Consider the following 56,100-nt stretch of genomic DNA (forward strand, 5'->3'; position numbering starts at 1 on the left):
TTATCAAAATATCGTAGTGCAGATATTAGTCTAACCATCTCTAGACGACGTAAACTGTAATAGCTGAGCCAACGAGGCAAGTAGTATAAAGTAAGCAGAAGGGAGGTGAATTTGCATCAAAACATAAATAAATGGAATAGATGAAGCTGTAAGTCTGTACATTATTGGACAGGGCATTAATGGATGGATCCGTCCGGATCGGATCGCCTAACAGGTCGGTGCGTTTGGTTGCACAAAAGCCAGTATGGCTTAGGGATTTTGCTTGCCATTTGGGTGCCATATTAGCAAAACTTCTTGTATACTATATAGGAGAAGATAAAAGAAGAGAATTTTTTGAATTTTTGGAAAATTCTATGAGAATTACACATACTTTTTTTAACAAATGTACCCATTCAACTCACATATTTTCAATCCTACCCCCTCCTTTATGCTTTTTAACAAATGCACCCATTAAAGCCATATAATTTCAATCTTACCCCCTCTTTTATGATTTTTTAATAAAAAATCTATAGGGTGATCTTAACCGTCCGATTTAAGAGGAATTATGAAAACCTCTATAGATTGGACGGCTATGATCAGCCTATGGAAATGATTTTTGGGGCACAACCTATTTATGTTGTGTTCCATCACATGGACGGTTTGGATCAACCTATGACGTGGTCCGTACAGTTCTTTGTCGGCCCGTGCATCGCACGGATTTTTTACTAGTATACAATAAGCTGGGATGAAAATAGGAGAATTACACGTCACATTTTTTTTTGTGAGAGAGAGAGAGAGAAAACGGTTCCTACACATATGTGTAGAGAGTTCTCTACACACTAGCTTAAAATACAGTGGGGGCCCACATTGTTTGGGTGATCCAAGCCATCCATTTTAAAGGCCCTCACATAGATAGGGTGTCTACAAAAAATCAGATCCATAGGATCATCCCAACCCTACGATTTGTGGAGGTAAAATGGATGTCTTTAAACCTTCACAAATTAGTCCATTTTTTGTTTAAAGGCCTTCACATAGATAGGGTGTCTACAAAAAATCAGATCCATAGGATCATCCCAACCCTACGATTTGTGGAGGTAAAATGGATGTCTTTAAACCTTCACAAATTAGTCCATTTTTTTCCTCCACATTTCGAATGGTTTGGATGATCCTATGGATCTGATTTTTTGTGGACACCCTATCTATGTGAGGGCCTTAAAAATGAATGGATTGGATCACCCAAATAATGTGGCTCCCACTGTATTTTAAGCTAGTGTGTAGATAACTTATCTACACATATGTGTAGGAACCGTTTTCTCTCTCTCTCTCTCTCTCTCTCTCTCTCTCTCTCTCTCTATATATATATATATATATATATATATATATATATATATATATATATATATAGAGGAAAGTGAAGCTACACCGCCGGTGTAGCTAACTTAGCTACACCGCCGGCTTAAAATACAATGGGCCCACATTGTTTTGGTGATCCAAACCATTCATTTGATTGGCTCTCACATAGATAGGGTGTCCACCAAAAATCAGCTCCATATGATCATCCCAACCCTACGATTTGTGGAGGCAAAAATGAACGTGTAAAAACCTTCAAAAATTTGTCCATTTTTGCCTCCACAGTTTGAAGGGTTGGGATGATCCTATAGAGCTGATTTTTGGTGGACACCCTATCTATGTGAGGGCCAATCAAATGAATGGTTTGGATCACCAAAACAATGTGGGCCCATTGTATTTTAAGCCGGCGGTGTAGCTAAGTTGGCTACACCGGCTGTGTAGCTTCACTTTCCTCATATATATATATATATATGAGGAGATTTGTAGACAAAATGGGCAGATTTGTAGACAAACAGTGTCTGTCCATTTTGACCTCCACAAATGGATGGGTTAGGATGATCCTATGGAGCTGATTTTTGGTACACACCCTATCTATGATGGGGCCTTGCAAATGAATGGTTTAGATGACCAAAACAAATGTGGGACCCATGTGATTTGGCACTCGAGCGTACCTAAGGTTAGGTACACTCGAGCGTACAATCCTTTTCCTATATATATATAGAGAGAGAGAACATTTCCTACACACTTGTGTAGGTAAGTTACCTACACACTACCTTAAAATACAGTGGGGGCCCACATTGTTTGGGTGATCCAAACAATTCATTTGAATGATCCTCACATAGATAGGGTGTCAACAAAAAATCAGATCCATAGGATCATCCTAACCATTCAAACTATGGAGGCAAAAAATGGACTAATTTGTGAAGGTTTATACACGTCCATTTTACCTCCACAAATCGTAGGGTTGGGATGATCCTATGGATCTGATTTTTTGTGGACACCCTATCTATGTAAGGACCATTCAAATGAATTGTTTGGATCACCCAAACAATGTGGGTCCCCTCTGTATTTTAAGGTAGTGTGTAGGTAACTTACCTACACAAGTGTGTAGGAAATGTTCTCTCATATATATATATATATATATATATATATATATATATATATATATATATATATATATATATATATATATATATATATATATATATAGAGAGAGAGAGAGAGAGAGAGAGAGAGAGAGAGAGAGAGAGATTGCCAGGGACCATCTCTCATATGCAACAGCCAGCCACGAATGCCTTTCTACGATGGTCCTAGATGTACATATATTGTGCGTGTACAAAGTGTTGGGTAAATTTGCAAATAATAATTATGTAACCGAGAGTAGAACTGTGCCAAAACGCTCACAAATGTTGGGTATATAATATAACCCATATATGTTCTAATATAAGCCTAATAAGATAATGGACCGGTGTAGTGGGCCTACATAGGCTAGAATCCATTAACCAGTCATTAACCCTAGTGTATCTCTATATATAGGGGTTGGAGGCAACAAACTTGGTATTCTGTGTAATGCTTCAAGCACTCTTTGCTTGACCTAATTACCTCTAACAACAAAGAGCCCAACATACCCCATCCAAATTAGCTGATTATGTAATTTACAAGCATTAGCATTTTGATCTGTCAGGCTTAGTGTTTGTCGCTCATATGTGTTGAGCCTTAGTTCTCCCTCTCTCGTATGTTCCGAATTAGGGTTGGTTTTGTGCTATTAATGTATCATCTTTCCCTTTATCAAATAAATTGGTAGGGGCACTACAAGAAAAAAGGTTTTCCCCGGCGTTCTAGAATGCCGCTAAAAGATGGGCTATCCGCCGGGGATACTTTACCGGCGGATATCCGGCGGTCATACACCCGCTGGTGAAGATACTGTGGGGAAAGATGTTGCCGGCGGTTTTAGATTACCGCCGGCGAATAACATATAATTCCCGGCGGTTATAACCGCCGGCCAATTCCAGAGAAAAGTTTGACATGGAATTTATTGTCGGCGGTTGGACAACGCCGGGGAAAATGCAAACTAAGTGCCGGCGGTTATTAACCGCCGGCAATAGTTTTATCAGGTTCGGATATAATAATTTTGGAGGCGGTTTAAATAAGGATTTACCGGCGGTCATGACCGCCGGTAAATGCTTTTTTTTTTTTTTAAATAAAAATAAAAGAGGGTTATCATTCCCTTCATGGGTACATATATACCTGATAACAAATTATCGTTTAACACATTATCCACATCAAAGACAAGTAGAACTACACATCCAATAACATCACTTATCTTTCTTATGTTCATCCCTCCATGTAACCCTGCGTCCCACAAGTACTATTCGATTTTAAGTTCTCCACATACTCTTCCTCAAGTTGGTACTAGTTAAGCCAAAATTCATTTTAGTTGCCAACTTAATATTCAAATCATTAACAACAAAGTAAAAAATGAAAAGAAGGGGAGTTTATAGTCACATAAATACATGAGTATCTGACTTTGAATAGGGAACAAACTGAAAAATTATTGTTGTTGATTAGATTTAGAATGGAAAATATTCAAAGTTCATATCTCGTAGGAAATGCATATCGTCTCCCCTTCATTTAAGAATAGCTTAGCGACCTCAATGCCAACCTGCGATGAGCAAAATAGCACTGTCAACCTCACAAATTTAAAATGGTAAATCATAACACGCAACAGTGAATAAGGATATGCAAATAAAAAATTATATCCATGAAATTTTAAGGAAAACTTAAAGGACAATAAACGAAAGGAATATATAGGACAAAATTTCTTGTAACCATATTATATTTGTAAAAATTGTCCTTTATAAGTTGCATATATTAAGCATCTTATCCACAGTTGTTATCTAAACTAAGAAGAGTATGAAACAAGAACATTCTTTGAATGCCTTGTCATTCAGTAGAACAAAAGGTGCTGGACTCTAGAGCTGAAATTTTCTTTCACAAAGATGGTTTTTAACAGGTTGCATGATTCTTTTTTTTTCCCTGTCTGACAGTCACAAAAAAAAAGGTAAAAGAAGACATAGATGACCCTACATATAAGCTAAGGAACAGGAAAGTGAGACCCAAAAACAGAGGACTTGACACTCCCTCCTTAGGTTTATGTGTTGGTGACAGAGCCTGCTCATGACGAAGATGGTAATTTACAACTTGCAACAACTCACATGTCCAATATATAACCATATTCATTAAGCTCCAAGGAAACTTCTCACCTTCATTCACATAATGCAACCAATGTTATGAACAAGCCTATCAATCAGCAATGATGATTTGGAAGAAAAACGTCAAAGCAACAGACATAACTTGTGGACCAGGCCATGGAATCAGGTCTCAAACTTTCCAAAGCGATGTGTTGTTACTTTATCTAAACACTCCTCATATTTCTGAAGGTTTGGGATTCCCCAATGAGCATCAATTATAGAGATGTTATGGAAAGACCTTTGAACTTAGTTTTCCCTAATACTTATTGAACAATCGTGAACTTTACCTCTCAGAACAACTGCCTCAAGGACTTTCTGACTCCTTCAAAAACACAGATTTCTTTCATTCCAGTCCAAATGGAAGCATATGAAACCACATTCCAAAAGGGAGTCTCTCTGAAAGTTTTGGACTCCACAAACTTTGAAATAACTCTTTAAGAGTTGGAGCAAAGGCCCATGCTACCTCAAACCATCATAGGACTGCCCACCATAACCTGTTAGCTGATGGGCAATGTAGAAAAATTCTACAAAACAGCGAGCCCCAAACCACTCTTCCGCACTCTATTTTAACGGATGGACACGTCCACCTCCCTATCCTTGCAGCTAACAAGATTGAAGCGATTTACGAATGCATGGCGCAAAGGAACTTCTCCTAACCAAAGATGTCACAACAAGGATGGGAATGTAGGATCTCACAAAAAGTCACTTTGGGTTTTGCCACTCTACACCCTACTATCTGAATTGACAATCAATGGGGTGATTTCCTCCAACAGTTAAGTAATTAACTAGAGGACTCTATTGTACTCTGAATCTTTAAGAATTCGACTAATCTAAATCTAACACTGCGAAAAAGGTCCTTCATAACTTGGCCCTCTTGCTGCCATGCTCCCTACACTTTATTATAATCTAAACTCATGACACCTCCCAACCTCCCCAACACATCTCATTTTTTGCTACAATAACCTGTCCAATGCTTCCCCGACCATCAGGACTCTTCCCTGCCTCATGAAAATTAAAAAAGTATTATGACATGTTATCATCCCATAATTAGTAACCAATCAACAGCAAATAGATGCAGACCATTAAAATCAGAACGACCAAGCTAATTCCGACTCTTCATTTCCTACAAAAAATAAAGTAAAAAAAATGCATCAACTCTAGAACCTGACCCTTCAAACTCCTGGACAGAGAGCCTGAGCCATATGACATGTCATTTTTTATTTTTTTTTTGAAAGATAACGATTTATCTGAAAATCCAAAACATTACAGTAAGTACGCAGAAAATACAGCAGTGAGCATAGGGACAAGGTGTCCCCCTCAGTACTTACAGCACAACCTAGAGAGGCAAAGACCCTCCCCACAACTACAAATCTACACCCTCTACCTCTACATGTATATTGACTATCTCCACCACCCCATCCTTTGCCAACTTATCAGCTTTTTCATTGGCAGAACTCAGAATATGCTGAAATTGTGGCTTGATTATCTGAACTAGGTCCCTAATTTCCAATATGAAACTTGTTAACTTCCAGGCTCCACTAGCTTACCTCAGAATGATGTGCCATATAGCGCTAGATTTAGTGCTAGATTTATTACCTTGGCTGTATGAAAGCTTCTAAAGATCAGCTTACCTTAGAATTTTCACCCTCAGAGATGAAACAAGCACTTTGTGAATTCAGCTCAAGTTTCCTTCTCGATACTTCCAGAAAAGAGTCCAAAATTGAATTTTTTGCCTCTTCAGATTGTAGCAGGCAAATATGTTCAATAGTAGTAGATGTTTTTATGCCAGCATTTGGACCATAACCACAATCAAACTAACTAAAATATTGCACGTGACTATGCACACCTTTTGCAGGATATTGTAGTTCTTGAGTACCGACATTCTTCTTGGTAGTAGCCGGTCCAATCCGCATCTACCTTGTAGAACATTACATCCCATTCATTTCAGTCATGGCACGCAAGCTCTACAACGAACTCCTGAAAAAAATTATGTGTGAATAAATAAAAAGAAGAAGACAAATAAGGCAATATTACATACAAAATTGATTGAATTGTACCTTCTCAAGCTTGTCCACATTTGTTGTTCAGTAATTAGGTATCTACTCAAAACCACCAAAGCCTCAAAGTTAAACAGTAACACCATAGCAATAAAATAGGCAAACGAGCAATATAATGCGCACAAGTTTTAATTCTAGATAAAGTAAGAGACCCGTTATACGAAGAAGATATACAAAAGTCCATAAACGAAGAAACTTTACAAACTCAAAATGTCTATTACAATGCAACAAAAGGTATATAGTCTGAAAACCAACTATGAAACTGAAAAACAATCAAAACATATAGTAGAGGTCGGCCTCAAGCAGTATGAGCTGGTCTAATCTGCAAGAAGAAATCAAACAAAAAAATATTAAAATAAATTAGAAACACCAAGTTAATAGCAGCAAAAATAAGGAGTGGTAAAATTTTCATTGGTCATTTACTTACAAGATAGGACTGCCAAGCGACTGGTGCTCCCGCTGCATCTCCAATAGTCTTGAGGTATAGGGATGGCTTTAGCAAAGGTTCCTCCGGCTCAAATACGACATCGATTTGGACCACGGAGTATCCAAGTCCAATCGGCAAATCATCAACCTCATCATTCGGATCTCTACTCAGAAAAATGCCCCTTGCCACTTGAACTCCCTTTCGTATTTTACTCAATAAAACAACCTTATCAACATTATAAGAAACAAAATTAATGACTTATGTAGATGATCGAAATATCAAGTCAGAATTTACATAACAGATTTATACCTCGTCTGAGGAGGGTGATCGTAATCCATGACTGCCAGAAGAGGAAGGTGCATTAGCTCGCGACTGCAAACCATCTTCGGGAGTCTGCTAAGAAAGATAGTGTAATAAATGTATGAAATGAAATATTTACGTATTAGTCCTAAGGGACATAGTGAAAAACTTACGTAGTTGGGGCTGACGCCCTGGAGGTGGGTTAAGATCTGCGACATTTGTTGTTTCACTTGTGTCAGCTCCTCTGCCATAATTGCATTCACCTGTTCTAATTGGGCCATTTTCGTGTTAAGATGCAAACTGTTTCCTCGGGGTTGAGGAGGCCTAGTTGCAGTGCCCAATGTTGTAGAGGGAGTAGCAAAAAACCCAAGCATACGCACCCTACCACGTGTCTCTTCGCCCATTAACTGGCCGAAGAGGTCATCTCTGGAAGGGATCCCGCTCGATTCAGGTTCGGGATTCTGCTCCTGACGCTCTTTGATTTTTGCCTTGAAAAATATGAGGGAAAATAATGACAAGTTATATAAATTGTTGACCTAAATAACAAATTATGTAAAACATACCATAATCTCCTTGGATTTAGGATCTGCAGCCTCCCCGTCTTTTTTCGTATGGGTAATCACAAACGTATCTGCACGGCTCGGCATTTTCTTCTTAGCTTTGAACTGTACTCATTTCAATAATGACAGCAAGTGATCAATATAAAAAAAGAGATAGTAAATCAACATAAAGGTTGCTGAAATTACCTCCATCTTGGTCACTCTTGCATAGCTCCGCGAACCGGCAGTGTGTGCTATCGTTTGTTGGGCTCGGTTTGCCTTATTTGTTGCGCAAAGTTTCTGCAGTGTGAAAACAATAAATAGTTATATAACTATAATATTTTAAAGGAGAGAATAATACAGGAGGTAATATTGTCTACCTGCCCTTCAGGAGAGTTCCAAAAGTCGCATAGAATTTGATATTCTGACGGGATCACGCTTCCAGGTGGTGGTGGTTCATTTTGGAGGAAGTATTTAGTCCTCAGGGTTGACTTCCATTCCCGCCATTTCTTCCCAAGGTCTGCTATAACATACGGCTTGTTGTCTTCAGGAACGTCATATTTAGTCTGTATTACATGTCAAGTGAAATATAAGTATCATTAGGTTAGAATAATAAAAGTAAATGTAGACATATATACAGATTCAACAACGTTTACCTTGACAATTGCCCACATATCTTCTTTTTTTTCAAGTGGAACCCTCCTCCAGTCCCTATATGAGATAGGACATTTTTCACCTGTCCTCGCAATATTTCCGAGGAAACTTTCGAAAGGATTTGTATTTTCTGAATCTGGCTGCCCAATTTGGTTGAATTCAACTGGTTCCGGCGGTCCTTGTCGGCCCCAAGTCTTTTTGCAACGTGTAGGCCCTCTTTTCCTCTTTGATGAGGAGGCATTGGACCGGTTAGGATGCTCCTCCTGAGATTGGTCAGTGAGAGGCTCCTCTTCAGACTGATCATCCGTACGCTCAAAGTCATGTGAATGGGATGGAGCCTGACTCTCTCTAGGCATTTTTTTAAATGTATAAGATAACCTGTAACTTGAAACAATACATAGAAAGAGATATCATAAATTCAAAATTTAATCAACCTTTCAGTCCACGGAGAAAAAAATCAAGAACATAATCTAAACAGTAAGGGACAACATATAAGCTGTAACCCCAGTATTCATACAGTTAAAGGATATAGGTTAGCTAGAATTATACATCATGGGTCAACAGAAAATGGGGAAAAGGTGTATAATCTGAAGTGAACAGACCATAAATACCAAAAAAATCAAACCAATAAAAATCAAGATAAATAAGCTGTGTAAGTAGACCTGCTAGAGGAAAACATCATAGCATTCTCAAATTCCAATGGATGAAGATGAAACCAGCATCAGATGAACCTACTTATCAAATGAAACTTTTGCATGCACCTGAATTTAATAAGAGGAGTAACATCCTTCTAAAGAGCATATAAATTAGCTTATATGATTTTTTTTTACTTCTCAATGGTGGAATGTTACATACCTCAGATAGGATTCTTGTTTGATGGATGCGCAAGGAAATCAAACAGATCTTTCTGTTTACCAATGCATGAAAAAATATCAGATATCATAACCTTCTCCAATTCTAATTCAAGGACTTCATATAATCCACACGACCTTGCATATAATTAGTATAGAAAGAGCAAGAGCAACGAGTTCTTAACACTTGTACAGTCGAAAATCAGAAGAAGAAAAAACTTGTTATGTAAATAAAAGTACAATGACCAAATGATGTAAACGAGTTCTTAACACTTGAAGAAATGATGCCAAAAAAAAACCTTTTAATGTAAAATGATGGACCCAACCCATGCTATGATTGAGGTGGAAAATATTCCACGAAAGAAACTTTTCAACAGCATAAATGAGAGTACAATGACCAAGCTGTTCTTAGGCACAGATACACCTCATGACACAACTCAAATTTGAAATATCACTCAGAATTGCCTCCATCGATTTCCACGGAGGTATTGTCAACTCCATCACTATCATCTTGCTCCGTATCATATTCTTCTTCGTCTTGGTTTTCCTGACTGAAGACATCCAATGGTATATCAATCTCTGTCCCAACAATATCTGTCCGTTCCCATTGTTCAATTTCTTCCAAATTCTGGATTTCCACCGCTTCGCTCTGTATATATGTCTCGTCATTGTCTCCACGCACTTCGTACAAATCCCTAGGTTTCGTCTTGATGATTACATGCCAATCATTGTTGTTGGGTTTATTGGGTTTATCATGTACGTAGAACACCTGTTGTGCTTGCGATGCCAATATGAAAGGCTCATCCGATGACAAACGTCGGCCCGTGTTTACAACCGTAAAACCGAACTCATCCTTTATTATTCCTCTATTGGGTGTTATATCAAACCAATCACACTTGAATAGCAATGCCTTCAGTTGTTCGTAATAGTTGAGTTCGATGATATCCGTCAAGACACCATAGTAACTAACATCTCCCGCGGTTGGATTTCTATCTCGTGCGCTCGCAAAGCTATTCGTTTTTGCAATGACAACAACTCCGCTATTTTGTGTTCTTTTTCCCTGCTCGCGATCCTTAGTATTGTAGCGGATTCCATTTACAATATAGCCTGTATATCTCCTAACAATGTTAGATGGACCACCGCTCAACCATCTAAGTTTTTCTGAGATTTGCTCATTTGACTCATGCAACTTTTCAACCTATACAAAAAATGGGTGATTATGGCTATAGAAAAAAGTTGTATTCCAAATAGACCTGTTCTGAGTTCAAGAAAAAAAACTGACATGTTTTTGAAACCAATCTGGAAACCGCTCGTTGTGAGTGTGATCTATGTCCCTTGGGAGAGCACGGGGACGCTCGCTCCAAAGTTCGGCAATGTGTTTTCTACATGTGAATCAATGAATGTAAGAGAAAAGAAGAGTCGGGAAATATTAAATTATGACACTTGAAGTAACTTACTCAAGATATTGGTTGACAGCAGCGCAGTTGAAGAGAACATATCGATGTGCCTGCTTGACTGTCCGTGGATCTATGGGTTCCATATGAATCTTTCCTAGAGCGCGTCCTGATACTGAGAAAATAGCGAATCCTTCTTCAAATTCACACGGAGCATCTTCGTCATTCCTTTGTGGTCGGTTCAACTTTGATTCAACCCCTTCCAAATATCTTGCACAAAACGTTAAACATTCTTCCGCAAGGTACCCCTCTGCAATAGATCCCTCCACACAATTTCTATTGCGAACATATGATTTTAATGTTAGAAGGTACCTACAAAACGTGAATACTTGTATTACGTTCTGTACTGAAAATATGTACACAAATTAACTGTTGAAACAAATTTTGAGAAGCTCTGCATACCTTTCGATTGGGTACATCCATCGGTATTGTACTGGTCCAGCTAACCTTGCCTCATCCGCTAAATGAATCGGCAAATGCACCATAACATCAAAAAATGCCGGTGGAAAGATCTTTTCCATATGGCATAATGTTAGTGCTATCCTATTTTTCAATTTCATAAGTTCGCCCGATTTGAGAACCTTTGAACACAACTCTCTAAAGAAGCTACAAAGTTCAATCAATACCGAGCTGACGGTCTTTGGCAATGATGAACGTAAAGCTAATGGTAATAGCTGTTGCATCAGTACATGGCAATCATGGCTCTTCAATCCTGAAATCTTGCGCTGCTTCATATTCACACGTCGTGAGATATTAGATGAATAACCATCCGGAACTTTGACGTGTTTCAAGGCACCACAGAAAATATCTTTCTCCTTTGAAGACATTGTGAAGCATGCTGGGGGCACGTATGTCTTGTTATTTCCTTTAGTTATTGGGTGAAGCGTTCTCCTGATATTCATTTTCTTTAAATCTAGCCGCGCTTTTACACTATCCTTTGTTTTTCCTTCAATATTTAGTAACGTCCCAATGACATTATCACAAACGTTCTTCTCGATGTGCATCACATCTAGATTGTGGCGCAATAACAATGATTCCCAATACGGAAGACAAAAAAATATGCTTTTCTTCTTCCAATTGTGTTCCTTACGAGGCATCTCTTCGGTATTCTCCTCAGGTTCATTGGGATTCTTCTCACGCCTCCTTTTCTTTCCATGGGTATTCGGCTTCTTCCCACTGTTATCTGACTTCTTGCCACGTGTATCTTGTTTCTTTCCACGTGTATCTAGCTTCTTCCCAGTTGTAGTTGGCTTCTTCCCACTAGTATCCGGCTTCTTACCAAATGTTACGTTAATGCTCTGTAATTGATCCAGAACTTGACTGCCTGATAGCGGAATCGGAGCTACCCTCCATTCTTCCGTCCCATCAAAACCTGACTTATCAGATCGAAATGTGTGATTGATCGGTAAGAATCGCCGGTGGCCCATGTAGCATTGCTTTCTTCCATGACTCAACCTTTGAGAACACGTTTCTTTATGGCAAGATGGACAAGCCAGTTTTCCTTTCGTGCTCCATCCTGACAAGTTAGCATACGCCGGGAAGTCACTAATCGTCCACAACACAGCTGCATGCATTTGAAACATTTCATTCCTCGCTACGTCGAAAGTCTGCACACCATCAATCCATAGTTCCTTCAACTCTTCTACCAAAGGTTTCAAGTAGATATCTATGTCATTCCCTGGTGAAGATGGTCCTGGAATAAGCAGTGAGAGGATCATATACGGTTGCTTCATGCACATCCATGGTGGCAAGTTATATGGCATTAGAACAACTGGCCACGTGCTGTGAGCAATACTCATCGTCCTAAAGGGATTGAAGCCATCACTTGCTAACCCAAGTCTAACATTGCGAGTCTCTGAACCAAACTCTTTATACTTGCAGTCCAAAGTCTTCCATGCGGTTGAGTCTGCAGGATGCCTTAATATACCATCTTTTGTGCGGCCCTCATCATGCCATGTCATAAAAGATGCTGTTTTCCTCGACATGTATAGCCTCTGCAATCTTGGTTTCAGTGGGAAGTGACGCAGAATCTTGGCAGGAATTTTTTTCCCTTTTGTAGATGTCTCAGATGGCTCGTCGTCTGGATGTACTGCATCTGTTCTCCACCTCGATGCCCCACATGTGCGACATTTAAATTCATTAGCAGCTTCCTTCCAATACAACATGCAATCGTTAGGGCATGCATCTATCTTGTTGTAATCGAGGCCCAAATCCTTAATAATTTTCTTCGTTTCATAAAATGACTTTGGCAACGTTTCACCATCAGGAAGTGCCTCCTTCAAGAGATCAAGTAACATAGTGAACGATTTGTTGCTCCATCCATTGAGACACTTGATGTGAAAAAGTCGAACAAGGAAGGATAATTTAGTGAATTTGCTGCCCGGGTATAATTTCTGCTCGGCGTCCTCTAATAATTTGAAAAATCTTTGCGAATTTAAATCTAGCCCCTCCGTACTTGTATTTCCTAGATCAACCCCACCGTCTGATGGCACATTGTCCATAGTAGGGTTAAACAATGGGTTGAGATCGTGTAACATTTCATGCATTTCATCTTGTAGTATGGGTTCATCGTGCACTCGGTGATCACTGTCGGCCATAACACATGCCGATGGCACTGCCTCCCCATGAAAAATCCATGTATCGTAGCCCTTAAGCATCCCATCGACAACCAAATGATCCTCGGCCTGTATTCGATCAACCAAATAAATGTTCCCACATTTAACACATGGACATTTGATCTTGTTCCCATAATTAGTTCTAGCAAATGCAAAATCAAGGAACCGATCCAACCCTGCCCTATATGCTGGGTCAACTCTGTTTTATCAAAAATGGGAACATGCGTGAGGCTTATAAATTAAGATAACGAATTGGTTAAATCCAAATTTAATAAACTAACCCTACGTTATGAGGGTCGTACCTTGGAAGTTGCATCCAACTTTTATCCATGACTACTCTCCGGCTTTACTCAAGAATAGAATGATAATGATTGGAACGAATGTGTACGACTGAAGAAAAACAAAGTGTCATTGAGGTCAAACACACTTGTTAAAATAAAGAATCCTAGTTTGGGAAGGAAAAATATTCAAAGTTGGAGGTCTAAATCCCAAGTTCTCTGCGAACACGAATTCCTAAAACATTAAAACAATGATCTTGTCCTTAAAGATAGAAAAATAGGGCATGAATCAATGCGGTTTCACCATCCATATCCAAAATGATGAACGGGTAAGTTGAGAAGAGAGATGTTAATGGTTTGATGATTAATTGGCCAGTGAAAGCCCATGTGTTTCACTCCATGGGCCATCCTTGAAGGGATGGTTTCCCATAACACCTAGCTTTCCTCTCTAAGAAGAACAACTTAACTTAAGAAAATCCACCCAAATCCCTTTCCAGAACCCTGATTCTAAGAAGAACAACATAATAATGTCTCAGCATAAAGCCATTTCAGAAAATAAACAGTGGGGAGCATAGAGGCATCATGTCCATATTATTACTAAAGAAGTTAACGCATCTCATTATTGTTTAAAAAGAAAGATTCATTTACTCTTGGGTTAAGTTTTTTATACAAGAAAAAAAAAATTGCATTATAAAACATGCAATGTGCCTTTATGAAATCAACCAAAATGCATATACACGCACACACCTGTGTCTGTAATCTTGTCTTCACCACATCAAATGGGGTTGTAAAAAGTGCTGCAGTAGATCCAGCAAGGCCCTCAAACATTAGCTGCAAGGAGAAGTTCACATCATTCACAATAAAATGTGGTAAATCATACTTCTCAAAGAACTTGATATTAAGGTATAAATTTTGACAATCACGACAGATGATGGATATAAGCATATGAAGGGCACCAAACAATGTAAGATAGAATAATAATCGCAAGTTTATCTCTCTAATCAGTTTGCATCAGATAGTTTATATTAGGCTACAAACTTCTAAGGCAGACCTTCTTAACCACTAATCTGAAGTGCAAATAAGAGCATGTTCCAGCTTCAATACTTGCAGCCTATGCCTGCTCCAGCCCTATTGCATCCCCAACCCAAACTACTGAAGTCCTAACTCCTAATGACAAAGAATGGAAATAAAATAGAAAAATCACACTTTTTAGCCATCTATAGCGATTTTATTACGATATTTTTTTTCTCTGAATGTGGAAGGGGAGGACATCTTCATCCTTGAAATGCAAGCTATTTTAGAAGGAATTAAGCTTGCATATGTCAAAGGAATATCACATCAGTGGATAGAATCTGATTCTTCTGCAGCTGTCCATATTATCAATGGTAATTGGGACTCTCCTTGGCGAAAAACTGATATGGTCAATGAGATAAGTAATCGGCTTGCTAGTTTTAGTTCTTGGATGCTTACACATATATGGAGGGAAGGGAGGATTAGGGAAATCCTATGGATTGATGCTTTCTCTAGACCTCCATTCTAGTACCGTATAATTAAATCACGAATAAATCTGCATACCCCCATATCTTAGAATTGGCAGTCATCAATCAAAAACCAAATAAAAAATGGCCGGGAAAGGATATAGCATCTGAAAAAAGATGGAGATTTTGCGAGAGCAAAAGACCGCTCTACGTCGCTGTTGCCGTGGATGCAATAAAATGCCCTTGTACATGGAGCTAAACTTTACACATGAGAATTTTAGGGTCAGCAGTAAAGTAACTTTGCTTCATTTTTTATTTTATTTTTCTTTGCATTGTTACTCATTTTCTGAATTGTATTGTTTAGAGTTTTTCAATGAAAGACAATTTTCTTTCTTTTCTTTTTGTTTCATACACCATCTGTTTAACAGTTATCTTTTGCCTTTTCAGGCCTCGATAGTTAGACAGATGAAGGACTCAGAAATGGCGATGCAGTGTACCCTAATCTACCAGCTTACGAGCCGCCTTAGAGTCCTTTTCCAATCTATTCCATCTAGTGATTCAAAGCGCCTCCTATTTGAGTACTCGGCTACATCTCAGGACTGATCTGCATACAAATCAATCATCGGTCCACGAAAGCATACTAGTTATTCGAAAAGGAAATGTGTTATTTCACACAGACATACAGGTGTGTTATTTCACATGCATGTCTTTTCAGAAAATGTAAAATTAGATGTTGTAAATATGTTTGTAATCAATATTCTTTGGCTCAATGAAAAAAAAATGAGCTCTGTTCATAAGTTGCTCTGTCAACAGCTTGGTGAAATTCTATAATGCTTGAGCACTAGATTGTGTTGGTGGTATCAGCAATTGTTTTAGGCGTTCATAGACATAGAACTGCAAGCAGAGAAAAAAAACCTTGCTAAAGCATTCAACCTCAGAAGGCACGGGAAAAGGAAAAACAAATGCCAGAGCTAATGAATTCTAAACCTGGTGAACAAACCCATGATATATGACACGCAAGGGAGTGAGACAACGAGAAAGATTAGCTCCTCAGTATCAAGTTGCCATTACATGACTAAGAATGCATGTAAAGGGAAAAATCATCTACTAAGCATGGATGTAAAAGGAAAAATCATCTACTAAGCCATGTAGCTCTCTTGTAGCAAGTATAGCAACAAATATGGAAATCCAAGCAAGGAGAGAAGTACCATCCACTTCTGATGTTCCGGATGTCTCCTGAGTCTCTGCCGTTGGATGGGGTGCACTCTCCAGACCTATAGAATAAGGCAATCATACATGATTTTATAAATAAATCAGACTGAGCAAGAGGTAGATACTAATACAGGGGTAGATACAAATACATGATTTTATAAATAAACCACATTGAGCATTAAAATCACAATATCAGATATTTCCATATGAGAAAAACGAAACCCCATCAAAACCCCAAACCCCATCTTTCACATAAAAGAGCAGAGAACCCCTAGATCTATTACACTGAACCATATCAAAAACCCAAACCACATCAAAAACCATATCAAAACAGCATCTATTACACTGAAACCACATCAAATGGAAACGAAAATCCAAAATCGAAACCCCAAGCTCCGTCAATGAAATCGAAACCCTATATACATCCAGGGATTTCGGTGAAGAGAGATAGAAAGAGAGAAACCCCGATGAAACCCTAACCAAAACTCAAATGGAAACGAAAATCCAAAATCGAAACCCCAAGCTCCGTCAATGAAATCGAAACCCTATATACATCCAGGGATTTCGATGAAGAGAGATAGAAAGAGAGAAACCCCGATGAAACCCTGATGAAATGATGAGTCGTTTTGGAAGAAAAGAGAAATCGTAGATGTAAAACGAAAATACCTTCTCCTCTTCTTCTTTTTCCACCCAAATCTGTGGATTTAGTTTAAATTGAAAGGGTCTGAGAAAGGGAAAAGGTTAAGATGAGAACCCTAGATAGATTGGGGAAGATAAAACTCGTAGAGGGAAAAACAGAGGTTTCCGCGCGAAAGACAGAGGTTTCCGCGCGAAAGGGGCAAAAAGGAAAATAGGGTTTCCCGGGCTAAGCTTCAGATTCCCACTTCCGTCTTTTTCCCTGCTTTAAACGTATATCCCGGCAGCTTAACTTATGACCGCCGGGTAATATACGTTTTCCACGGCGGTCAAAACCGCTGGGGAATCCTCTAACGGAATTTACCTTTTTTTGTCAGATCCTTCGTTGTATGCCGGCGGTTTAATCTTACCCGCCGGGAAATATTGCTATTTAGCGGCGGTTTTTACGACCGCCGGTGAATATCCGCCGGTAATTACAACTTTTCTTGTAGTGGGGTCCCCACTAAACCCTAGCTTAACCATCAAAACAAAGATAGAGAGTGGAACCGAACAAATAGCCTTTTCCCACGCTAGCTAGCAATCTTTTCCTTATTTTTTGCCTTTTTGTTTTCTTAAAATGGCAAAACAACCCTCCTATTTTATATGGCCTAGGGGGGATTTGGTCGGTTCCCTTAACAACACTCTTTCGTAAAAGCAATTTTGCATCCCCTCTTTTTTTCAAGATAAGTGTTACTTCATAGCTGAGATTGGGTTTTTTCATTTAATACCCTTTTATTCATTCCATAGGTGGCACTTCTCTATTTAAAAATAGGGGCTGCAAAATTAATTTTGCTAATTTGCCTAGATGCTCTCACATATATTGTTCTTCTGTTTTGTTTCTGGGGTGGTTCACACACATGATTTCAATGCAGCTATTTACTATAGCATCAAAGTCAATCCCTTTGTTTACAATTATATAAAATTAAGAAGGGATTAATTCTATAATCGATTTACCAAAGAAATTAGCTGATGTTACATAGAATAAACATTTGTCACAGGTCACGGATAGATGATGTGGCACGACTAGCGTTCAACGATTCCACTTGTGATTTGCCATGTGGTCCTCGATGCCTGATGTAAAGCCTGTATTCATTGAAGGTCATTGATTGGTAGAGTGCGGGTCGATCTGGGGTCACAAGCTTTGGGACGGGCCCGATCGGTAGATCACTCTTGGGATTGTAAAAGAAAGCTAAGGAAAGACGCTCTTGGACTGAATTAACAATCACACGGTGCTCGACGCTCTTGTACGCAGCATTGCTCAGCACCTGATATCAACCGCGCAACCACCACGAAGCTTTAATTACAGTATTATCATTTAAGACTAGTTGTTATTAGAGTAAGATATGCTTTTTTCTTTACTTTTTTTTTTTCTTCTTCCCATAGCATGTCAAATGAATTTAGAAAAATATGTTGATTTGAACAGTGAGGTTAGAAAATAACTGCTGAGATTAACAAGTTGGAATGTCATTTTTTTCTTGATTTGACATTTGAAAGAGAGGGCAAAAAATAAGGGAAAAGAAAAGATTATCATGTTATTTCTACAGAAATCAAAGGAGACTTTCCTAAACAAGGAGTCTTTTCCTAAACAAGGAGCTAGCTATAAAACTCTATATAGCCATGTCACCCCCTTTGTAATGAAGCAATTGGGATGTTAAAAAAACAAAACAAAACAAAGCCAGTCTTGTTAGAATAAAATAATCCCAAACAAAGACAACGGATTTGGGCCTAAATTGAAAAAGCCACCGGACTTATAATAAATAATAGAAACATAAATAGGACAAGATCTCCCTACTCCCACAGGGACAAAGCAACTTGTAATTCTCTTTTATCAGTTGCCTGCCACACATGGTGGAAGGGAAGTATTTTTTTGTAACAGTAGATGATCTAAAAGGGACAAGTTCTATGGCCTGTTCCCAACACCTTTGGTAGAGTTATTGTTGAAGTATAAATAACACCAACTATAGCAGCTTAAGCTTTTGGAGTTATTGGTTGTTTCACATGGTATTAGAGGTATTCCCTCACGACAGGTCCTAGGTTCAAAACCCAATAATTCCTTGATATTAAAGATCCACGTGTAGGGCCAACCCAAAAGAATGGTCACATGTGCCACATGTATGTATGGCCAACCCAAAAAAGAGGGGCCACACATGAGCAGTGATGAAGTGCAAATGATTAAATAACACCAACTCTAACATCTTAAGCTTTTGGAGTAAATGATTGTTTCATGTGGTATCGAGCCATTGTTGCCTCCCAGGAGGTCCTGGGTTAAAAACCCAGTAACTCCTAGATTTTAAAATTCATTTGTACGGTCAACTCAAAAGAGGGTCCACATGTGCCACATGTATTACAGCAACTCTAACAGCTAATCTTTTGGAGTTATTGGTTGTTTCACAATTATTGGCTACAATTGGTTCCATGCTTAACAAGAAAGATGAGAGAGATAGAGAGAATCTCGTATGTATCATGAAATCTTGACCTCCCATTTCTTATTGTCATCTGTATCATCAAATCTTGGCCACCCATTTCCTATGGTCTAGAAAATATGAAGAGAGAGAGAGAGAGAGAGAGAGAGAGAGAGAGAGAGAGAGACCTGAATCTGATCTCCAACATTCACGATGAAGGCGTTGGGAGAGGCTTGAACGGTCACCCAAGCATCATCTTTACGAACTTGAAGACCATCAACACGATCGTCGGGCAGGAGAATGGTGAGGCCACCGGGGTCCGAGTGCGAGGAGAGACCGAGTGTAAGATCAGGCTGCGGACACTTGGGGTAGAAATTAACCCTCAAGCAAGCCCCTACATCCTCCCCTCCAAATGCATTCTGCAGATACCCCTCATCCAATCCAAGACCTTTGGACAACACCTTCATTAGAGTCCCACCTAGTTTCACCAATTGCTGGCTATACTCTTCAATAACATCTCTGTATCCGGTAAATTCCCCAAAGAAACCAATAAGACCAAAGAAAGTAGGAGACCATAAACTGAAGGATAAAATTAAGAATAAAGCAAAGTAATAGAAACCCAACAAGTGGATTGTTCTTATTTGGGGAGAGGGAGATTCACTAGTTAATTTTTCAAACGAAATCCACCTAAAAATGCTAGCTCTACGATCATTAACCCCATGATGCTAGTTGAATTGCTAAAAATAAGAACAAGCATAGCAAGAGAAACCTAACAAGTGAATTGCTCTTATTTGGGTAGAAGCAAATTCACCAGCTGATTATTTAATCCAAACCCAACTCAAAAATGCTAGTTTTACAAATCATTAGCCCCACAATTTTCATGATAAAAAATAAGAATCAAGCAAAACAAGAGAAACCCAACAACTGAATTGCTCTTATTTGAGGAGAAGCAAATCCACCAGCTGATTTTTAATCCAAAGCCACCTCAAACTGCTAGTTTTACAATCATTAACCGCTTAATTTACATATAGAATAAAAGAAACTCTTTCTTCCAACAAAAAAAGTTCAAAAACAATATAAACTATGTGAATCTCCCAACTCATCAATGCATGAATTATACAAAAAATAAAATAAAAAATGAGTAAGGCTAATTCACCTGCAAGAAGAAGGAACCGCAGGCCATTTGTCGTGGTTTTTGACGCATTGGGGGAGAAAGTGAAGGAAGAAGTAGTCCCCCCAATCAAGAATGGCCCCCTTCTCGACGCCAAGGCGGCTTCCATAGCCCTCATAAGTCTTGGGTGAGTTAGCATACATATGTTTCTCCTCCATGGGGAGGTGAAAGAACTCATTCCACACCTCTCTCGTCCTTCGAATCAGGTCTGGACTCATCCCATGGTTGATCACTTGGAAAAATCCCCAGTCCCGACAAGCGCCCGATATCTGACTCACAGCCTTCTCATTCTCACTACCATCCAGACCCCCAAGATCAACAATTGGGATGTTAACATGGCTTAATTCGATGTTAGAACCAAACATCGGTCGGTCGGAGAGAGGCTTAACGTACTGGTTTGGTATGGCGGTAGTGCCGCTCTCCGATAAGGATTGAACTCTGATAATCGGTTCAGGCCAGTCTTGTAGGGAATCCATATCGAGTGTTGGGTTCTAAGAAAGGCCCTAAATAAAAGTAGTACGATGATACAATATATATTATATCTAATATATATACATGTCAATATATATACGAGAGATGTAGAACAATAAAAGGATGGAGTTGAGGTTTATTTGGTGGTGAAGGAGTCATATCTTTGTGGCTTTGAGATGGACGTAAAGGAAGAACGTGTTTAGTGTGCGTCTTGTGTTTTTGGTGACTATTGACTTTGGCTTTTGAAGGGTCTTTGTTGAGGTTGATGGGCAGACCTGTATTAGTGAAAATTCTGGCTGCTGTAAAAGTGTACAATCGTGGTACCACTACCGGCCCACGCGAAAAATTGGAGATTCATGTGAAATATCTTCGAGGATGCCGACAATAATATATTATTTCTAAAGGGGTATTTGCAAGGCAATTTCCCGGAAAGCCATTTTGTTGCTCACTTGTGCAGAAGAGAACAGCCACCTCAAATGAATTAAATGAATAAGACAAAATCTGCTAAAAAGTGAGCCTGTGCTTTCGCGGCTCACTGCAGGAGAGAACAACCATTTTTGGTACTGTTTGGATTCGGGTATGGGCCCACATTGTTTGGATGATCCAAAGCGTTCATTTGATGGGCCCTGACATAGATAGCGTGTGCCCAAAAAAAATCAGCTCCATCGAATCATCCTAACTCTTCAATATGTGGACGAACCGTCAACTGAGGGGGCCTACCTTATACAAATTGAAACCACGGGGTGTCTACTTGTAACTTTTTAAACATTAGGGGTTAAGTTGAATGTGTCAAAAACCACAGGGGGTCTAAGTGTATTTTTCCCTTAAATAGTTAAGATAAAATCTGCTAAAAAGTGGGCCTGCGTCACATTTGAAGAATCACCCTCTGTTGTAACATTGTTTAACCGACGTTGCTCCAACATCAATATTCCATTGTACGCCGCCCCGCATCTCCGCCTCATTTGAGTCGGCTACCCTAATAGGGCCCAAAATATCCATGTATTCCCATCCTCATCTCTAAGGATTCCTCCAATTCCCGCTGGGCCAGGATTGCCCAAGCTTGATCCGTTAAAATTCAACTTTAAGAATCCGCTCCTATGAGGCTCTCAAACTTAGGAAATCGTTTGTCTCAACTCCCGACTATTGCAAACCACTTGCCAACCCTGCCATATATAACTCATGAGCTGAAACAAATTGGAAACTTGGCAAAGCCCTCACCCATGCAATGGTAAGAGCAATGACCTTAATATAGAGAAAATGAGTGGATTTCACCAACCCTCTAAACCCACGTGCATTCCTCTCCTTCCATAGGACCCAAATTACTGCTGGCAGGATAATCTTCCATGACATCCTCCCTTTACCCTGCCATGGGGCTGTTGTCCACCCTTCTAATAACTCAGAGAGCTTGGCTGGGAAGACCCAAGAAATTCCAAATCTACAAAAGACTTTGCTCCATACGTATCTCGCCATTTTACAATGGATGAATATATGGTCCACAGATTCTCCTGCTTCAATGTAGAGGGCACAATGATCTATGATCCACATTTGACGATGTCGCAGATTGTCCCTAATTAGAATTTTATCTAGAACCGCCATCCAAGCAAAGGGACAAATTCTAGAAGGAGCTAGAATCCTCCAAACTTTAGTCACTAATGAGGCTGCAAGATTGGATATAAGGAAGTCATAGTAGGATTTGACATTGAACGAGTCCGATGAACACTGATCCAAATCCTTTTGTCTTCCCCTTATCTTTTTATTTAGCATGATACAAGGTCCTGAATAAGCCTGGCCACCCTCCCCACCTCCCTATCAAACACATTTCTTCTTAAGCTAAGCCTCCACCTTATCCCTCCTGCACTATGCTCAAAATAATCCTTTACCCAGACATCTTTATCATCCACCACCTCAAATATATCAGAAAATGATTATTTTAGTGGAGCCACTCCACACCATAGATGATACCACAACTTTATCCTCTCACCCGAGTAAACTCTATACCTTATCTCTTCATTGAAATGCCCGCTTTGAGTTTATATGTCTCTCCACACCGTGACTCCTCTTAGACTCCATCGATCATCTGATATCGATCTCCCTAGAGTTGCACCATACTTCTCTTCAATCAATCTAACCCTTAAAGAATGGGTTTCCATGCCATACCCCTATAACCATTTCCCTAACAGTGCCAAGTTGGCCTCTTTTATCCTCATAATACTTAACCCACGCTTATTAGTTTACAAACTTCTTCTGAGGCTACCAGGTACAACTTTCTCTTATCATTCTCCCCTCACCATAAAAGCTCCTTTGGATTTGTTCAATCCTTTTGACAACGCTCATTAGACATTTGAAGACCGAGAGTTGATATCTGCGTATATTTGCTAGCACTGCCTTAATGAAAGTTATTCTTCCTCCCAAAGAGACCAGATTTCTCTTCCACATGTCCAACCTCATGTCTTGGATTCTCTATATAATCATTTTCATGATGACTATGACTCGAAAGGGGATATACGTCTTTCTCGGAAGTCAACCACATCTTAAGCAACATGCAGCCGTATCAGGCAGACCAATCCTCATCTCCACCAGCTGCATCTCCTCCTCTTTAGATACAAGTAGAAACAATCAAAACTAAGAGCTTAAGTTTATGAGTTTGCTACTAAAGAAATGACCTTTGACAAGATTTAATCTTATTAATCAAACTCGGATTCAAAAAACACATACAATTGAGAACATTTATTGGGATGATCTTTCGTGAGGTGAACTACGTAACTATGATACCATATCACATGGAATTCTCATCTATAAGATCAACGCTGACAAGAAACAATGGCATAGCTTTTCTTGGCGTGCTCTTAAAGATGCCTTATTGATCAAGGTTCTAATTGTTGTGGGTCCACCCCATGCAAGTAGGCCCCACCCACTAACTCACATCTCTCGATTCAAACAGAGAGAGGAGTGAGGGGTGGGTTAACGAGTGAAAAGAAAAGAAAAATGAGGAAAGGGAGAGAGGAGAAAAAATGATTTCTCTTTGATGGTCATCTAGGTTTGCTTTGAGGCAAAAATCCGAAAGGGGTTTTTTGAACCCTAACTCCATTGAAGCTTAAAGTCTTTGCTTGGGCAAGAAATGAGAGAATGAGCCAAAACCTAGGGTTTTGGAGTGGTTCTTGGAGAAGAAGAAGAAGAAGAAGAAGAAGAAGAAAATCTCTCACGCTTGGTTCTTTGAGGTGGGAAAGTGCTATGTTACAAGGGTTTCGTGAGCTAACCTGTATTTGTTCTAAGATTTGATTGTTAATCTCTTATTCTTGTGTATGCCTTAAGTTTTTTGGAAAAACTTGAGAATAAAGACTTTGTATTTCTCTTTTCTTTAGTGGATTTCTCTCGGAGTTTGTCCCGTGGTTTTTCCCTTCACATCGAAGGGTTTTCCACGTTAAAATCGTGTGTTCTTGATTTGGGTGGTGGATTGTTATTTTTGCTCTTTGTGGTTTCTTGTTCGTGGCTATTTTCTTGACTCGCAGATAGAAGCGGGGAATTTATCCGCTGCGGTGTATCCGTGTTTCCCCAACAAACTGGTATCAGAGCATTGGTTGGTGGTTATTATTTATCTGTGAATCAAAGATGGAGGCAAGTACCTCATCAAGGATGATTAGCCTAAACAGAGGAAATTGGTTAATCTGGAAAGCCAAGATGGAGGATCTGCTATATTCAAGAGACCTCTATTTGTCGATTGAGGGTACAGAGAAGAAGCTAGAATCCTTAAAACATGGTGATTGGAAGAAGTTGGATCGGAAAGTTGTTGCTTGTATTCAACAATGGCTAGATGATGTTGTGTTCCACCATGTGGCAACAGAAACTAGTGCAAGTTCCTTGTGGAAAAAGTTGCATGATTTGTATGAGAGAAAGACGGCTGGTAATAAGGCGTTCTTGATCAGAAAGCTTGTGAACTTAAAATTTAGAGAGAATTGGTCAGTTGCAGAGCACCTGAATGAGATGCAGAGCATCGTGAATCAGCTTGCTGCTATGAAGATGGTGCTAGATGATGAGCTACAAGCACTGGTATTACTAAGCTCAATGCCTGACAGTTGGAAGACTCTTGTCGTATCCCTCAGCAACTTGGCGCCGGATGGTATTGTCACCATTAGCCAAGCTACAAGTAGTTTGTTGAATGAAGAAGTGAGAAGAAAATCTTCAGATTCCTCCCACTCCAAGGCTTTAGTCACTGAAGAACAGGGGAGATCAAAGGACAAGAAAAATTACAGCCAAAGCAAATCAAGAGGAATGTTCCTGACGTCATATTGAATCTCATCTCAACGGGAAAGCTTGATGATGAAGGATATGTGTCACAGTTTGGCAATGGACTGTGAAAGTTGAGAAAAAGGCTCTCTAGTTGTGGTAAGAGGCAAAAAGTGTTGCTCCCTCTACAAGACAGAAAGTCAGTTATCTAAGGGCGAGATAAATGCCCTTGAAGAATTTATGGCATCGACGACTTGGGCACTTAAGTGAGAAAGGTTTGGAGATTTTGGTGAAGAACAATTCCCTTCCAAAACTCAAAGGTCCGTCCTTAACCCCTTGTGATCATTGTTTAGTTGGAAAACAACACAAGGTTTCTTTCTCGCATTCTAAAGCTAACCAGAAAACTAACGTCCTTAACCCCTATGACTGTGAAAACTCTTGGTGGTGCATTGTATTTTGTTTCTTTTATTGATGATGCATCCAGGAAAGTTTGGTGCTATGCTATGAAGAGCAAAGATGAAGTGTTTGAAATCTTTCAGATGTTTCATGTTATGGTTGAGAGGCAAACATCCAAGGCATTGAAATGCCTCCGCTCAGATAATGGCGGAGAGTACACCTCAAGAAAGTTCAAGGATTATTGTGCGAAGCATGGCATTAGACATGAGAAGACCGTCCCTTATACGCCACAGCACAATGGTGTTGTAGAAAGAATGAACTGCACAATAGTTGAAAGAATTCAAAGCATGCTTTCATTGGCAAAGTTACCTAAAGAATTTTGGGGTGAAGCTATGTGCACAACATGCTACTTGATAAATAGATCTCCTTCATCGCCATTAGAATGAGAGGTGCCAGAAAGAGTATGGATAGGCAAAGATGTGTCCTACTCACACTTACGAGTATTTGGATGCAAGGCCTTTATTTATGTACCTAAGGAGAATCGAAGCAAGCTCGATGACAAATCAACCCAATGTGTATTTGTGGGTTATGGTGATGATGAATTTGGGTACATGTTGTGGGATCCTAAGGCCAAGAAGTTGCATAGAAGCCGCGATATGATTTTTCGCGAAGATCAGACGATTTCTGATTTTGGTAAGGAAGAAACTCCAAAAGAGGCCATAGTTGAGCTACCAGAAGCAGAAGTCCCCTTACCTACGTTTGATGATGAGGAACAAGCTGAAAATGATGAAGATCAGGCTTGGGGTAGTGAGGCCCCTCAAATAGATGAAGATGTGCATAAGGATGTGCATGGTGATACCGAGCAGGGGGAGCAGTCCTCTCATGAATAACCGTCTATGTTGAGAAGATCAGAAAGAGAAAGGAATGCCTCCACTAGATATCCATCATCAGAGTATGTGACACTCACAGAAGGTGAACCAGAAAGCTTTAAAGAAGCTATGACACATGAGCATAAGGAACAGTGACAGAAGGCTATGCAAGAAGAGCTAAATTCCTTGCATAAGAATAAACCCTATGAGTTGATTGAACTGCCAAATGGTCGAAAAGCTTTGAAGAACAAGTGAGTATTCAAAGTGAAGAATGAAGATGACAAGAAGAATATGAAGTACAAAGTAAGGGTAGTTGTGAAAGGATTTGGGCAGAAAAAGGGTATTGACTTTGATGAAATTTTTTCTCCCGTGGTCAAAATGTCCTCTATTCGCACTATCCTAGGTCTAGCTGCTAGCATAGACTTAAAAGTTGAACAACTAGATGTCAAGACAACTTTCTTGCATGGAGACTTGAATGAAAATATCTACATGGAACAGCCAGAAGGGTTTCATGTAATGGGCAAAGAGCACATGGTTTGCAGGTTGAAGAGTTTGTATGGGTTGAAGCAAGCTCCAAGACAGTGGTACAAGAAGTTCAATTCATTTATGGTGGATCAAGGGTACAAAAGAACAGCTGCAGATCACTATGTATATGTCAGAAAGTTTCCTGATGGTAAATTTATTATTCTCTTGTTATATGTTGATGATATGCTTATTGCTGGTCAAGATACTAATCTGATTGGCAGGTTAAAGAAAGAGTTGAACCAAATCTTTGACATGAAAGACTTAGGGCCTGTAAAGCAGAATTTGGGTATGGCATTGAAGCATGATAGAAGAAACAAGAAGCTATGGCTATCACAGGAGAAGTATATTGAGAAAGTACTTGGAAGGTTCAACATGAAAAATGCCAAGCCCGTCAGTACTCCACTAGCTGGTCACTTCAAGCTCAGTAAGAAGTTGTATCCAACCAGTAATGAAGAGAAGAAAGAGATGGAGAAGATTCCCTATGTGTCAGCCGTAGGGAGCATAATGTATGCTATGGTTTGTACAAGGCCCGACATAGCATATGCGACTGGTGTAGTAAGCAGATATTTGGCAAATCCAGGCAAGCAACATTGGGAAGCTATAAAGTGGATTTTGAGATATTTAAGAGGCACTTCAAAGCAGTGCTTCTGTTTTGAAAACACAGCACCCAAGGTTGAAGGCTATACAGATGCAAACATGGCAGGAGATATCGACAAAAGGAAGTCTACTTCGGGCTACCTGTTTGCTTTTGCAGGGGGGGGGGGCATCTCATGGCAATCAAAGCTGCAAAAATGTGTTGCACTATCAACTACAGAGGCAGAGTACATTGCTGCTACAGAAGCTTGTAAGGAGATGCTAAAGCTAAAGCATTTTCTTATAGAGTTGAGTTTGGATCAAAAAGAATACGTGGTCAAATGCGACAGTCAAAGTGTCATTGATCTAAGCAAGAATGCCACTTACCACTCCAAGACGACGCACATTGATGTACGGTACCATTGGATTATAGATGTTTTGGAAAATGAGTTGATGGGGATTAGCAAGATTCACACCGATCGGAATCTGTCAGACATGATGACGAAGACAGTGCCAAAGGAGAAGCATGACCTATGCAGAGCTTTGGCAGGCATTGGTGCCACGTGAGCATCCAGTTCAGAAATCCCCCTTCATGGGGCTGAAGGGGGAGATTGTTGTGGGTCCACCCCATGAAAGTAGGCCCCACCCACTAACTCACATCTCTCGATTAAAACAGAGAGAGGCGTGAGGGGTGGGTTAACGAGTGAAAAGAAAAAAAAGAAAAAAAATGAGGAAAGCGAGAGAGGAGAAAAAATGATTTCTCTTTGGTGCTCATCTAGGGTTTGCTTTGAGGCAAAAATCCTAAAGGGGTTTTTTGAACCCTAACTCCATTGAAGCTTAAAGTCTTTGATTGGGCAAGAGAGAAGGAGCCAAAACCTAGGGTTTTGGAGTGGTCTTGGAGAAGAAGATCTCTCACGCTTGGTTCTTTGAGGTGGGAAGTGTTCTCTTGCAAGGGTTTCGTGAGGTAACCTGTATTTCCTCTAAGATTTTATTATTAATCTCCTATTCTTATGTATGCCTCAAGTTTTTTGGGAAAACTTGAGAATAAAGACTTTGTATTTCTCCTTTTCTTAGTGGATGTCTTTCAGAGTTTGTCCTGTGGTTTTTCCTTTCACATCGGAGGGTTTTCCACGTTAAAATTGTGTGTTCTTGACTTGCGTGGTGGATTGCTATTTTTGCTCTTTGTGGTTTATTGTTCGTGGCTATTTTCTTGACTCGCAGATAGAAGGGGGGAATTTATCCGCCGCAGTGTATCCGTGTTTCCCCAACACTAATATCACCCTCTTTTTCTTTTTCCTTTCTTTTCTTTCTTTACATATGTGTGTGACAAAAAGAACTTAGATTTAGACAAAATGATGTTTAGGTTTCTACACTTTTCTTTTTATATAGCTAAGTTTTCTTCTTTTTAGGAGATTTTGTTGCCTGAGTGAATAATATTTGCATACATTTAAACAAACATTACATTATGATATATAGATTCCTTTAGTACGGTTGTTTGTTAAGTTATTTAAAAGCTATAGATGTAATTTACATTTATATGGTACATTTAATAACTATAGAAATTTTACATTTATATGATAATTAACATATATAAGTTTATGTTTATAAGATAATTAAAAGCTATATAGACATTTACATTTATAAGGTTTTAAATACCTTGTGGGCAGCTCACACTCGCCCAAGTTCTTCCATTTCTTTATAGTCAATAAAAGTTCAAATTTATATGAGAAACGATAGATGCAAGGGCGCCCATGCTTAAAGACCCGGAAAAGGGCCCTTGATTGGATCTACGTCCTTAAGTTCAACCAAATTTACTTTCTCAACTGATTTTAAACGGTTGATATGAATCCAATCAAGAGCCCTTTTCTGACTCTTTATTCAAGGGCTCCCTTGGATCTACCATTCCTCAATCTATTTATATTAACTTTAAGAGACTTTTAAAAAAAAAATTAATCTCTTAGGGCATGTTTGAAAGCCATAAAAAAAAAATAATTCATGGAATATTTGTTGACCCAAGGTGACAAGGGGAAGAGAGGGTTGATGTGAGAGAGACTTGTGAGTGAAGAGAGCATGTGATGGGACTAGAAAACAGAGAAATAAAATTTCCTCTTTAAAATAGTTTCCCCCCCTATTTTCAGCCCCAGCCCATGCTCTCCTCACTCATCACCAAGGTTTTAAATTTCGGTTTTGGACTAAATTTCGGACCTTGCCAAAACCGAAATTTGGTAAAGAGTCTTGAAATGTCGTTTGTTTGGGTAGAAATTTCTCCCGAAATTCTGTAAAACAATAAAAAATATTATTTTAGCAAAATTTTAGCTGAAATTTCCGAAATCTCAGAAATTTCAACCGAAATTTTGTACATTTCGGAAGTTTCGGTTTCGTTACGTTTCGGTCTCAACCGAAATTCAAAACCATGCTCATTACCCCCTCAAATCTTATTTCTCCCACACCTCTACACCCCTCTCTACACTGGATAAAGAAATATTCCATGAATTTTTTTTTCATAGCTGCCGAGCATGCCCTTCAAATCTCTGTGTTTCCTCATTTTCTTATAAAATGTTTTCATATTAAACGGCTAAAATATTCTTCTTGCCGTAGAGAGAGAGAGAAAAGATATAAGTTTTTTGTTACTAATAACAAAAAAGGATCATTGGAATTCGAAGTCCTTTTCAGTTTCAAAGCTAATGATTAAATTATTAAAGAGTTGTACGTGTTTCCTTCTTTTTTTCATTGAAGACCTTTATCGTTTCAAAGCTAGTGATTAAGTTCAATTTCATTAAAGAGTAGTACATGTTCCTCTTTTTTGATTTTGATTACAGTCTCTTCTTTTTATTCACCTTCCATTATTCATCTATTTGCAATGAATCTCATCACATACATGGATGGGTGGGTCCACCTCATACCATTGGATTCAATGGCTTAACTTTTCTTGAAAGTTTGTGAAATTTTGATGCCGCGATTTAACATTTAAAAAACAATGAATAATTCAGAGGTTCTTGCATTTTTTTACTGAATTACCCAAATTTCATGAATTATTCATCTTTTTATGCCCCGATTTAATATTTAAAAAACAATGAAGAATTCAAAGGTTCATGCATTTTTACTGAATTAAATCCAAATTTCATGAATAATTCACCATTTTCTCATATATTGTTAGAAAGTTTCGTAAGAAATTCAATATTAGAGAAGAAATTGCAGTGAGATCTGAACTCGTATCCTAGTTTAGCAAAACCATGCACTAAGATTTTTGTTCAAGAATGAAATCTTATTTAAACTCTCCATATTCGGCTCATCCTTCAGAACTATATCACACCCTGAAAAGCATACATGAGATAACAAATCAAGTGTTATACTAAGAATTTGAATAGTTGTCCCAAATTCGAGTTGATCATGTTTCCTACTTTCTCAGAGAAAGACGATTAAAGAATTCCCGATCATAGTCCTTGCGGATCGGACCATTCGTGTAAGATACAAGAAGAAACTCGAGGAATTTTATATCTTTCTCTTATTCAAAGATCTCAATTTCAGCTATGGTTTCATTAGAATAAAATTGTGAACTAGCCAAAACTAAATTGATTGAAATTGGATCGTCGTCATCAAGGAAGTGGGCAATCTCTAAAGGGGAAAGGAGAATGAGAGGTTCAATATCATTCCTTTATTGGCCACCCAATTGGAACAACGATCGCATTCTCGAAAGATATGGGATACCTACTAGGTAACCCCAGTAAGGAAAGCAATGATTCTGCTCACAATGAAGTTACAATTCAATGGGCCAGTGTGGAAAGTTAGCTCTAGCTGTTGGCCATAAATGAGTCTCGTTGTTGGGAAAGTTGCCTTGTTTCCTTTGGTTTTACCAGGTTACATGAGAAGCAAAGTTAGAAACTCTTGCTTTTAGGTTTTCTTAAAACAATGGTAAAAAAAGCACTTTATCACACGGTCAATGTGTGGTGGCTAGTAGCTTGGGCGTGAGAAAGAGAAAAAGTGAAAGGAGAGAGAAAGGGAGAAAGGAAGAGAGAAGAGTGCTTCTTCTCGGGTTTTTCTCTTAGGTTTCTCTTATGTTTTCTTGGGTTTCTCTTGTTCACGGTCTTGGTTGAGAGGACAAAGAAAGAGTTGCGCGTTCTGTATTAGTCCCATTGTAATCCTTCTATTTTAACTTCTCGTAGTGAAGATAATGTTGCATCTTGAGCAAACTACGTAAAATCTCAGTGTTCTTGAGACCGGTGTTTATTTTTACTTTTCCGCTTATCTGTGCACAATCAGTTATAATATTAAAAATCTCATAAATATGCAGCTTCTATTAGATAAAGCATATGACGGAACTAATGAGTTACACTGCCAAGAGGTCTGTGTATTGCTCCACCTAACACACTGAAGGAAACCAAACGAATACTTGTATATGCAAAATCTTTTGAGAATGTGAAATATTTCATTGGGTCTTTGCTTCTTCTATCTCACTCAAAATAGAAAATAGTGGCCCCTTGCGGAAATGTTTATAGACCCTAACTTCTGTTCAATCTTCCCTGCCTTGTCGTCTATTCAATGGCTATTGTTTTCTCACGTGTTAAAACTCTAATAAACTAATAAAGAGACACTTCTATGCCATTTACTCAACGGGTTTTGGTTGGCCATGTGTTTGTTAAAACTCTACTAAACTAATAAAGAGAAGCTTCTATATGCTAGTTTAATTTTTCAGGTACCTTAATTACTCTTATGATGGATAAAGAGAAGACCCTCTAGCAAGTGGAGGACATGAGAAAAGGACCCAACCCACTTTAATTTATGGGAAGTTGGGTTTGATTTTCTTGCTCAGCGAATCCCACATCATCTTCAGATTCGCAGTCAAGATTCATGGTGCATCACAAAACCTATGATGGTGATATCTCATTGATTTTTGTGTAGCATTATATCCTTCCTCTATGTAGAATAAGACTTTTACAACGTGGATAACAAACATTTCCATTGAAACTTGTTTATGTCGGCCATTTCATCTCTGATATGCTCTGCTGTCTCTTTGGCTATCACCAACATCGGCCCTTATTTCCAGATAAGATTGTTTGAAATTAATCAGTTTTGGACTCACAATCGGTTCTCAAAATCCAAAACAACAGGGCCTAAGTAGACTTTGAAAGCCACTAAACAAGAAAGAAATAAAACTACTTATAACCATTATTTGCATATAAGATGATATGCAAATAAGATTTTACGTTTATCTGCAAATAATTTCTTGAGAAATGATCAGGAAGCCATAAACACAAAAAAAACATGAATGATTGAACAGAGATTGCTATATGACAAATAGCATGGTAACGGTTAATATTTCTGAAGACATAACTACACTCCAACTAAAACATTAGTCTCACAACATCCCAAGACAGTTTACAACAATCCCAGCTATGACAGAGTGTGTGAAGTTACTGCCTGCCTTTCTTGAAACTGCAAGATGGGCATTTGTACTGCTTGATACTCTCGGCTTTTGCCGGTGTTATCTTCACGCATTTCCCATGGAACCACCTCTCACATATGTCACAACCAATCCAAAACTCATCTGCACTGTAATTACCACCACAACTTCCACAAAGGGTTTCACTGTGTTCATCTTCATCTTCACCATAACCCTCATCATCATCATCAACTGCCTTTGAATTGCTTTTAATCCGTCCATCACTCGATCGCTGAAGGAATAAATATCTTATCATGCATCTCATCCAAGAAAAAAATGGGTAAAATAAAATCAAACAAAAAATTGTCATTCACCTTTGTTGAGAGTCTGGATTTACTACCACTGTCCACCGCACCAGCTTTGTCTTTTACCTGCTTTCTTTCGGTCACCACTTCAAAGACAGTTGGCAGCTCATTGATCATACTAAAAAGGCGCTTCCTGTCAATTGGGAACACCACAAGAAATAAGCCCTTCTTATATGTTGTGGTCCTCGTAATATTCGGTAATGTCAGAAGAGCATAGTCTGGCAATTGGCATTAAGCCAAACAACAACAGAGCCCAATGCATCGTCCAAAAAATCTGAATAATACAAATGCAACTATTGTCCTGGGATAGATATGACAAATTCGGCATAAAAATATGGCACCAATGCAATTCATTAGCAATTTCTAGTAATTTTCTCCTGCTACTTCTGAAGTTCTCTAGCATTTTGAGCGTAGAAAATAACCCAGACAATTGAGGCATTTAGCCGATCGCTGTTTCTTTCTCTAACATCACTTTCTCCTGATTTTGGAAACTGTAGAAATATAGTACAGTGTTTAGTGTAAAGATAAAAGCAAAGTGTCATTTTTTTTTAAACTTTTTGCCCACATAGTTTTAAATCTGTGATTTTTGCTTATACAAAACCAACGCCTTTAACACTTCAACTAGACCCTTTTGCTACTGTCTTCCTGGTGAAAACTCGCACATCTACAAAACACATGATGAAACCATAGAATCTATGCCATGTGGTTTTCAATGAGGAAAAAAAATTTATCATCTAACAGAATTCTCTCTCTCTCTCTCTCTCTCTCTCTCTCTCTCTCTCTCTCTCTCTACATTTTTCTAGAAAAAATAGCATATGGCAACAAAAAAAAAAATTGAATGATAGCAAATTTTATTGAGAAAGGACCGAGATGGTCAAATTACGAAGGAAAAGGAAATACAATCGGGGAATAAGAGACACAGAGATACAAAATATTAAGGAGGAAGAGAATCGAATAGAGCTAATGCCTCTTTCGAAACCCCCATTCTTGCCAAACTATCCGCCATCACGATAGCCGATCTCCGAACATGCTTGAAGGATAGAGATAACGACTTAGAACAGTCATCTATCTCATCAAAAAATCTATCGAATCTCCAAGGGTTTTTTTTAAGACCTTGGAGCCATCTTATAGCATTTGAAGAGTCTCCTTCAATAATCACTTTGCCAGCACCCTTGATTGCAAGAAATTTTATTCCTTGATGGGCGGCTCTAACCTCGGCTTCCGAAACATCCACAATCCCGATCGGACCCGCATAAGCCCAAGCAACAACACCAAGTTCATCTCTAAGAACCCCGCCTATCCCAGCTGGACCCGGATTGCCAAAGCTAGACCCATCAAAGTTGAGTTTAAGATGACCAAAGGGAGGGGGATCCCAAGGCTAGACCACCTTTGGCTTCCTCTCCGAACTCATGCAAATCTCCCTCCAACCTTCCCATAAGTCATATGCTGACACAAATTCAAATTCCGGAAGGGATTTTGCCCAAGCTATGGACAAAACTATCACTTTATTGAAAAGGAAACTAGCTCCTCTAGCAAAACCTTTAAAAAGTCTCGCATTGCGTTCCTTCCACAAAACCCATAAAGTAGCTAAGAAGGAGATCTCCCAAAGAATTGTCCCTTTCTTTCGCCATGGAACCACAAACCAACATTGCAAAAGCTCCATCAAAGATTCAAAAAAAACCCAATAAATACCAAACCGAGAAAGAAGATTGACCCACACCTCCCTTGCTACCTTGCAGTGGATTAGAAGATGATTTGCAGATTCTCCTGCCTCCATGCACATAGAACAATGGTTGACGATAATCATTTTCCTCTTTCTCAGAAAATCTAGAGTCTGAATTCTTCCTTGGCAAGCTGCCCAACCAAAAAAACAAACTCTTTGGGGGGCTTTAATAGTCCATACTTTGGAAACATTAGCAACAACATCAGATGACATGCCAACTAAATGGAAATAAAAATATTTGACCGAGAAATCCCCAGAGGAATCCCAGGTCCATACCATCTTGACTTCGCCGTTTTGCTTGACATATCCTTCTTCTAGAGTTCCCAACAACCGAACTAAATGAGATAACTCCCAATCGAAAAGATTTCTTCTGAAAACCGGCTTCCAAACGACCTTGCCATCCCTTTTTTTCCATAAATTCCTTCACAACTCCCTCTTTATTTACTGCCACAGAGAACAATCTTAGAAATGTAATTTTTAGGGGCTGATCCAAGCACCATTTATCAATCCAAAATCTAACCCTATCTCCCTCATAGACTCTGAATTTAACTCCCTCCTCAAATCGATTCTTAACCCCTAAGATATCCCTCCATATGGTTCTTCCCTTACGGTTAAAACTATCTTCTGAAACCCGGTGGCCCGACAAGTAACCATAATTTGCCTCGATAAGTTTCACCCATAACTAGACTTGGCAAACGCGACTCGTGCCCGCGGGTCGACCCGACCCACCGGCAAATTTGCGGGCACGGGTCTGAGTTTTAGTGACCCGTCAAAATTGACCCGCGGGTGACCCAACCCGCAAAAACACAGGTCGGGTCGGGTCGGGTCGGGTCAACCCGTGGGCACCCGCAGGTCATTTGGCTTTTTTAAGGGTGGTGATTTTGTCATGCTAATCTAGTTAGATGGCTTTTTTTTCTAATGCAAATGATGGTGATTTTGTCATGCTAATCTATTTTTTAAGGGTTTGATGCCTGAATAGGTTATGGCCAGCACCATAGAATATAAATAGGTTGTGGCTGGCACCATAGGTTGATCCCAACCCTCCGATCTGAATGTTAGAGGGTTGATCACTTGATCCTAGCCCTCTATAGATCGGAGGGTTAGGATCAACCTATTGAAATGATTTTTGGGGCACAACCTATTTAGGCTGTGGGCCATCTAATGGACGGTTTGGATCATCCCACGGTGCCAGCCATACCGCCCTCATCAAAATCCAGTGATAACATTTCCCAAAATAAACGACTGTTTGAATTTGCGGGTGACCCACGCGCGGGCCGCGCGGATCACCTAAATTCTGACCCGCAAAAATGTGGGTCATTTCCTGACCCGACCCGTGTGACCCGCACCCGCATCACCCGCGGGTTGGCCCGGCCCGGCCCACCAGTCTGCCAGGTCTACCCATAACTGACTTGACTCCTTTCCAAACCTCCATAGCCATTTCCCTAGGAGGGTGACATTCATTTCCTTAACCCTTCTTATGCCAATACCCCCATTCTTAAATGGTTTACAAACTCTTTCCCATCTGACTAATGGAATACCCTTTTTTTCCTCTTTACACCCCCCCCCCACAAAAATCTTCTTTGAATCTGCTAGATCTTCTTCCCCACACTGACTGGACATTTGAAAAGTGATAGATGATAGATAGGAATATTCATTAACACTGCTTTAATTAGCGTTAACCTTCCCCCCATCGATACAAGGTTCCTCTTCCAAGTATCCAACCTTCTGCCTACTCTTTCCACACATGATTCCAAATATGCTTACCAGCAATCCTCCCTCCCAGCGGCAAGCCAAGATAGGAGGTGGGAAATGAATCAGCCTCACACCCCAAAATTCCAGCAAAGCCTTTTAACCTATCCTCGTCAACCTTAATGCCAAACACTCTAGACTTAGAGAAGTTTGATCTTTGTCCCGTAATAGCTTCATAACACCGTAAAATAGCTCTCAAGTTCAACAAACTCTTCACTTCTGTCGTACTGAATAACAAGGTGTCGTCGTCAAACTGAAGATGAGAAACTTCTACCTCTCTACCGCAAATCTTAAAACCTTCCACCAAACCACAATCTTTACCTTTTTCAATCAACGTACTAAGAGTCTCAGCGACTATTACAAATAGGAATGGAGATAGAGGGTCACCTTGCCTTAAGCCACGAGATGATTTTAAAAAACCTTTAGGAGCACCATTGATGAGAATAGAAAACCACGCCGATTATACAAACCTACCAATCCACTTCCTCCATTTAATGCCGAAACCCATTTTGCCCATAATGAAGTCCAAGCAATTCCACTCCACCCGATCGTATGCTTTTTCCATATCCAGTTTGCATACAATTCCACTTATACCCATTTTTTTATAGTAATCAACCACTTCATTTGCAATCAAGGAGCAGTCAAGGATTTGTCTATGACTTACTAAAGCACTCTGACTTTCCGAAATAATGATAGGGAGAACCACCTTCAATCTTTCAGGGAGCACTTTAGAAAAAAATTTATACAGACAACCTACTAGACTAATGGACCGAAACTCTGTCACCACATATGCAACTTTTACTTTTGGAATTAGAGCGATGAAGGATGCCCCAGTGCCTCGATCCAACTCCAAGCCATCAAAAAATTCCGAGAAAAAACGCATCAAATCATCCTTTACGTAATTCCAACAACTTTGAAAAAATGCTAAACAAAACCCATCGGGTCTAGGAGCCTTATCCTTCTCCAAAGAAAATAATCCCCTTTTACTCTCCTCTTCAGAAAATAGTTTCTCCAAGTTTTTTCGTTCAAGTTCTCCCATTACTCTAAAGTCAATACCTTCAGGACAAGGCCGAAAGGTCATCTCCGACGTAAACAGATTGGTGAAGAAGTCAACAATCTCCTTTGTAATTATGTCTTTATCAAACTAGATCTCCCTTCACCTTAATAGCTTCAATTATGTTCCTTCTCCTTCTGGTACTCGCTATACCATGGAAATACGCCGTGTTCTTGTCTCCTTCCTTAATCCACCTAACTCTGGACTTTTGCCTCCAAGATATCTCCTCTCAAAGAAGAATTGAATTATGTTCCTCTTTCAATTTCCCTGCCTCAACCGCTTCCTCTAAAATATGATGATCATCCCTTATCGACGCCTATCTCTTGAAGCCTTGTTTCTATCCATTTCCTCCTTTCCATAACATTTCTTTTATTATCAAGATCCCACTGCTTTAACGTATGTTTTCAGACGAAGTTTGGAGCCAATGACCACATCCGCTGGACCGTCCACACGAACATCCTTCCACCACTTTCCAAGCATTTCCTCCATTTTCAAGCACTCCAACCAAGCCAAATTAAATCTGAACGGATAGGGCCCCAAGATTCCAGTCTCGGGTCCAATAAGATGGGGCAATGGTCCGACACAGAATGAGACAGGGCTTTTTGAGTTAATTCAGGGACCCGATCCATCCATCTTGGGCACACCAAAAATCTGTCAATTCTGCTCCTGGCAAGATTCCTAGCCCATGTAAATTGAGCCCCAGATAATGGTAAATCCTGCAACTCATAAGCAGCTATAAAGTTGGCAAACTCCCTCATGTGGCTGGTGATTCTCTTGCAGCCCAATCTTTCTTCTATTATTCGGATTTCATTGAAATCACCCCCTACACACCAAGGGTGGGACCACCTCCCCCCTAAAAAATCAAGCTAGGACCAGAAATCTGCCTTCTCTCTGTTATCAACGGGGCCATAAACTCCAGTAAAAGTTCCCATTTCCCTGTCACCTACATTCCCGATAGTAATAGTAACCGAGAAATTTCCTATCCATGAATCAACCACATCCAACAAGCTAGTGTCCCATGCTACTAGAATACCACCAGAACGACCCTTGGCATCTTTTGAAATAAAGTCCCAATTGCTCGGAATCCCTGCATCCCTGACCACAGCCCTACTAATCCCTACCATCTTGGTTTCCATGATACAAATGGCATTCGGTTTCTGCTCTCGAATCAGAACTTTAACTTGAGCCTTCTTATCCAGAGCCCCAAGCCCATTCACGTTCCATGAAATAATCTTCATGGGATACATCATGAACGGGAACTCCTCCGCCTCAGACCATCATTCTTCATAAACTTTCTAATTTTTAAGCCTGCAGCACGCTGATCTTTTCCCCTCAATTTACTCACTCTACGCATATCTTTTAATTCCTTAATAATTCTAGCAGCAACCTCCTCATTGACATTCTCGTTGTTGTTCCTCCCGTTTGAGTCTCTGATTTCAGCTTTTTTGAAGAATTCACGCAATCCTTCTTCCATCCCTGAAGTTATCAAACCCAGAACAAATGCTGCCACAATTGCATTATTGATATACGCCTCCACTAGATCAATGTCCTGATTCATTTCATCCCTCACTGCACGCTCCAGTGCATCATTACCGTCATTGTCTGTATCAGTATACTCAGCCCCACTATCCTTCTCCTCTAGGTCTACTTCTTCTGATTTACTGAAGTCTGAATCAACTTCATTGCCTTCCGCTAACTCGCCTTCATTAAGGGACCTGGGATACGGTTCAACTAATCTTTCCTGATATTTCAGATCTGGAACTCTCACCTCCCGGCAAAATTCCACATAATCAGATTCTTCTGTCTGATCTTTGGAAGATTCAGAAGCGATATTATGAGACTCTTCATTCTCAGAGGCGTCTGGACAGAGAGGCTGCTTCAAAGGAATGAGCTCTGGAGTAGTGATATTCATAGCTTCATGGATCTGCTTTTGGGGCGGAGGTGGGAAGGGGTTAGGCCCACCTTCGATTTCAGAGATTACACTCAAAAGGCCCACCAACTGACATTTTACATTCGCAAATGGGCCATTACTTCTACCGAGCCCAAAACGGTTCACGTGTGAGGCCCAGACTTGCGAGACAAATTGAGAATTTTCGGGCCCGCCTCTTTAATCCTCAAGGGACCGACAGATGTCAGTAAAGTTTCCAAGGTCACTTGCATTTGCCGGTTGAATCGAATCATCACACTGAAATGGAATAGGTAGTAAAGAAGGCGGAGATTGCGAGGGTTGAAGCCACGCGGAAGTCATGCAATTAGAGTTTACACCTGGCACGATCCTGAAAGGATAAGAATCACTGCTTTCTTCCAATGAGAGCGAGACACCTATTCCCGGAATTTGAAATTCAAAATCTACGTTATCCTGCACCGCCCCGCTATCATGAGCCGATTGATTATCCTCAGATCCAAATTTACTATTATACGCCGCCCCTTCTCCAAGCTATCTCCATTCTGCAACTGACCCCACTCCAACCGGCTTCCTCCAAAGGACCCCCCAGAATCGATTATATGATGTGAAGAACCATTCTCCGAGCGTGGTTCATCAAAGGCACATATGCCCTCATCCCCTTGCCGACCTTCCGATAATGGTAGATTTCCCAATTTAAGCTTCTCCATTTTAACCCATGTTGTCAAGTTGCCAACGCACACTGGAACAGTGATGGACACAGGACAAGATTCACTGGTTAGCAGTTGGATCTTAGCCACCTTATATCCCCTTCCCGATTTGCAAGAAAAATCCACATCCATTACCCTTCCGACCTTGCTGCCAATTCTCTTGAAGTTTACCTCGCACCACGCGTGAGGAGGGATTCCAGAAACGAGCCACCAATCCAAAGACTCCAAGTTCCCAAATTTCTTAGCCCAAGGATACAGCTCCACAAATGGAGAGTTAGATGCCAACAACCACACAAGTTTCGCACTGTCTACATTGCTCTGATGAGGAAGAATGATTAGGATTTCTAACAGATCGATCTTGTAAACCTTCAAATGCCCCTCCAACACATGCCTCCTTCAAAGCCAAGATTCTAGGGCAGGGATGTTACCGGACCACCCTGCTCGGATACGACCCATAAACTCGAATGTGCTCTAGATATGGACACCAAAGGAATAATGTCTGGACTATCAGGAGATGCCTCTATGTTTTGACAGGCTCTGGAATGGCTGCATCCTCTCTATTACGATCTAAATCTTGAGTCTTACCGGCTTGGTTCGATATTATCTCAACACTCGGGAAGTTGAAATCAGATGGTGACCACACCTTACCACATTTTCCGCAAGCTGCACGCCTTCGAAAATTACGGAAAGCACATCTACTACATCTCCAATCCCCCAAATTTGCAGACCTTCTCCTTTGCAATACCCGGTCCATCCTCCTATTTCGACGATTCTTCTGAACGCTCCATCCTCGATCCATAGGATGAAGGTTTACTCTTAATAAGATCCTCAAGGTTTACTCTTCACCCGCAAAGCGCTGCATATGGCAAAATTCTCAATTCATTTCTCTTTTTTTTGTTCTTTTTGTGGGCTATAATAACCCTGAGTTTTATTCAAAACAGGACTAAAATTTTACACCCACAATAATCAGCATGAGACGAGATGTACCTGCATTTATGTCTCCATACACGGAATTGGAACAGAAACCTAGAAAAATCAACCTTGCTGCCACATGTAACCAACAATGCATCCAGAAAATCTCCCTTTTCTTACAAATCCCCTATTAAATCATTACCGTATCGCCTATTATAAGTAAAGAAATCTACTAAAAGACTAAAATTCCCGACCTCTTGCCTGGTGTAAAATGACCTATCATTTTTCTTACAAATGCTGAAGTCACTCCAGATTTGCACAATTAGATAATTACCTACAATTGATTTATGAATAATTGGTGTTTGAAATATTATGTAATTTTACAATGGCAGTTATTTCCATTTTGAGAATGACTACATGTACCATCTGGCTACCTCAAATTTGCACTTCAGTTTAACACACATCAAGCCTGTCAATTTGGTCAATTCACAATCTAGAAATCCGAACTTGTCCTCATCATATCCCAACAACTAACCAGGGTCCCTATAATGCCCTTCATGTCAGATGCACAGATGACTTCACAGGAGGAAATAACAATAGATTTAACCAATTGCCTGTAAAAATACAGTTTGACTTTCAACCTTAAAATAGCAATTACAGTTACAAAATGCATAATGTGGTACTCGAGATATTGAAAACCGCATAGATCTGACAAGAAAATGGTGAAATGCTCTGAATGTTACCTTGTATGCAAGAAAATGGTGAAATAATCTGACAAGAAAATGGTATGCAACACCAGTGAGTGCCCATTGTGCACCTTTACACAAGGAGGTAGCAGATGACTACTTCACTGTGCAGTACTACACAGGCACATACTACCAAGTACATGTGTAGTTATGTACAAACTGGGAAACAAATTTGAGAAGCGAAACACGAAGTACATGTGTAGTTATGTACATACTGGAAACAAATTTGAGAAGCGAAACATGAATTGGAAGCGGCAAACTTAAGGAGAAAGGAGAAGGAGAAACGAGAAATGTGAAAACAATAGAAAATCATATGAGAAACATAGTAAGAAACGCCTTCGAAACACATTAAAAACGTTTCAGATACGATAAAAAAGGTCAAAGTAAACACATGAAATAGAAGAGAACATAAAGAGAAACACGAGAGAAACACGAGAGAAATATGTGAGGAATACACCTAACTTTTTCATAATTTTTATTAAAATTAGAGGCATAAATGGATCATTTAGATATGTTCATTAAATATTTTAATTTTTAGTTAAAAATTTTACTTATTTTATTTTTAGTAGAATTTTTTACTTATTTCTATTTTGGGATTTGCTAGCGTCCATCGCAAAAGGCATTTCACAGACAGTCTGTCGCATGTTAGACCATCCACACAGGCTCACTTTGCAGCAACTTTTATCTTCATTCAGGAGGTGGCTGGTCTGACATGCGACAGACCATCTGCGAAATGCCTTTTCCAATGGACACTAGCAAATCTCTTCTATTTTTTTTTTTTTGAATGGCAAAATATCTTCTATTTTTATTACTATATGTACTATTGTTTTCCTTTTTAATATGTATTTCATAATTTTTTGGTGTGATTTCTGCAAAACATTTCCTATGTTTCACACGTGTTTATTACACATTTCACATATGTTTCCTATGCATGTGTTTTACATACATTTTCCAAGTGTTTTCCATAGTTTCTCATGGGTTTCACATAGGTTTCCCACTATTTCCCATGCATTTCAAAAAAGTTTCGCCATATTTTTTTTTAATGTTTCGAAAATGTTTCCGAAACATGTTTCCCACATCTTCCAAAGGAGTTTCTAGCAACTAAGGTTATGTACACAAACTTATGTTGTAATTTGTGTTGGGAAATGACATCTGCAGTCCCTCATCTGACAATACCACTCCTCCCTCCATGTTGCACTCTTTAAAATTAGCTATCATAGGCTATGTTGCAATCTGTAAAATTAGCCATTATAGGCTACTATAATTCCCAGAAAACCATCAACACCCAATCATAAAAGTGTTTAAGAAAGTGAGGAGTGACGTTACCATAAAAGGGAGTGTGAACATCATTTCTTTTACATTTGAAATTATGATAAACAATGCATGCATCATATTTGTGAGAAAAAGGTGTGAAGAGAGACTCAACAATGCCAATGGGGACCACTTGCTAGTTAGTGTGTGTGTGTGTGTGTGTGTGTGTGTGTGTGTGTGTGTGTGTGTGAGAGAGAGAGAGAGAGAGAGAGAGAGAGAGACTTTAATATGAGCTCACTTTAACCAGGATGCTAAAATGGTGATCAGGGTTACAGGCATCCCTCTAATAGGGTCATGCAAATTGATCAAGGAATGAAGAAGAAGCATGCATTTCTGATAATCCTGAATGCTCCATAACATGGAAATGCAAATACCAGATTATAGTTGCAAGCTCACTAATCAACAGATTGATATCCCAATGCCAAATAAGAAGATTGAAAGCAGGCAAGCTTTTGATAAAGGTTCCAACAATTTTTTTAACGATAATAATATATTAAGAAAGAAATGTCGATGGAACAAACCAAGATGGCAGGGCTATAGCAAGAACAACAAGCAGAAATAAACAAATAAAGACGTGTTTTCGCCTCATGACTCAAGTGTGGGAAACACTCTCCGGACAATAATCAGACCTTTTCCACTAAAAAAAATAATGAGACTCTTCCAACTCGTCTTTGGTAAGGAATTTGCCTCCCTATTGGCCTTTCTAGGAATATGTTCAGAAATAACTTCAATTGAACTACATAGGTCTATAATCTACTCATGTCAGGTCAGCCAACCTCCATAGGAAATATCACCTATTAGAACAATAGAAGTATAGTACCCATCTAATAAATCGGATCAACTCCCCATGTGAAGTGAAATTAGGCTGACACATCATAAGCTTCAAGCTCTGTCAGACCATCAGAACCTCAGCCTTAATGCATTCATTAAATCCCACCAACCAAGAGATAATCATCATTATGGTGTTCTCATGATCTCTCAATAGACAACTAACACTCACTGATCCAATATTAGCAAAAGATGAGCCATAGAAGTTGAACTTCAGGTGCCCAACAAGAGGGGCGGTCACCTTGCATGGCTGCTTTCACGAGGGAGATGAACTGCTCAAAATTTCCTCCCAAAATCTACTGGAGTCATCATTCTTAAAAAAAATTAATTCCTTTCAAGATTTTGACCAGAAGATCCTTCAACATGTGATTGATCTCTTTTTGTTATTAAATATCCTATTATTATGCTCTTTCCGTATTGACCAAAAAGTAGCCCTTAGTTTCCATGGGACTCTTCACCTGAAGATGAATGGAGATTGATCTCAATGTTGACGAATGCACTCCAAACACGAGTATATGCTCATTAGCTTAGATGCCAGTGGACCAAATAAGAGATGGTTCTCTTTTCCACCCTGCAGCACATTATGCACCTATTTGGGATGAGACAACATAGATGAACAAGGTGGTCCGCCGTGAGAAAATTGTCCAATCTTACAAACCGACAAAAAACGATAACCATAAGGGGGCCTAAAAAGACCATAGCATACCAGATGATACTTCTTGCAATTCAATTTATCATTCCATAACAATTCCTTTGAATTCTCTCAATCATATCTATGAAAAGAATCAGGCACCAACTCTTTATTTTGGAACAATTGATCCGTTAGGAAAAAACAAAGAAGGCAAAAAAACATATGCAAGGAAAAAGAAGGCTACTGATATTCACGCTACCATGTTTTGATAATGCCATAGTGAGCAAGCACACCTTGTTTGTTTAAGTTTTTATGGTTTAACCAGCTGTCAAAAGCTTTAACAATTCCAAAAAAGCTCTCAACGGCCACATAAAAAAGAAATAACATGGTAGCCTGAATATCAGTAGCCAAAAAGAAAAGGGAATGAAACAAGATTTACAGATCATGTATGAAACAATGACTCTACAATGACCCAAAAGTTTCTAATCTATCCACCTAAGAATTTTCTTCGTATAGATGTGGGCGAAGGAACACTACACTAATCTCGAACACAAGTTTTTCATCTCATGGAACAGCCTTGAAAACCACCAAGGGAAATTAGTGGATCAATTTCTCCCCATACTTTGGAGAATTTCGTGGTCGTCAGCCACTTTGGACAAACTGGTTGACCTCAACATCAATCACATGATCAAAACCACAAGGACCTATTAGTGGCATTCACATGATCATAACCATGGTTTTAAATTTCGGCAGAAACCCGAAATTTTGGTCGAGACCATAGTTGCCGGAAACTCCTTGGGCGGGTGTGAAACCCGTTTCCCATAAAACGCGTTTCTCGCGGTTGGGAAACTCGTTTCCGCTAAAGTGAGGGAAACACGTTTCAGAAACGTTTCCAAATATGATACAAAATTGGAGAAATGTTTTTGAAACACATGGGAAACATATGGAAAACTTACGTAAATAATGTGTAAACGTGTGATAAACACATGCAACACTCGTAGAAAGTGCATATGAAACGTTTAGGAAACATGTGTGGAACTTACGAAAATCATTTTGGAAAAAACACATCATTTCCTAAGACGTTTCTCCTATGATTTTCTATTGTTTCTCGTTTCTCGTTTCCCACTATATCTTTTTTCATACGTTTCCCGTTTCTGTTTCACGTTTCGTTTCCTAAATTCGTTTCCCACCCTGGTAACTATGGTCGAGACCAAAACCGAAATTGGGTATAACCGAAAAGTTTCAGTCGAAATTTAAGGAATCTCACAAAAAAATCTCGATTTTGTGCATTTTTTAATATTGTCCCGAAATTTCAGCCGTATGAGATAAATATTATTCAAACTGTTTTTGTCGAATTTCAGCCGAAATTTCAATTTCGGTGAGGACCAAAACGCATTCCGAAACCGAAATTTGAAACCATGATCATAACCACCAGCTCCAAAGTTCCACATGGAATCAGTTCTGTTAAGTGGCATTCATGTTCGGTAACCCAAGCAATTACGAATCCAACCTCATTTTGAACCAGTGCTTGATGGGGGACCATCCTAGGGCTCGTAGTTTAATTTTAAGTGTGGTTTAGGTGTCTTTTAAGCCCCTTAAGTTATAGTAGTGGTATTAGAGTCGCTTTACATCAAAATAGCTTAAGTTGTTTGAGTTATGTATGTTTTAAAGAGGCCCCACATATGTATTACGGGATTTAAAATGGGAGAATGTCTTTAAGTCATTAAAAATGGTAGTTTGGTCCTTAGGGTTTTCTATTTGGTTTGATATAAATACTTCATGCTGGGTTTGTAAAAGCGAGCATTACTTTCATTTTGCCATGAGATATAGAGAGCTTCTTGGGGAAAAGGGGTTTCATCTTCTTCTTCTTCTTTGGTGAGATGCCAAAGAAACTCATGGTGTGAAGCCTTGAGAAATAGCATACTTTAATTACTAGTCATCCATTGATTTAATATTTTCTCTCTTCTCATTTAGTTTTTCTCCCATAATCTATCTTGCCAAAATCCTAAACCTATCTTGCTATTTTCTTTTTTTCTCACCTACCTTGTACCCAAAACCCCTAGAATACCCATAAAAAATAATTCTCCAACCCTAGAAACACCATCCTAATCCATTCATGCTTTGTGCTCCTTTCATTTTGTCACAAACTAATTTTACCTTTCCCGGCACCCTGCGACAACCTCCCGGCATATGTTGCACACATCCAAACCTATCATAAGCGTTGTAGGAATTTTTCCCTAACCAAATCACCTATTTTAAGATCCAAGCCCTTAATTTTTACTCATCCCTTTCACCCATATTTCCTACCATCATAGTCTACACCCTCCCGGCATCCTTCAAAAACCTTTCGGCTTTTATCTGCATACTTCTAAACCTACCCTAAACTTAGTAGAAATATTTTTCCAATCTCATAACTTATTTTAAGAATCAAAACCTAATTTTTCCCATCCTTTTCACCCCTAGCATCCCTTCTATAAACCGATCATCCATCAAATTTGGTATCAGAGAGAAATATCAGTTCAACATTCGATCGTTCTGCATCAATTTGGTATCAGAACTGAGGGTGGAAATATGTCGTTTAAATGCACTGAAGATCGAATAGTTGAGTTATTGGAAGGCTTAAACTCCAAATTTGATGGGTTGCTATCTCACCCAGATCGTGTGGATCGTATTAACCAAGCTTTTCATGTATGTCCTATAGCCTTGAAGACTCCACAGAACAATATTTGTTGATGCCTTCTTTGGAGAGCACGAAATTAAAGCAACGAACTAGAGCTGTTATTGTCATAAAAAACTGGTTCCAACAGATGTTAGCCAGCGAACACTACCTGAGAATCAAAAGGACTGCAATTATTATCAAACATGCCTGGACGAGGCAAATCATTCGACAAATTCGGCAGGGAAATCTTACAAATCAACTACAACACACACGGGCGGACGTCTACAAACCTAATGAAGTAGAAGACTTAAGTTTCATTCTGCCTAAGCTGACAGGTTATAAGGAATACATTGAAAGCGCCCATGGTGATCACACTACGTCATACCAACGACATGACTACCTGAAGCTTCTTCAACTCAACTCAGCCTTTGTCCCAAACTAGTTGGAGTCGGCTAATGAATCCTTTAGAAAATTTTCATTAAGGTGAAAGAATCTACCCGGCTCAAAATGACTAAGTCTAATCATGCCACTAGTTGGGTTCGTCTACATGGATCATTTTCTTCCATTCTCTCCCATCCAAGGTCATATTCTCGGTTATGTTCCTAGCCATCAAGTCTTTCATCAGTGTTTCTACCCAAGTTGTTTTCGGTCTGCCCCTTCCTATTTTTACTCCATCAACTTGGCACGAGTCACTTCTTCTCACTGGAGCATCCAAAGGCCTACGTTGGATATGCCCAAACCATCTTAAGCAGTGCTCTCTCATCTTCTCCTCAATTGATGCCACCCCCACCTTTTTACGGATGTCTTCATTTTTAATTCCATCTAACCTTGTGTGGACGCACATCCATCTAAGCATTCGCATCTTCTTATGCGTTGGAAATACTTAGTTCGTTGGAGGGGTTGACCGTTTGCAGATTGTGCGAGGATCAGAGCCGACAAATTCATAACCGTTATGCCAATCATTATATTCGACGGGGTCGAATCTTTTCAAGATTGGGAGAATGATAGGGAACCATCCTAGGGCCCATAGTTTAATTTTGAGTGTCTTTTAGGTGTCTTTTAAGACCTTGGTGCAAACCCATAAGGGTTCGCGACGACAACCAAGACCTAAATGGAGCTCGTGGGGAATAATATTTCAAGTTTCCATAGCCATGTTATGCCCAACATGGTTTTCAATTTCGGTTTCGGCTAAAATTTCGGAGTTATCCGAAACCCAAATTTAGGGCAAAATTTGGTATTGGCGGATGAAATCCCAGATTTTTAGGACGAAATTTCGATCTAAAGTCTTTAATGTAATAAAAAATTGTTATTTTATTAGAAATTTCGACGAAATCCCCGAAATTTCTGAAATTTCGAATGAAATTTTTTGGTATGGTAAATTTCGGGAATTTCGGTTTCACTACGATTTCGTTTCAGTCCCCACCAAAATCCGAAATTTCAAACATGATATTTAATAATGTTTGGACATGATCGAATTTATGAATTTTTAAAATTGGAAAAATACCCCATCATTTGGAAGTTAAGATTTTGACCCGACCCGTTTTTTCGAGTTTTGTACTAGAACTGGAAAGTTGACTTTTTATCCTTTTAGATTTGAGTCTTGAAATTATTTTTAATAGAATCAAATGTGGGTTATTCCCTTATTTACATGTAAATCTTAAGTACTTAAATGACTTTACATGTAAATACTAAGAAGAGGAAGAGAAGAGGACTAGCAGGAGAAAAGAAGGGTAGAGAGGAAACGCGTTTCCCACGTTTCCGAAATGGGATTCCTAAAAATCGGGAATCGAGTAGAATTCTGTTTCCGAATCGATTTTCGAGGAATCGAGATTCCCCATTATGAGTAGAGGTTCATGCTTCCTTGGTTTGGTCCTTAAGGTTTTCTATTTGGTTTGATATAAATACTTTATGTTAGGTTTGTAAAAGAGAGCACTACTTCATTTTGCTATGAGATATAAAGAGCTTCTTGGAGAAAAAGGATTTCTTCTTCTTCTTCTTCTTCTTCTTTAGTGAGATGCCAAGGAGGTGAAATGCCAAAGAAACTCATGGTGTGAAACCTTGAGAAAAGTAGCATACTTTTATTACTTGTCATCTATTGATTTACTATTCTCTCTTTTAGTTTTTCTCCCATAATCCATCTTGCCAAAACCCTAAACCTATCCTGCTATTTTCTTCTTTTTTTTCACCTACCTTCCACTCGAAACCCCTAGAATACCCATAAAAAATAATTCTCCGACCATAGAAACACCATCCCAATCCATTTATGCTTTGTGCCCCTTTCATTTTGCTCAAAACTAATTTTACTCCTTCCCGGCACCCTTCGACAACCTTCCGGCATATGCTGCACCCATCCAAACCTATCATAAACCTTGTAGGAATTTTTCCCTAACCTAATCACCTATTTTAGGACCCAAGCCCTTAATTTATATTCATCCCTTTCACCCATATTTCCTACCACCATAGTCTACACCATCCTGGCATCCTTCAAAAACCTTCCGGCTTTTATCTGCATACTTCTAAACCTACCCTAAACCTAGTAGAAATATTTTTCCAATCTCATAACTTATTTAAGAACCAAAACCTAATTTTACCCATCCTTTTCACCCCTAGCGTTCCTTCTATAGACCGATCCTCCATCAGATTTGGTATCGGAGAGAAATATCAGTTCAACATTCTGTTAAGTGGCATTATGAAATCCAACCTCATTTTGAATCAGTTCTGTTAAGTGGCATTCACGTTCTGTAACCCAGGCAATTACTTCAAAGCTTGTCAAAAAGGCATCCTTAACAATAAGGATTGATTTTCCTTTAACCCAGCTCTAAATTATGAAATCCAACCTCATTTTGAATGACCTCATTGTAACATTGTTGAGCTTAAGTTCTTAGGAATGAAAACAATAAACAAGTAGGAAAAACGCTCAATTAGGCAACATAGAAATTTGAGGATTCCTTTCAAGCTGAGGACTAGGACGGCAACAACACTGCGATAGGTGATAACGAGGTAATGTTGTGTAGATCTGAAGGTTTCAATCGGCTCTCAACAAAAGCTTCTCAGTATCATGGATCCTCTAATGAGCAGATTAAAGAAGAGGTTTCTGGATCAGGTAAATCTTCATTTACGACTGGATTTTTAGTTAGTACCAAACACTTTACTCACCAACAACAATAGCCCATATTTCAGTTATGTTGTGCAATGGTGCAACCATCTCTTCTTGTTTTGACCCAGTAAAGCATTTATCTACGACCAACTGGTGATCAACATGTTCAGAAGTTGATGAACTTGACCTTTGAAGGCACAAAATTTGCGAGCAGCAATTGACTGCTTTGGGAGCTGAAAATAAGGGACAGCATTGTCTCTAGGCCAAATAAAGACAGATTAAGCTTCTCATCATGCATTGTTGTTCAAGGTTTTGGTAGATAGTGTGGGCTTTCCAAACCTGTTAGCGAAAGGGCATAAATTATGTTCTTGAATAGAAGCAGAACCAACATTAGGAAGTAAGAGCCATGGCTTTAAAATTCCCTGAAATTTCCTCGAAATGACCAAAATGTTTCTGTTTCCATCCCCACCGAAATGAAATCTACATGAATTCCGTCCATGTCATTGTTTCCTTAGAAATTCCCTAAATTCAACCGAGGTTCCCGAAATTCGACTGAAATCGTCGGAACGACAAAAAGATGGAAAGATGTTATAATTTGCATTTCATTTATGTAGATAATGATATTTGGTAGGGAAATAATTGAACTGCACGGCAAAGTAACCATCTTATGCTTGTCAAATCGGCATGGGACAAACGCATGTCACTAGGTGTTCGATGTGATTAAGCCATTATGGATTTATGTATTGGTTTATAAGTATGTATGTGTGCTTATTCTGTCATTTTCCAAAGTTTCATCTTAAAATTTCATCATTTGAATATGTTTTCATAAGTTTCCATGATTTTAGAAGATTTCCACTGAAACTGAAAGGTTTCCATTTCCATTCCGGCTGAAACCGAATTCGAAATTTAAAACCTCGGTAAGAGCTTCAAGAATTCAATAACCTTTGGCTGAACTATGGATGGAAAGGAGTGAACCGTAATTAGAGACCAGAAAATTTTTGCTTACATCTCTGTGAATGTGGAAAAGTAGTTCTAACAAAACCTCAAATCATGTCTCGGTTCCTTCAGTAACTCATGCGATCAGAACATGAAGGACAGAAGTCTGATTTTTTTTTATTTTTTTTTTTTTGGATGGCTTCTTGACTTCTTGGATGAATTTTCAATCAAAACTGTATGAACTGTTGCTACAAGATTTTCATTTCAAAAATTCACAAAGCAACAAAACCTAAGAAAGTTCCCAAATCGAGCTTTTAGACTAGATCTGGAAGGAGATTGTTTAGAAATGCCAGATCGGAACCATTTGATTCAAGTGGTCGAAGAAGCATTCGTCGATCTTCTGATAGGAACCAGATTTGAAAAAACTGATTTCTTTTCTTCTTTTTTCCATTATATTTTGGATGAAAATGGTAGATCTTGATCTTGCTACATGTGCGGGGACACAAGATCTCAATCAGGTGCAGAAATCAACAATAGATTCTGGCATTCAACAAGAAATAATAGAAAATGGAAGATTTAAGAAAATGATCAGCACTCTAATCTTCAATTTCCAAATCCTAAGGAAGAACAAAGAGAAGAAAAAACTCCCTCTCAAATATCTCTCAAAAAGAGAATCTCTACACAACTAAAATCGACTCAAAACTAATGAAAGAATATATCAAGGGGCTTTATATAGATAGCACATGAAATGCCACAATTACCCCAAATGAAATTATAAAGCTCAAACTACCCCTACTAGTGCAAGATGACACAAAAGTACATGAAAAAACACTAATATGACTAACTACCACTAAAGGAAACAAAGCAAATCCTACTCTAAGGAGAAATGAGGTCCGATGTCAAAATGCCAAAGGGGATGCTCCTGCATCAGGGATCGAGTTGCATTTTGGCATGACAAGTGGTGCAAAGAGGTGGCATTAATGGATTTTTTTCCTTGATCTTTTCACGGTGTCAGTGGTAAAGAAGCTTTTGTCCAAGAGTGCTTCAAGAATGATGGGTGTAGGATCTTTTGGAAGTTTAATTTCAAGAGGAACTTCTTTGATAGAGAGATTACAAGATAGACCTTCTGCTGGAGATTATTGACTCCATTTATATTAACAAGTCAGGGACAGACAAAAGGGTTCGGGTGTAGAATCCTTCTGGTGTCTTCAGCGTTAAGTCCTAGCACAGCATTGCTCCCACTTCATTCTCCTCGCACCTAATCAGAGTGTGATGATCTTTTTCTTTTCTTTTCTTTTCTGAAATGGCAAGATATATATTAAAAGGAGACAAAACCCCAAGACCAAGAGGATCTTTAGGAGAATACAATATCGGAGACAAAAGGGGGAGAAAACAACAAGAGCAATAAAATCACGGGGGAAGATTGTGTAGCTTTCTCTCAAACATGTTGACATCATTGCCTTTAATTCATGTGGTTTTCTACTTCCACCCTAAAAGACATTTTGAGATAAATTGGATATGATAGAATTGGCAATTTGTAATTGTGTAGGATATTGTTTCCAACTGATAATTATATTGTATTTATATTTTTTCACCTTCTCATAGATGTAGGACTTCGCCGTGCCAATCATTCTAACGAAAGTGAAAAAAAAATCCTTGATCAAATAAGCAATGCGTATGAAATTTGATACAAAACCAACTGCTTGAAAACAATAGCGGCAAAAAAAATTTCAAGGAACATGCTATTGATATATAATAATATGCGGCAACTGGAACAAAAATATGAGAACGCCTTCACAAAGGAGCTTTGGTAAGAAGATACAAGGCTGGTAACTCTGCCATACATGGACCCCTTCTGAACGGAGGTATTGTTAAGAGACTCAGGACCGAGATCCACCTTCTTGTGGAAATGTTGTGAACATCAGGCATGTACTAAATGATAAAAGAAAACATGACAACAAAGATAAGAAGATCCTGTGAAAGGTAAGATCGTACCAAATTTAAGCCATAGTTACTCCACAACCAGCACCACAGCAGCCTCTAGAGGCATCTAATGCATGTACTAAATGATAAAAGAAAACATGACAACAAAGATAAGAAGATCCTGTGAAAGGTTAGATCGTACCAAATTTAAGCCATAGTTACTCCACAACCAGCACCACAGCAGCCTCTAGAGGCATCTAATGGGTGTTTTTATGAAAAGCCTAATAAGCACTATGTATTCCGGTGCCTGAGTAAACATGGTTTCTAATTGGAGAAATTGATTAAAATAAAACATGCTCAGCCGTACCAGAAAAGGAAACGAGACTAAAGATTAACAGGGAGGAAAAGCACAACCGAGTTGCAAGAATGGCTCAAAGGATCTAACGATGTTACCCCTTAAGAAACCAAAATTGTCAATCTTCCATTATATTTTTGTTAATTGTGATGTTCTTCTGCTGTTTCGTGAATTTACATGATGACAAAACCCTAACCATAAATCTCAATCATTTCACATGCAGAAAACTCAAATACATTCACAAAAATGCAATGCAACTATAACATGTATCAAAAGCTGTACTAACAATCGACTTCAAGAACAAGAATTCGTGAGCGCCCATACTTTTTGTTGCGATCACGCTCATTTCACATGTAGAAAAGTCAAATAGATTCACAAAAATACAATGCAACTATAACATTTACCAGAACCCGCTACTCAGAATCGACGTCAAGAACAAGAATTTGCGAGTGCACATACCTTTCGTTGCGATTAAAGCGGGCGCCAAGATAGAAAGCAACAGAAAGCAACCAGGAATCGCTGTGTACTGCAACCAACGAAAGCCAATCCTTGCGGTGCATCCCATCCCTGGCGAAATTGATACCCAGGGCCGGCTCCGGAAGCTCAGGAGGAACTTCTTCTGCGGGAAGAGTGACCTCCCAGGTATCATTCGGGTGTCCATAAAGACACAGATTCTCCTTATCTGGACACCCAACAGAAAAATCATAATCCTATAATTAACCTAAAACCTACAAAATAAATAAAATACTACAAAGAAATCGAGAGGCAGGCACCAGAATTCACAAAAAAAAAACCCTAAATTCTCCTTCTCAGGAGACCCAACAATGCATGAAACATAGAGCCAACAGAAAAATCATAATTCTATAATTAACCTAAAAACCTACAAAATGAATAAAGTAAAGAAAAATCCAAATAGAAAGAAAGGCGCCAGAATTCAAAACAAAACCCTAGATTCTACTTATGAAAAAATCATAATCCTATAATTAACATAAAACCTACAAAATAAATTAAATAAAGAAAAAAAACACAAATCGAGAGGCAGGGGCCAGAATTCAAAAGAAAACCCTAGTTTCTACTTATGAAAAAATCAAAATCCTACAAATAACCTAATATCTATAAAAGAAATAAAATAAAGAGAAAAAAAAAACACAAATCGAGAGGCAGGCGCCAGAATTCAAATGAAAACCCTAGGTTCTACTTAAGAAAACATCAAAATCATATGATTAACCTAAAATCTAATAGAATGAATCAAAAGAAAACCCTAGATTCTAGTTATGAAAATCCGGAACCCTAATACAGATAAAAAGAGGGAAAAAAACAGAAAACGCACCTGGATCGCAAAGTGAGTAGAATTCATCGACATCTGAAAGCAGGAATCGCACAAAGATTATGAGAGAGAGAGAGAGAAGGAAAATGAAGTTTAGAGAAAGAAGGAAAAAAATAAGTACCGTAGGTTAAAGCTCGAACAATTCCAGCCCTTCGGCCTCTGTAATCCTTGAATATCTCTTCTACAGTGTTTGGATTCTGAGAAACCGAAGTCATTTCCATGAAAAGAGAATTCTAAGGAATTAATCAGATTGATGTATCCGCCTCAAAAGAAGAAGAGATTGAGAGATCGTAGAATTGAAGTAGAGTGAGCATGGAAGCAAAAGAAAGAAAGAAAATATTTCTAACGAGATTTTAGAGATCTTGTATGGTTTATGCCCATGTAGTCCCGTGTTTTTAAAAAGGTACTGTACTAGCCAATACATAGGATGATCCAAACCGTTCATTTGTTTGTGGCCCTAATATCATTTTCATAGGATGATCACAGCCCTCCGATCTATAGAGAAACGGGATATTACGGAAACCTCTATTTATTTATTTTTGAAATGGCAATATATATTGAAAAAGGAAACCGAGAAGGTCACCAGAAATACAAGAGGGAAAAAACCAGCAAAGGACAGCAAAACATACAAAGGAAAACAGAGCCGAAACTTCTCACTGGGGAAGGAAATGAAACCATTCCAACCCCTCTTTGTGAACTCCAGACCGAGCAAGAGAATCTGCTTCACCATTTGCTTCACG

General features: G+C 39.1%; 3 protein-coding genes across 3 annotated transcripts; all 3 read right to left on the reverse strand.

The window, feature by feature from the left end:
* Positions 1-6,880: 6,880 nt before the first annotated feature.
* On the reverse strand, positions 6,881-8,913 carry LOC143850094 (uncharacterized). Its single transcript, XM_077359404.1, has 8 exons — positions 8,560-8,913; positions 8,284-8,469; positions 8,111-8,203; positions 7,928-8,029; positions 7,538-7,852; positions 7,374-7,457; positions 7,065-7,289; positions 6,881-6,959 (listed from the first exon to the last, which is right to left on the reverse strand). Exons 1-8 carry the CDS (start codon positions 8,911-8,913, stop codon positions 6,936-6,938), a joined length of 1,383 nt encoding a protein of 460 aa, XP_077215519.1. The 3' UTR covers positions 6,881-6,935.
* Positions 8,914-17,919: 9,006 nt separating this feature from the next.
* Positions 17,920-21,280, reverse strand: LOC143850935 (jasmonate-induced oxygenase 1-like). The gene is made up of 3 exons (XM_077360223.1): positions 20,679-21,280; positions 19,711-20,041; positions 17,920-18,385 (listed from the first exon to the last, which is right to left on the reverse strand). The coding sequence occupies exons 1-3, from the start codon at positions 21,167-21,169 to the stop codon at positions 18,113-18,115; spliced, it is 1,095 nt and encodes a 364-aa protein (XP_077216338.1). The 5' UTR covers positions 21,170-21,280; the 3' UTR covers positions 17,920-18,112.
* Positions 21,281-32,999: 11,719 nt separating this feature from the next.
* LOC143851004 (PHD finger protein ALFIN-LIKE 1-like) lies at positions 33,000-55,732 on the reverse strand. The gene is made up of 5 exons (XM_077360319.1): positions 55,482-55,732; positions 55,364-55,396; positions 54,493-54,715; positions 33,506-33,629; positions 33,000-33,423 (listed from the first exon to the last, which is right to left on the reverse strand). Exons 1-5 carry the CDS (start codon positions 55,579-55,581, stop codon positions 33,163-33,165), a joined length of 741 nt encoding a protein of 246 aa, XP_077216434.1. The 5' UTR covers positions 55,582-55,732; the 3' UTR covers positions 33,000-33,162.
* Between the last annotated feature and the right edge of the window lie 368 nt (positions 55,733-56,100).

This window comes from Tasmannia lanceolata, unplaced genomic scaffold (assembly GCF_043159265.1).
Source record: "Tasmannia lanceolata isolate RefF3 unplaced genomic scaffold, GAP_Taslan_0.1 ptg000018l, whole genome shotgun sequence".
Taxonomy (NCBI): domain Eukaryota; kingdom Viridiplantae; phylum Streptophyta; class Magnoliopsida; order Canellales; family Winteraceae; genus Tasmannia; species Tasmannia lanceolata.

Excerpts from the sequence above, each read along its gene's own strand:
- LOC143850935 (XM_077360223.1), bottom strand. The coding sequence starts at position 21,169 with ATGGATTCCCTACAAGACTGGCCTGAACCGATTATCAGAGTTCAATCC. Across the intron at positions 20,042-20,678 it reads GCGGTTCCTTCTTCTTGCAG|AGATGTTATTGAAGAGTATA; the intron begins GTGAATTAGCCT and ends TACCGGATACAG. Across the intron at positions 18,386-19,710 it reads ATGTTGGAGATCAGATTCAG|GTGCTGAGCAATGCTGCGTA; the intron begins GTCTCTCTCTCT and ends GGTTGATATCAG.
- LOC143850094 (XM_077359404.1), bottom strand. The coding sequence starts at position 8,913 with ATGCCTAGAGAGAGTCAGGCTCCATCCCATTCACATGACTTTGAGCGT. Across the intron at positions 8,470-8,559 it reads ATATGTGGGCAATTGTCAAG|ACTAAATATGACGTTCCTGA; the intron begins GTAAACGTTGTT and ends CATGTAATACAG. Across the intron at positions 8,030-8,110 it reads CAAGAGTGACCAAGATGGAG|TTCAAAGCTAAGAAGAAAAT; the intron begins GTAATTTCAGCA and ends AAATGAGTACAG.
- LOC143851004 (XM_077360319.1), bottom strand. The coding sequence starts at position 55,581 with ATGGAAATGACTTCGGTTTCTCAGAATCCAAACACTGTAGAAGAGATA. Across the intron at positions 55,397-55,481 it reads TGTTCGAGCTTTAACCTACG|ATGTCGATGAATTCTACTCA; the intron begins GTACTTATTTTT and ends TCCTGCTTTCAG. Across the intron at positions 33,424-33,505 it reads AATCCAGACTCTCAACAAAG|CGATCGAGTGATGGACGGAT; the intron begins GTGAATGACAAT and ends TTATTCCTTCAG.